At 36.8% G+C, this 72,089-nt stretch overlaps 2 protein-coding genes across 2 annotated transcripts; both read left to right on the forward strand.

Moving 5' to 3' along the window:
- The first annotated feature begins 27,553 nt into the window (after positions 1-27,553).
- On the forward strand, positions 27,554-30,558 carry LOC113350173 (eukaryotic peptide chain release factor subunit 1-3-like). Its single transcript, XM_026594264.1, has 2 exons — positions 27,554-27,699; positions 28,793-30,558. Exon 2 carries the CDS (start codon positions 28,837-28,839, stop codon positions 30,145-30,147), a length of 1,311 nt encoding a protein of 436 aa, XP_026450049.1. The 5' UTR covers positions 27,554-27,699; positions 28,793-28,836; the 3' UTR covers positions 30,148-30,558.
- A 2,857-nt stretch (positions 30,559-33,415) lies between these two features.
- Positions 33,416-34,727, forward strand: LOC113352567 (L-arabinokinase-like). The gene is made up of 6 exons (XM_026596377.1): positions 33,416-33,478; positions 33,578-33,680; positions 33,770-33,879; positions 33,998-34,117; positions 34,405-34,461; positions 34,683-34,727. Exons 2-6 carry the CDS (start codon positions 33,656-33,658, stop codon positions 34,725-34,727), a joined length of 357 nt encoding a protein of 118 aa, XP_026452162.1. The 5' UTR covers positions 33,416-33,478; positions 33,578-33,655.
- Positions 34,728-72,089: the final 37,362 nt, after the last annotated feature.

Below are 72,089 nucleotides of genomic sequence, written 5' to 3' on the forward strand. Positions count from 1 at the left end.
CCTTAGTTTTTGAGCCTTTGTGAAGATTCGGATGGTGTCTGCGTCAAAATATATCCATAGTTTTTGAGTTGCAATCACTAAGGCTCATATCCTTAGTTTTTGTAGATTTTGTTTTGTACTAAAGTAACGTTTTCCAACAAAATCTCCTTTAGATATGAGCACCTTCGAATACTAGGGAATCTCAGTAACCGTTTGAGGATAAAATCTCTTACAAAGCATTTAATGCTCCCTCCGTTTTTGGGATTTGACAGCCTTTTTTACTTGTTTTCAACATTTAAGGTTGTTTTTTCCAAGGCTGTCGTCAGACATTAAGAACCTATCTTTTCAGACATCATTCAAGTATTTTTTCTGAAAAAGCTTCTTAGCCATCTTCTGTGTCAGAGCATTAATTGCTACCTTTTAACGAAAGCACCCGAGTAGCAAAAATTTTCATCTTTTCTGTGATCGCAGGGTAGCAGAAATCCGAAGACATGCAGAAACCAAGTGATGTACCAACAAGCTCACGACCTGTTGTTACAAGAGGTAGATCTCAAAATACATCTCGAACAAACCAAAGAAATGAAGCAGAGGATGGACAAAGCGAGATAGCAAGAAAAAAGGCTGCTACGAAACCACCTAACCCTGCTGAAGGGATGGGGAAAACATCGGGAGCACAACCAATCTACGGCATGCCGTTACCGGAGCGACCAAATGTTACAAAGCCACCTACGGTAAACGGAGGGTTACCAAGAACCTTAACCCCCACGGGACAAGGATTGGGAAACCTAACACCAATACAGATCGACCCCGACGCTCCAATAGTAGAAGCAGGCATATATGGCTCTGAGGACCCGGAGAAAAATACTCCTCAGGGTGGCGGAAATCAAGAAGAAGAAAAAATAGCAGCACAGGTAGCGGCTCTCCTACTACGTAACAAGGAGCATGAAAACGCAATGCACGCCATGGCTCAGGAGAACCATAACCTCAAAGACATGTTGGACAACCAGATTGAAGGTTCTCAAACTCACCCTCCTCTGAGAAAGGGTGAGAATGGAGCCATCTCAGGAAAACGAAGGATGGGTCTCAACCCATCTAAGGATAACCCAACAGGGAGAACAAGGAAAATGCAACACGATCCAAATGAGATAGATCCAACTTACAAGCCATCTCAGTCTTATTATGGTGACACATTTTCTAGAGACGCTCACAACGTGAATATGGTCATGGAGCAAATGGAGAAGATGCGGAAGGAAATACAAGGAATGAAAACTGGCCGCGCAGGAGCAAGGCTAGAAGAAGTACTCCAGGAAGCGACAACATCTCCGTTGTGTTTTCGCATTTTAAGGGAGCCTGTCCATGCGAAATGCCCGGTACTTACGTTTCAAGCGTACAATGGTACCTCAGATCCCGTAACTCACCTACGTTACTATACTCGTGTCGTTCCCATTGGGAAAGAGATGAGATAGTACTTTGTAGATACTTTCCCGCAAGCTTAACAGGATTAGCATTGGCATGGTATGACAACTTACCAGCAAACTCAATTGACTCTTTTGAACAATTGTCTACGGTGTTCTTGGAGGCACAAGTCAACAAAGGCGGGGTTAGATAGGCTATTTGCATTAGCCATCAGACCCAGGGAGACATTGATGCAATACACAGACATGTGGAAAAATACGTGCCAAGCAATAGGAAAGGTCAATCCAGAAATTAGCATTAACTGCTATAAATACGGACTTGAAGAACCTCTGCTATCTTCATTGAGCTTCACAACAAATATCTGGATTCCGAAGGGGATCTTCGGGTTATTCAGGATCGTTACATCAATCTCGAGGAGATACAAAATGACAACCCAAGGGAACAAACAAAAGCAGCAGCGGCTACGCAGCGTACAAACTCTCTGGAACCAATCCGGAAGTATCTAAGCGACAAAATGAATCCGGGGGCAGAACCAGCTCTCGAGAAAAAATATCAAAGTATGGAGATGGCAAAGGCATGGGAAAAGGCAGAGAATAGTTCGTAGATAAAATCTACACAAAGATAAACACCACGTTCTCCCATATTTTAAGCAAGGAAGGAGCAAAGCCAGATTTTCTTTACCCTAACACTAGGGGAAAGCAACCTGACAAAACAAAGAATGCTAAGGAGTATTGTGAGTACCATCAGTACTACGGGCGTACAACGGACACGTATTACCACCTGTGGAACACAATTCAAAGACTCATCGATGAAGGAAAATTCACGGAGTACGTGTAGGTGCAACCTGCTGATACTGGGATAGCCCCCAAGAAAAGGGTGGAGTTACCACAGGAAAGCAAATACATAAACATGACCACCTTCTCTAACGGGGGAAAGAGGAGTTACTCGAAGATATCCTTGAATTGGCTCGAAACATAAGAAGGTTGGAAACCCACGAAGTCTTCAAACTAAGTAGACCACCATCTAACACTTGGGAAGAATGGATGGCTACGCCATTAACATTATCAACAAGAGACGTCAACCAAGAGGTTGAGATACACAACGATCCTTTAGTGATCACCCTTCCAATTCACGGATGGAACATTATGAAGGTCCTCATTGATGGGGGTAGCTCGTTAAATGTGTTGTTCTATGAACCTTACCTACGTATGGGGTTAACAGCCGAGCAAATCCACTTGCACAATCTATGGTTTCAATGGAGCGGTTTCAAGACCAAGAGGAGAAATTTTTTTACAGGTACGAGCAGGACCTTTGGTGACAAACACTAGATTCTGTGTTGTGGATGCACCTTCGCCATACAACGTCATTATGGTAAGGCTATAAGTCCATCGTTTACGAGGAACAGCTTCAACTTATCATCAGTGTCTCTGTTTCCCCACACCCATGAGAGAAATGGAAATCAAAGGGGATCAACAAGATGCAAGGCTATGTAACTTGGCGGAGGTCATACTTGACGAAGAAAGAGTCGCTGCACAACAACACGAAAGGAAAAGACGAAAATCAAATACTAAGGAAGTGAAGGATTTAACCTTCTTGGATCGCGAAGCCTCCTCGTCCCCGGATGCAAGCACCTCCGCTACCCCAGGAGACAACGTTTCCTCCAAATGACAATTACAGAAAAGCACTCCTCAACGACCTTAAAAGAAAATCCTGTCACCGGTAGAGCTAACAAAGAAAATCAACATCGGAACGGAGGCAGAACCAAGGATGCTCAGCATCGGCACATTACTAGAAGAATATGAGGAGATGCAACTACAAAGGCTATTAAGTGAATACTTAGATGTCTTCACATGGTCAATGGAAGATATGTCAGGGATTGACCCGAATCTAGTCTCAGACCACCTTCGGCTCAAACTAGAATTTGCACCATTCATGCAGCGTATCTGCAAGGTGGCGAAGATCTACCACGAAGCAGTGGAGAAGGAACTGGAAAATCTCTTAGCAGCAGGATTCATACGAGAAGTTAAGTATACCACATGGATATCTAATATGGTGATAATGCCTAAGAATAACGGAGGCGTCCGCATCTGCATCGACTTTAGCAATCTTAACAAAGCGTTCCCCAAGGATAGCTACCCACTACCCAATATTGACCAACTGGTCAATGCAACCGAAGGACACAAGAGACTGTCCTTTATGGATGGTTACTCAGGTTACAACCAAATCTCCCTCATAGAAGAATATCAGGAGCATACTGCATTCTTTACCTCACGAGGCTTGTATTGTTATACAAGGATGCCTTTTGGACTAAAGAATGCGGAGGAAACATTCCAGCGGTTAGTGGACAAAATCTTTAAACCATGGATAGGCAAGATACTGGAGGTCTATGTAGACGACATGCTCGTCAAAAGCAAAGAGGCGAAAAATCATTTGTCGGACCTAAGGAAGATATTTGAAGCCATGAGAAGCTTTCACATGAAAGTAAACCCGGAGAAGTGTGCGTTCGGAGTTACCTCTGTAAAATTCCTAGGGTACTAGGTGACGAAGCGATGAATAAAAGTGGATCCTCAAAGGGTCAGAGAAATAATGGAAATGCCATCTCCACAAACACTAAAAGGAGTACAGAAGCTAAATGGAATCTTAGCCTCCTTGGGAAGATTCATAGCAAGATCGTCTGATAAATGCAAAGCATTATTCGACACATTAAGGAAAGGAAACAGGTTCGTATGGACCGAGGAATGCGAATAATCTTTTCAAAAGATCAAAGAATACTTGTCTACAGTACCCCTCCTTCCAGCGCCAAACTGTGACTACTAATTTTCCCATAGTCTACGTAATGTGTACAGCTCAGAGAATCGTATACTAAGTAGTAAAGATACCTCTGTTGAACTGATGATGCTAAGTAAATAAATAGTACTCTAGATCAAAACAATAACAAATAATAATAAGTAATGCAAATAAAGCTAAGTTATCATATGACACAAGAGATTACGTGGTTCGACTATTTAGTCTACGTCCACGGGGAAATGAATAATTGTTTATATTAAGTTTAGGTGGTTACAGAGATCTTAAATGATTCCCAAAGTAATAAAGAGAACTCAAGTTGTTGTATCTACTTAATTTCTAAACATTAAAGAGGTATAAGCTTAAGACTAGATCTTCTTCTCCTAAGAATTGAATGCCTTAATTTGTTGGTGAGGCTTGGTATTTATAGCCCCTTCGACTACAGGTATATCTTTGTTGTATTGGAGTCCGTCTCTATCCTGATATACCTTCCGTACAAATGGTACCTTCGCTCACCGCGTGTTTCCGCCAGTCGAACTCTGCCACCTCAACTAACCCACGTTCCTTCGGGAACTTCCCAGCCTCAGTACAGATTGTACCTTCGCTCGCTGCTAGCTTTCTCCAATCGGGTCCCGCCACATCATCTCTCTCCACGTGCTTGTATTATGCATGTAGATAAGAGATTTGTACATTTAATGCTGATTAGATTTGTTATCTAACTCTGTCCCTTCGCCAGCTTCCTCCCCCTAGGCTATGCTTTACTTTATCCATCTTGACCGTCGAGACATTTCTTCTTGGGGAAGATAAAGTATATTTACGAAGGTATCTTCCGCTGCTCAGGTTCCTCTGTATAGCGAGGGCTATACAGTTATCTTTTATGCGACCGCCAAGATTGTGACACGTGCTCCACGGAATATTGGTATTCACAAGGTCAGAAAGTTCTCCTTTACAATTCTCATATACATCTTTTCCCTGGTAAATTGATGTCTCGGTGGACCGGACCATACTTTGTCAAAATTATCTTTCCGCATGGTGCGGTTGAAGTTGAAAATCCTAAGAACGGAAAAACTTTCAAGGTTAACGGTCAACGGTTGAAACCATTCTTGGAGTTACCCAGTCATGCAATCGAATAATCGGAGCTGAGAGATCCTGTCTACCAGGATTAATTTTAACGGGTAACAAAGTCTGGCTGAAGACATTAAACTTAGCGCTTATTGGAAGGCAAACCATACATGGTGATTTTAAGGTCCCTTTGGAGGACCCTGTTGTTGTACATTAGTTTTTGCTTTTATTTTTTTTCTTGCTCCCCATGGAAGGATTGCTACGCTTCACCCAGGTACTATCTTTCTAACTTCGCTCTTCACTGATTTTTGGGACTGCACTTTAATTTGAAACACTGAGGACAATGTTATATTTAAGTTTGGGGGTATGGGAGAAACTTTTAGTTGCATTTTTAAAACTTCTAGTGTCACATAGTATTCGGTTAGCTAAGTTTACATACTGTTTCTCACCGAAAAGATAGAAATTCGAATTGCTAGGGATAACATTCCAGTGAGACATTAGAGAAAAAAACATTGAGATCATTGACACTCAGGAGAGAACATGTACCTTTTAGAGGGTAATCATGATGGACCTAACCATCCATGATGGAAAGACAATTAAGCTAGAAGGAAATGCTAGAAAGACAAAGAAACCTCCCGTGTAGTCGTATTTACTGGATTACGACTCTCTCTCAGTAGAAACTTATCATCATCAACAAGCGGAGCGACATCAAAATCTATGAAGAAAGTTGAAAAGGTTTAAGGTTTAGAAGCAACAATGAAAAATCAGAATTCAAAAAAATCAAAGTTGAAGACTTAGTTACAAGAGCAAAGAAAATCAAATGATGAAAGTTGTTGAAGATCATGATACCAAGACGTTACAAGTTGCAAAGATCCAAGTGTTAAAGTCCTTCTTTCATGGCCATGTAAATTTTAGTCTTGTCATTACAAGTTCCAAAAAAAAAAAAAAAATTGAACAAAAATTTTTTTGTTAGCTTTTTCTTGTACAATAAGGCCATAGAAAAGTAGAAAAATCTATAAGGAAGTTTCAAGCAAGAAATTGAAGAATTAAAAAGAAGAGTTATTTTTCAAGGTTCTACGAGGTTCGAGAGTTTATCATCAATAGTTAAAGCCGAAGAAGACGTTGTTTCTACTGAGACCTATGAGAGAGTCGAAGAGATGCATATTGGTTTCTTTGTTAGTCCGCTTTCCATCTGACACAAGATCTTTCTAACACTGGTTCAACTCATCACATGTAATTTATTTATATGTGTAGCAGATGTCCCTCCCATCTTTATCTCTCTCCTAATCTTATCCAGCTGTAAAGCGGATGCATCTCATAATGTTTATCTAGCTGTGTAGCGGATATCTCTTTATCTATATGTGTAGCGGATGTGTCTCCCTTATTCTTTATTCAGCTTTAGAGAGGATACCTTTGATTTCTCTAGCATTTTAGTTACTTGGCGATAGGTTGAGAATATGTATGTCCTAATAGATCTTTGAATACTTTTGAGCAATTTGGAGTAAAAGGTTTTGTGGGTATACCTCTTTTAAACCCACCCGAGACTATAACTCGGCCACTAGGTCCACCTAGGGGTTTAAAGGATTGTTATACGTGCTAAGTGTGTGACCGTTTCCTCAACGAAATGGAGTTGTATGTTCTAAAATTAGTTTAGTTTGATTTGCTTGGGGACTAGCAAATAATAAGTTTGGGGGTATTTGATAGACGTATTTATGTGTCTATTTTCTATATTGTTAGTACCCATTTTTGTATTTATTTTGGTATTTTATGTCTTTGTAGGTATTTTTGGAGAAATAAGCTTTTGCGGAGAAATTGACTGAAAAAGTGTTATTTGCACCCGTAGGAGGAATTATTATTTCCACCCCAGGAATGGACAAGGGGGACCCAAATTACTAAGGGGAACCCTGATTGCTATCGGCGCCTATCTGCTCGGATAAGGGGCACTCATCCTCAACAATTTGAATCTGGAATTTAGCGGGAAAACAAGTTTCAAAACTGTCGGAATTAGGGTTTGAGAATTGGTGGTGTTCGAGTGAGATTAAATCGCTGAAATGTTTTGGGTTTTCTCTACTAAGCTAAACATGGATGGTAAGGTTGTTGGTTTTGATCAGAATTGGTTGGAATCGCGGATTTGGAGAAATTATCATTCTCGGGTTTATTCTTTCCGAGAAGTTTTGTTTGGACCCTTTGAGGAGTTTGGGTGAGATTCAACCACTCCAGTAGATACGTATGGGCCTATTACGTCTAAACAGGGCTGGTATATGAGTTGGAATCGAGAAAATTTGGTTGGTTACGTGGATTGAAGATAAACAGAGTACAGTGGGTTTTCACGAGTTTATTTCTCTGTTTCCCGTGTCAAATGGAGGCCAGCATGATTCTCTGTCGTATTGGAAATGTTTTTGGAGCGTGAAGGAGTTAGAGAAGGAAAGTTAATCAACAGCAGATGCGTGAAAGTGATAAAACAGGAAATTGTTCCCTTATAATGGCCGTGAAGAATAATGAATTGATGGCGAGAATACTTTAAGTTATTACAAAGATTTCTTGGGGTCTGTCGAGTATATAAAGCGTTCTGGAATGCTAGATAAGGGGGACAGAGAGTCTGGAGAAGAAAGATAGGCTTAGAATAGAGGAAAAAAAGTTACAAAAATTCCTCCTCCAGCTGCTCAACCAAGAACACGAAGAACAAACGCCTGCAATAGACTGTCGCAGAAAGTGTCGTTAATCAACTATAGAAAAGTTCTATCGTATAAAGTTTGGCTGCAGTAAGTCTTTCGCAATTGAACTATTGTAACAGTTTTGTGGCTAAACATCTTTAGTGATTGGAAATCATTATAAGATATTTTAATTACTTTGTGAATACAATGAAAAATCAATATTTCTCCATTTTCCGATTCATGAGTAGCTAAGTTCTTTTCTAGGGTTGGGAGGAAGCTATATTCTTGATGAGTTTATTTAAATAATTATTATTTTTTAATCACATTTACTCCCCTTTTGTGCTAATAATTCCTTAAAAATTCTCTCTTCTTTGCATGCCTCATTTAAATTGTTTTGAATAGTTTATACTATTGATTTTTTATAGGCGAAGGAGAATTAGACCTAAGATTAATGACAAAGTCATAAAAAAATAGAGCTAGTAACGTTTTTTCCTCCAAGACATGAGATTGAGTTCGAAACTGCCTTGAGTAATTTGGAGTATTGTGTAGAAGTTATAGTTAGTGAATTTGCAACATCAAAATAGTGGAATCCCAACCATAGTTTTCCATCTCCTTGGTAACAAAAATCATATTTAATTATTTTTTCTTTAGTATTTTCTCAATTAATCTTAAAACAATTCCATAGAAAAGTCTGAGAATCGAACCTTTTACTTACCACTTGTAAAAACTGCATTAGCGTTGAATCTCTAACGACACACGACCTGATGGTTCCGCCTCTTGAGCGGCCTGATAGGCTTCAGACGCCTCCCTAAATTAAGTGTTCGCATCATGCCTGTTGGTAACTCCTCGCTCCCGTAGCGCCTCGACTTCAGCCTTCACGAGCAGAAAACGTTTCAGTTCATCATGTTTGAACATCACAAAGGTTAATGCGGGAATAGGCGTCAGGGATAGCACATACCCATGAAGAGAGTCAAGTAACTCACAAGGGGAAAAATGAGGAGAGAATAAAAGCCAAGAAACGAGGTGAGAAGGCATAAGTTGTACACACACACACACATATATATATATATACAGAAGAGGGACATCGTTTACGAGGCAGTGACCGATGGCCTTCTCCATGCGTAACGGAACGCGTGTATCGATTCCATCATATAAGTATGACTATAAGGTTATTTTACGATTAACCTCATAGTCAGGGGACTAATGTTGAAACATGAAAAATAGTTTCCTTAACTAGGTTGGGGTGCCTCAAAGAGGGGAAAATCCACACACGGAACACGGGGACTTGGGGACTACGTCCCAAGTCCACCAAGGAATTATCCATAAGATGGAAGGGACAATGAAGGAACTAACAAGAAAGAAGAAGGTTATATTAGAGAAGGGATAGCATTAATAGTAATTAAGGAGGTTTAGGACACATGGCAAGATGTCATAAAAAGAAGGGGATTTTGGAAAGTATATATAAGGAAGGACAAAGTACAATGGAAAGACAACTCTCTCTCATACTATTCTAAGAAAAGGAGGTCATCTTGGTGCACTAGGACGGGTAGGACCTAATGAAAATTCTTGTATTAACAATAGCCTTTTTGAAAGATATAGATAAAGTTTGAGATTCAAGTACTTCATGAATAGGTCGTATTTCATATTTTAACGATCGTATAAAGAGATCAATAATATGATCTTCAGGTGAATCAGTGACAAATTTCAAGATTTGCTCAAATTCTGCAATGTGGTCACGTACTGATCCGTTTTGAGATATTGTGGATAGGGCCATACGTGGATTGACAAACTTTTTATCTGTAAAACAATCACGAATAAGGGAACAAAAGTGCAGCCAAGTAGGGTTTGTTACCTTGCCTTGAACCCGTTTGTACCAAGCATTAGCTTTTCCTTCAAAGTGAGCAGTAACGATTGATATTTTATAATCCTTACCTATATTTTGCAGACTGAAGTATTGATCATCTTGAAAAATACATCCTGCTGGATCTGTACCATCAAAGTTAGGAAACCTCAATTTGATAGGTGCTGCTCGAAGAGGAGAAATATTTTCTGAAAGGTTAAAACCACCGTTATTTCCATTCGCACCATTGTTTCCAATAGAACCATTGAAACCAGGTGGAACGGTATTGAGAGGAAAACGCGCCAAGAGAATCGATGCCATATTTCTGGCAATAGTATTAGCAAGCGTAGTGGTTTCTTGCTTGTTTACTTGCATCAGTGCAGCCATGTCCTTCTTATGAGATTCCATCGACATAGTCATATTGGGATTACTTGAATCATGTGGCTTAGTAAGCAAAACATCCATAGTAGATGTTTTAGATTTCTCCTCTTTTTCACGATTATAAACAATAACCTCCATAAACTTAGTAAGCGTCATGTTTAGAGTGGTAATCATGGTAATGATGTTATTAACCTCCTCAGCGATTGTCATGATGAATAGCGAAATCGAAGAGAAAGAAAGAATATTTTTTTTCTGAATTTGAGAATAACCGAACATGCTCTGATGACAGATGTTGCGGTTCTAAACATTAACAACTAATTAATAGCACAAAATTATAAAATAATCAAGAAATAACCCTTTTGATTTGGGGCCCGCAACCTCAAAGAATAACAAAACAGATTGAAAAGAAGAAGAATATTGATTGTATGCCTCTTACAGGCTCGAGCACCAGTATTTATAGCTAACCTATCTTGTATATCAAGCAAATACTAAGTTAAGGAAACTGTTCTATCTAACAAAACTAACTCAAGCTAATTATAGCATAACGTAAATAAGTGAACTGATCTAAATAAAGAAACATGTCTTGTTGAGGAGTTGGCATCGCAACAGAATATGACAACAACACCAAGTTTTTCCAACCTAAAATCAACCGTTAAAAAGCAAGAAACAACATTGATGCCATTCAAGACCAAACTGCAAACTTGATTCAAAATAGAAAGGAGATAATTTCTTATTTATGTACTCATTTCATGAATATTAGTACTTCTAGAGCTCCTACTTTTGATGAAGGTCTTTTCAGGGTGCTGCCAACACTTGTTTCAGATAAAGACAACACTAATTTTTGTAGGATTCCAGATCCACCGAAAATTCATAATTCCTTAAAATCTATGAAAAATTGGAGTGGTCCAGGGTCGAGGGTTTTCAAGCAGGGCTCCGAGGCCTGAGGGTTTTCAAACAGGGTTCTATAAAAGTCAATGGGGCATTATAGGGGATGATGTTTGCAATATGGTTCAAAAGGTTTTTCAAACTAATCACATTCTAAAGCAGATAAACAAAACCTACGTTTCCTTAATACCAAAGAAGAACAAATCAATCATTACAACTGATTACAGACTCATTGGATTATGTAATACATCCTACAAATAATTTCAAAAATCTTGGTAAGCAGATTGAAGCCAATAATGGAGAAAATCGTCTCTTCTTTCTAGACAACTTATGTCCCAGGGAGAATGACCAGTGACAAAACCATTATAACACAATAAATCATTCATTATATGAAGAAAAAAAGAGGTGAAAAGGGCTGGATAACACTCAAGATGAATATGTATAAAGCCTTTTGAAAAGATGAGGGTACCAAAAAACACCGCAATCTTTAAAATATCCACATATAAGTCCTCTTTACCAAAAGTGGTTGTTTATGGACAAAGTCGAGACAATACTACAAATCGGTATTCACACTTTGTGTGATCGTCTATGGATACGAGATCTAGACAATACAACAATCAAAGTTTGATTACTTGATAATATGTTCGGACTTAACCAAACTTTATAGGATCACTATCAAGTAATACGGAGTTAACGTTTGCGTATTTTACTTTTAATTATAATAAATAATTAGAATTGCGAAAATAGAAAAGTAAAAGACACGGCAAGATTTTGTTAACGAGGAAACTGCAAATGCAGAAAAACCCCGGGACCTAGTCCAGAATTGAATACTCTCAAAATTAAGCCGCTATACAAAACCTAAACCAACTTTGTATAGTTGAGACCAAGCAACTAAACCTAGTTCACTTAGTTTCTTCAGTATCCCCGTGCTTCCGACATTCAATAAGTGCACGCACTGGAGAAATTCCTTTGGATCGTATTCCAAACAGTAAAGGAACAACAAATCTGCTTGGTAACAACTCACTTGATTCTTTCAGATGAAGATATCTCAAGTCATATACAAAGGCTCTTCCGTTTAACCAATAAACTCCTTTGCCTGGTTAGATCAATCTATCCAATAACTACCGAAGTAGCAGAGTTTATATCTGTAATCAATCAATATAGATTCAAACAAGAAACTATAAGGTGATGCCGATCTCACGCAATTAATCAATCGAATAAATCCGATTCTAGTTGGATCCCAGCCGATCAAGGTTTATGCACACCCAAAGATATAGAAACCAAATAAGAAATCCTCTTCAATCTTCAATAAACACCTGCACAACACCACTTGAATCTCTTGTGATCAATCACGCACAGAATGGAGTCTGTTAACAATGGATTATCACAAGACGTCCTTTTATCTAAAAACAGTTCTAAAGATATCGCCGACACTTCGATCTAGTTTGAGTGAATCTTATATCATAAGAGAAGATTCTTAAGAATACACAAACTAGGTGCAATCAAAGTTCCACAACCATTAGTCAATCAAATCAATCGAAAACTAAATAAACTGCAACTATCTAGTTTCCCACCAACAGTACTCATAAAGCTTCTTGATCCCACAAAAGTCTTTAAACGAGTGGTCGTAAGAGATTTCACCTAATTAGGGTACTTTCCTCTCCGGATAGACGGCTCCACCAGAAACGACAAGAAGATGAAATTTTCCTGGCTCTTAGGATAGTTTGCTAGAAATGCAAACTTGGGTATTTATAGACCAAGGATGTTTGGACACCAAGGAATTTCCAAAACCGAATATTCTCAAGATATGCAATAAATTCCCAAAATTGGTTTTCATAATTCCTGGAAATGCTTTGTCAAATATTTCCAAAATATCTCAATAGAAATCTCCAATTAGTAAATGTACATTACCAATTTTTATTTTCTAGAGATATGCATTTAATTGCTAGTAATTAAAGCATATAAAACTAACAACCTTAATTAAAAGATTCTTAATTTATTTCGGACCGTGATCTCCTTGAGTAATTAAGGAATATCTTTGAACAATAAAAGATACGAGTTATTGTTCATGATCAAAGCATGTTGACATCTTTTCTTTGTAAATCCTTTTTCATATTTACAATCTTGGAATCGATTACACCACACTTCCAAACAAGTTTAGAATTGGTTCATCTGTATTCCAAGACAACTATGTGATTGATCAAATATCAAATCACTAATCATGGGTTAACGGTTATACCAAACAAAAGGATCGGTTCTACCTCAATATGGTTACTGGGACCGGTTACATCATTTACCAGGACCGGTTACATCAATTCCCAGGACCGGTTACCATATACTCGTGGTATTACTTGTGATCGGTTACACACATCACTAGGATCGGTTACACCAATTACTAGGATCGGTTACACCAATTACTAGGACCGGTTACACCAATTACAAGGATGGATTACACAACTCTTTTGTGATCGGTCACACCAATTACTAGGATCAGTCACACCAATTATAAATATCGATCATACCATATCAGGTGATTACTTAGGATCGGTTACATTAATAAAAGTTATACCAAATCATAAGTCAGGTACTATGATCAGTTATACCAAGATACATAACAAGTTATGATCGGTTCTACTAAGTCACACATATTGGTAATACAAAGATATGCTATGAATAATGATACCAATAAGCCTAGCGATTTCCCTTTCGATTCAAAAAACAAGTTCATGAATGTACTTCCTTTAAACAAATGTAAACATTGTTTCCTAGGATGAAATCTTCACCTTTACCATTATACATAATCACAATAACATTATGTACTTCACTTAGTGAAATCGAGAGCGAGAGAGACGAAGATGAACTGAATTTGAACGGAAAATGAGTAGAAATTGGGCGGAACAAGAGGAACTTCTGCCACAACAGCCAACTTTTATTAATTCATGACTACTCCTCAAAAGAGTTTCCTTACGGCTTAAATACAATAATGATTGGAAGATAAAACCCTAAAGATGACTAATCAAAGATGGACGCGTGTAATTACCCTAGACGGCAACAAACACCAAATGGTTAGGGGACACATAACTAAATTATTAAGGCAGACACACACTTATTCGGGGCAGCCAATGTGTAAGCTAAAGAATGAAAAGGGTATATGACAACACCCCTCTCCATCAGAAGATCCTTATCCCCAAGGATTGAACTTAAGAAAATGATGTGCAATGTGTTTCGCGTCCTCCCATGTAGCATCTGAGGGCAAAGAATTTGTGCACTGAATTAGTAGATGAGGGACAGAGATGCCATTTCTTATAATGGTCCTGGAATCTAGAGCATCATCAGAAATGACAAGGAATTGGCCATCAGTATCCAAGGCAGGCAGTGAAGGAGAAGGAATGTGAGTCGTACCAATGTGCTGCTTCAGTTGTGATACATGAAAGGCAGGATGTATTCTTACTTCAGCTGGCAGTTGTAGTTTGTAAACAGCTAGACCAACCTTCTGAATGATCTCAAATGGCCTATATTACTTTGCAGCAAGTTTCAAGTTTCTTTTAAGGGCCACAGATGCCTGTCTATATGGTTGGATTTTCAGATAAACCTTGTCCCCTACAGAGAATACTCACTCAGTCCTCTTCTGATTAGCATAAAACTTCATTCTCTCTTGAGATTTATGTAGAGCATCTTTAAGTAAAGAAAGCACTGCATCTCTTTGCTTCAAATAAGACTCTAACTTCAGAAAAGAAGTAGTGGCAGTAGAAGGAAAAGCTAAATGTGGTGGAAGATAGCCATACAATGCTTGAAATGGAGACATCTTCAAGCTGGTGTGGAAATTGATATTGTACCACCATTCTGCCAGTGGAAGCCATGCATGCCATTTTTTGGGATGGTGACTGATGAGCACGAAAGTGCGACGCATTTTCACCCATAAATACATTAGCTTGGACTCATTTTATCACTAATAAACTTGTTTGTAGGTGTTTTTGGACATTAGACATTTTTTGAAAAATCAGCTCGAAAAGTTGTTAAAGGAACCCCCAGAGGGCATTTGTTATTCGGACTCTCACTGTTGGTTAAAGAGCACCTCAATTGCTAAGGGGCACCTGCTTTACTATTCAACACCTACTACTATTCACACATCGGATTTGGTTAAGGGTTTTCCATCTTCTTCCTCCTTTTGAATTTGAAAAAATGGCGGGAAAACTGGTTTTCAATAGAACAGAATTAGGGTTTGCGGTTTGGGTGAATTATAACGAGATTCAATGGCTGAAATCAAATGGGTTTGTTGCTACGGACCAAACAGGGTTGGTATGGGTCTTTCTTTCGATTAAAATTGGCTAGATAATTGGGACTTCAACTAAACAGAATAGGAATTCTGGCGGGAAAATTGTGCAGCGAAGTTCAGAGTTTGGATTCAATTTCTGAGAGAGTTTATGGAGATTCAATTGCTGTATTTGAGTGGGTGGACCTGTTAAGACCAAACAAGGTTGGTAAGGCCATTGGTATCGACTATATTTGGCTAGAATCGTGGATTTGAAGAAAGCAGGGGCTGGAGTTATTTGCGAGATTCTGTGAAGATTTTGGAGAAGCTCGGTGGAGATTTAATCGCTGGAATTAGTTGGGAAGACCATGTTTCGTCTAAACAGGGAAGGTATGTGGGTTAGTTTCGAAGAAAAAGTAATGAAACCTGCGATAATGAGAAAACATATTGGAAGAGATACACTGGGTTCTGTTGGGGTTGTTTTGGACAGTTTGAGCATGTTTACAGCGTGTTGACTCACTTTTGATCGTTAACCGAGTATAATGGAGCGTGTCTGCAGCAATTGAACGCATGAAGGAGGCAAGAAAGGGAAAAAATATCTCGAGGATATATTCTTTTACTGCCGAGTAATGGAGGAATATTTGTAGTGATTGAGCGAGTAATGGAGGAATATTCTTTTGCTGCTAGCTATATAAAGGGTGCTGGTGTTGCAGAGAAGGATATCGAGTGACTGGGGAGAAGAACAAAGGGTTGCAGAGCATATTTTTCTGCTGTTGCAGAAAAGAAGAATAAGAAACGCTTGTAGTCTGTCGTTTAAAACAGTCACTGTTTCTACCTGGAACGACAGTTTTCTGCGATAGATAAAAACAATAGTTTTCTGTAATAATCATTGTAACAGTTTTGTAACGGCTTTGAGGTGTTGCGAAACTCAGTTTTCTTATCTCTTCACCTTTTGTAAGCACTTTTGAGAAATAAAAATAAATTTTGAGTGTGTTTACGATATGAGGAGCTAAACCCCTACTCTGGGTCGACGGATGAATCCGAATTTCATACATGGGTGAATTTATTTTATTCTCTATATGACTTTTGCACTAATTAAAATTTATTTATGATTTAAATTAATTGGTTGTCATTTAATTTGATGGGTCATGCTTGCTTGGATTTTTTGATGTACCATACTTAGGATTTACAACTAATCTTTTGAGAATCTACCTTGGCAAAAATAAGAGTCCATGTTTTTATTTATTGAGCAATAATTACTGAAGAATAAATAATTGAACCTTATGCTATGAATTCGGTGAACTCCTTGCCCCAATAACTCTTGCTTTTATTAAATCTTTAAATTAAATCTTCACAAGTCTTAGAGTTCGAATCTTATATTACTACAACAACAATTGAAAATCACATTATCATTTTGGCGCCGCCGACGCGGATTTGTTTTTAGATTTATTTTTATTTATTTTGTATAGTATTTTCATTTCATTTTAGATTTTATTTTTTTTCCTTTTTATGCGTTTCTTTTTGTATTTGTTTTCAGGGACTTTTTGAGGATGATGACTTCTTCTGGGGATACGTCATCTAAAATGACGCTGGCGGAATATAAGCGTAGAAAGTCAAATTATCAGGAAACCTCGTCTGAGATGATGCTTGCTGAATATAAGCGTACGCAACGGTATGGAGTTTTTGATCCACATGTGGTAAGTGAAGAATCTCCTCTAGAGATATATGAGAAGTATTATAAACACACACCACTTAGTTTGGACTTAAGATTGAGAATTATGGAATGTAAAAAATTATATGATGATGATGATCAGTCTTGTAGTGACTCTCTGGTTGAGACAGAAATTTTAGATGACCCTGTGAATGATTGTGTAGATGATTTGTCTAATTTATTAGGAGAATCTATCTCGCAAAATCTTTCACCCGACTTAGAGGTTGTTTCTAGTCCCCTAGACTTCCAAAAGTTACCTAATTTAGGGTTAGAATTATGTGCTTCAAAAATTTTGTTGGAATACTTTGCATCCAAATACCCAGAGGACGTCCCTGTTTCTAATACCGTGCATGAGCCTATTGACAATTTCCTTGTCCCAATAATATCCCTATATTATGTGCTATACTCACTTCCATGTGAAGTAAAAATTAGGTTTGGGGGTAATCCTCTATTTCAGACAGTTTCAATGTCACCATATTTTCATAGTATAATTGTGAAGCTGTCGTTTGTAAATACTGTATTTTGGGTTGATCTCCAAATTTCCAGGCTGTTAATTTTTGGGATCCATTTCTGTACATTCCAGTAGGTATATTTATTTTATTTTGATTTACTTTTTTGCATTTCCCATCTTGATATCTGCGTTGGATGACTCAATTACATTGAGGATAATGTAATGTTTAAGTGTGGGGGAGAGGTTAACTTTCTACTTTATTTTTTCAGGAAATTCCTTGCAAATCATGACCAGCTGTGTAGCGGGTCTGCTCCCTTTTCTTGCATATTATGACCAGCTGTGTAGCGGGTCTAAAAAAAAATTGAAAAATATAAAATGAAAACAAATTGATTGTTAGGGTTATGACCAGCTGTGTAGCGGGTCTTTTCTTTTTTTCTTGCATTATATGACCATCTGTGTAGCGGGTCTAAAAAAATATTAAAAAAAATATAAAAATATGACCAGATGTGTAGCAGGTCTCTTTCTCTTTATCTTATTATATGACCAGTTGTGTAGCGGGTCTAAAAAAAAAGACCAGCTGTGTAGCGGGTCAGTTTTCAGTTTTGCTCGGGGACTAGCAAAATGTAAGTGTGGGGGAATTTGATGAGCACGAAAGTGCGACGCATTTTCACCCATAAATACATTAGCTGGGACTCATTTTATCACTAATAAACTTGTTTGTAGGTGTTTTTGGACATTAGACATTTTTGGAAAAATCAGCTCGAAAAGTTGTTAAAGGCACCCCGGAGGACATTTGTTATTCGCACTTTCACTTTTGGTTAAAGCGCACCTCAATTGCTAAGGCGCACCTGCTTTACTATTCAACACCCACTGTTATTCACACACCGGATTTGGTTAAGGGCTGTCCATCTTCTTCCTCCTTTTTGAATTTGAAAAAATGGCGGGAAAACTGGTTTTCAATGGAACATAATTAGGGTTTGCGGTTTGGGTGAATTATAACGAGATTCAATGGCTGAAATCAAATGGGTTTGTTACTAGGGACTAAACAGGGCTGGCATGGGTCTTTCTTTCGATTAAAATTGGCTAGATAATTGGGACTTCAACTAAACAGAATAGGAATTCTGGCGGGAAAATTGTGCAGCGAAGTACAGAGTTTGGATTCAATTTATGGGAGAGTTTACGGAGATTCAATTGCTGTATTTGAGGGGGCTGGACCTGTTAAGACCAAACAAGGCTGGTAAGGTCCTTGGTATCGACTATATTTGGCTAGAATTGTGGATTTGAAGAAAGCAGGGGCTGGAGTTATTTGCGAGATTCTGTGAAGATTTAGAGAAGCTCGGTGGAGATTTAATCGCTGGAATTAGTTGGGAAGACCCTGTTTCGTCTAAACAGGGAAGGTATGTGGGTTAGTTTCGAAGAAAGAGGAATGAAACGTGCGATAATGAGAAAACATATTGGAAGAGATACACTGGGTTCTGTTGGGGTTGTTTTGGACAGTTTGAGCATGTTTACAGCGTGTTGACTCACTTTTGATCGTTAACCGAGTATAACGGAGTGTTTCTGCAGCAATTGAATGCATGAAGGAGGCAAGAAAGGGAAGAAAATATCTCGAGGATATATTCTTTTACTGCCGAGTAATGGAGGAATATTTGGAGTGGTTGAGCGAGATTTCTTGGAGTTGCTGGCTATATAAAGGGTGTTGGTGTTTCAGAGAAGGATATCGAGTGACTGGGGAGAAGAACAAAGGGTTGCAGAGCAGATTTTTCTGCTGCTGCAGAAAAGAAGAAGAAGAACAGACTACGCTTGTAGTCTGTCGTTTAAAATAGTCACTGTTTCTACCTGGAACGACAGTTTTCTGAGACAGATAAAAATAACAGTTTTTTGTAATAATCATTGTAACAGTTTTCTAACGGCTTTGCAGTGTTGCGAAACTCAGTTTTCTTATCTCTTCACCTCTTGTAAGCACTTTTGAGAAATAAAAATGAATTTTGAGTGTGTTTACAATATGAGGAGCTAAACCCCTACTCTGGGTCGACGGATGAATCTGAATTTCATACATGGGTGAATTTATTTTATTCTCTATATGACTTTTGCACTAATTAAAATTTATTTATGATTTAAATTAATTGGTTGTCATTTAATTTGATGGGTCATGCTTGCTTGGATGTTTTGATGTACCATACTTAGGATTTACAACTAATCTTTTGAGAATCTACCTTGGCAAAAATAAGAGTCCATGTTTTTATTTATTGAGCAATAATTACTGAAGAATAAATAATTGAACCTTATGGTATGAATTCGGTGAACTCCTAGTCCCAGTAACTCTCGCTTTTATTAAATCTTTAAATTTAATCTTCACAAGTCTTAGAGTTCGAATCTTATATTACTACAACAACAATTGAAAATCACATCATCAGTGACCACACATACATCTTAAATAACTCTCAAGACAAGAGTTCACTCTCTCAGTTTAACCATCAGTCTGAGGATGGTAAACAGTACTTAGATGGAGTTGAGTGCCAAGAGCTTGAAAAAGGTCTTGCCAAAAGTTGCTTGTGAATATCTTGTCTCTGTCAGAGACAAGGGAGGATGGCAGACCATGAAGCTTGAAAATATGTGAAATGAATTCCCTTGCAACAGAAGCAGTAGTAAATGGGTGGTGGAGACCAATGAAACGGCTATATTTTGTTAATTTGTCAACAACCACCAATATAACTGATTTCCTATCACTCATTGGTAAGACCTCAATGAAGTCCATTGAAATGTTTTTCCAAGCGTGATCTGGAATAGGGAGAGGATGCAGTAAGCCAGCTGGAAATGTGTTTTCGCCTTTATTACTTTGACATACATCACAAGTTGAAACAAATATAGGATATCCTTTTTCATTGCAAGCCAATAGAAGTAAGACTTAGCTATAATATAAGTAGCTTGCGTACCAGAATGGCCACCAACTGCTGAGTAGTGTAAAGAGTTAAGAATTTTGGACTTTGTTTTAGAAGAGCTTCCAATATAGAGCCTGTTTTTGTACCTCAATACTCCATTAGTATAAGAATATGGAGTGGTAGTTTGAGGAGTAATTGTGAGCTGAGTAATAAGAGCTTGTGCTTTAGGATCATCAGTGTATCTAGCAATGACTTCTTGTACCCAAGCAGGTTGTGACAAGGAGATGGAATTGTAAGAAGCAGTCACATGAGGTCTTCTAGAGAGAGCATCAACTACTTTGTTCTCTGAACCTTTTTTATACTTTACTTCATAATCAAAACCTAAAAGCTTCATAAGCCATTGATGCAAGGTTGTAGAAATCTTTTGCTCAAGGAAGTAATGTATGCTTTGATGGTCAGTGCTTATAATGAAGTGCTAACCTTGTAAGTAGTGCTTCCATTTAGTGACTGCTTGAACAATTGCTAAAAGCTCTTTCTCATAAGTGGATAGGGAAGCAGCTCTGGGACTAATAGGTTTGCTGTAAAAAGCTATAACTCTCCCTCCTTGCATAAGTACATCTCCAATGCCTAAGTCACAAGCATCAGTTTCTAGAATGAACTGTTTAGTAAAATCAGATAGAGCTAACACAGGGGTAGTTGTTATTGCTTTCTTGAGCTGAAGAAAAGTTGTTGTTGCTGCAGGAGACCAACTGAAATCATCCTTGTTCAAAAGGTCAGTAAGTGGCTTGCTGATGAGACCATAATTATTCACAAATTTTCTATAATACCCTGTAAGGCCCGAAAAGCCTCTCAAAGCCTTTAAGTTAGTAGGAGTTGGCCAGCCTACCATTGCAGAAATCTTCTCAGGGTCAGCCATAACTCCAGTGCCTGTAATAATGTGTCCCAAATATTCAATACTAGATTGGCCAAAAGAGCATTTGGAGAAGTTTGATGTCAGCTGATGAAGTCTTAGAAGCTCTAATCTTGTTTGTAGGTGGACTAAGTGATCTTCTAAGGAATGACTATAAACCTTACGTCATCAAAGGACACAAGAATGAATTTTCTAAGATGTACTTGAAAAATGTCATTCATTAGGGCTTTAAAGGTAGATAGGGATAATTTGTGAGACCAAATGGCATTACCTTGAATTCAAAATGCCCAAGATGAGTCCTGAATGCTGTCTTGTGGATGTTAGAAGGAGATACTCTGATTTGGTGGTAACCAGACTTTAAGTCAATCTTAGTAAAGAATTTAGATCCATGCAATTCATCCAACAACTCATCAATAATAGGTATTGAGAATTTATCTTTAATGGTGATGTTGTTCAATTTTCTGTAATCAACACAAAATCTGCAAGTGTTGTCCTTCTTCTTGACAAGTAAAATGGGAGAGGCAAAGGGACTGTGACTTGGTTGTATGATGCCAGAATGGAGCATTTCTTTGACCAAGTTTTCAACAATGGATTTTTGGATATAAGTTCTGAGATTCACTGGTTCAGAAATGGGCTTGAGAGGGATTTGATGATCCAAAGTTCTCTCAGGTGGAAAGGTTTTCTTATCAGTGAACACATCAAAAAACTCATTGAGTGAGTTTGTAATGGGTGGTGAGTGGGACAGGTGAGCTTGTGATTGAGAATAATTGACCCATAATGCCATGAGAGTGTTTCTGAAAAAATTTCTTAACTGCAGAGCCACTCATCATACTAAGTGAAGACTTCTGTTGAACACCAATTAATGTGATCTTTTTATCCTTGTGTTTGAAAGTAATGCATAATTTGGATAAGTTGATTAGAACATCTCCCAAGTTCCTTAACCAATCTGCATCCAAAATAATACCACACCCACCTAAAGGTAGTAATCTCAAATCACCACAGAACTTGTGACCTTGCATAGTCCATTCCAGCTGAGAGCAAACACCAGAACTCACAGTTTTATCACCATTAGCTGCTATGACTAATAAATTTCCAGTTTGATCAATTGAACATTGTAAACTAGCAGCTAAAGCAGAATCTATAAAGTTGTGAGTGCTACCAGTATCAATCAATATGGAAATTTCCTTCTTCTTAATAAAACCAGTAATTCTGATAGTGTCCCCTGAGACATTACCAGTCAAGGAATGTAAGGATATTTCCATATCATTTTCCAGTGGAGCCTCCTCATCAGTTTCATGTGAAGTGTCACCACCAGTGTCAAAAATTTCTTCAGCTTCCTCCCCTATAAGTACACATAAGTATTGTTTTTTACAAATATGGCCTCTTTTGTAAGCTTCATCACAGTCGAAGCATAACCCTTGTGCTTTCCTTGCATGTACTTGTTCTGTAGTAAGTCTTTTGAGAGGTAAGTTTTATATTGTTTTTGGTTGAGGAATTGAAGTGGAAGTAGTGGGTGGTATAAAAGGATATTTCTTTGAAGTAGTGTTGGGGGGAAATGATTTGGTGGTGGAAAATGAGGGTGAAAAAAATTTGGGTGAAATTTTGTTTGCCTTTTATTGCATGACAAGGGTTTTTTCTTGCATTCTGGCAAGTGAAAAAGCACGAAGGAGTGTTTTGGGATCAAACATGAGGACTGATATTCTTAGCTCTTCTTTCAACCCACAAATAAAGCTAGCAATGAAATAAGACTCAGGAAAATCATGATGAACACCCAATAACAAAGCCTTGTAATACTCAAATTCTTCAAAATAAGCATCCATGGTAGTAAGTTGAGATAATTTATTGAATAAGCCAACTATGTTGTCCTGTGCACGGTTTTAGAATCTTGCGCACACATTATTACATAAATATGGCCAAGTAATAGCAGTTTGAGTAAGACAAAAGTTATCATACCATTTATTGGCCTTACCATCAAGATGGATTGCTGCCATCCTTGTCTTGTGTTGCTCATTGATATTATGCATCTGGAAGTAGTATTCACATTTTTGGATCCAGCTTTTTGGGTTATCACCATCAAATCTACGAAAATCCATCTTAGGCATTCGATGAAATTGAGTAGAATCATGACCCCCAGATTGAAATCCACCTGTATTTGAACTTGAAGCATCTTGTTAATTTTTGTTTAGATTTCGATTATAAAAAAAATTTCCAACTGAGAGTGAAAACTCTTTTCAACTTCTACCTTCATCGATTGTAAATCCTCTTTAGTAGACATGGTACTGAGTTGAATAGCAAGATTGTTTACTTTAGAATGTAGAGTATCAATCTCATTTTGTTGTCTGTTGTTAGTTTCTTGTAGCTCCTTACAGGTTTGAGCTACCATGATTCTAGGACGGAACAGCTCTAATGCCAGTTGTACTGTACTTAGTGAAATCGAGAGCGAGAGTGACGAAGATGAACTGAATTTAAATGGAAAATGAGTAGAAATTGGACGGAACAAGAGGAACTTCTGCTGCAGCATACAACTTTTATTAATTCATAAATACTCCTTAAAAGAGTTTCCTTACAGCTTAAATACAATAATTATTGGAAGATAAAACCCTAAAGATGACTAATCAAATATGGATGCGTGTAATTACCCTAGACGGCAACAAATACCAAATGGTTAGGGGACACGTAACTAAATTATTAAGGCAGACGCACACTTATTCGGGGTAGCCACTGTGTAAGCTAAAGAAGGAAAAGGGTATATGACACATTCATACGATTATGTCGATGCCATATATACGAAGTTCAAAAGATAAGCATTATACTTCGTATCCTAATTTCTTAACACTATGATCATGTGATCATGTCTCACTACTACAGTATAATCATTCTTCGCAGTTATGTGTTTTCAATATAGCACGACTTGAGAGATATGTCAGTAATGAAACAATTCAAATCAATATTACTAACCTCAAAAGGAAGGATGATGTCTTCGTTGTAGCTTTTTACTTCTTCACATTCTTCAGGTCTTCGAGTAATACTTGTATGTTTCATAATCCTAGACTTTCTAGTCTAACCTATACCAAGTTGTCTCTAGTACATAATCAAGCGACTCTTAGTTGAGTTTTAATTCACTAGAATATGACAACCAAACTTGACATACCAACGCTTGGTGCTTTCAACCGATCTATGTTCTAACTCCTTTGACATGCTAGAATGCAATTTCTTAATCAAGGTACTTATTTATTTTGGATTTAGTAATGATTTTTGCGACTTGGTTTACCAGTGTATCGGCACCACTACCCTGTATGTATGCTAAATGGTTCACCTTGCTATGAATTTCATCCCACAAGGAGTGTCAGGAAAGGTGATCTACTTTCACCATATTTATTCATCATGGCTATGGAGTTCTTATCCAGGCACCTAACTAAATCCAATGAAGACAAAATTGTTGTTGGCACTAAAGTGGCATGTGGTAACTCACCAACTATTAATGATCTACTTTTTGCGGATGATTGATTGATTTGCACTTAAGCAATACTTTTTTTGGTTAACAATCTCTTGTAATTATTTCAAGAATTCATCTCACAATCGGGCCAGGTTATCAACTTTGATAAATCTTCTGTTTAGTTCGGAAAGTTCACTAATCCAGAGGTTGCACCTACTCTTACTCATATTCTTCGTCTCAAAATAATGAATGCAAAAGATAAGTACTTAGGTTCTCCACTTATCTTGGGACACTCTAAGAAAGAATCATTTAAGGTTATTAATGATTATTTTTGTCATAGATTGTCAGGTTGGTCTTCTAGTAACCTTACTTAAGTTGACAGATCAATAATGGTAAAGCATGTGCTCAACTCAGTACTACTCTATCAAATGGGCACTTTCCAGTTACCTAAGAAGCTGATAAATCAGTTAAATACAATACAAAGGAGATTTTATGGGGACATAAATCTAATAGAAATTTCAATCCTCTTTCCTGGCATAAGCTATGTAAATCTAAGGATATCGGTGGATTAGCATTTAGGGACCTTGAAATTCTTAATCTGGTTTTCCTAACTAAGCTAGCATGGAGAGTTTGCACTGATTCTTCCCAATTATGGGTCAAAATTCTTCAACTTAAATACTTTAGAGATATAATATGTTCATCATTACAATACTTCTAAACCCGATTCTTCATGGATATGACAGAGGATTGAGAAAGGTCTCAAAGTTATTCAGGAAAATTACTTCATGGAGGTTAATAATGGTCGAAGAACTAGAATTCGGCAGGATAGGTGCGTTTCAGGCATACATCAACCCCCACTCATAATTCAGAGAATCATAGTTCTTACACCTTTGTAAGTGAGTTAATATTGCCGAACTCTAATACTTGGAATATCACTATGATCAATCGATTGTTTGATGTACCAATTGCTGCAAAAATTACTCTTATGTTCCTAGACACCACTCAAGAAGATGCAATGATCTGGATACGGCCAATGATGGTACTTTTTCAATTAAAAGCACTTACAATATGCTTTCAAACAGTCAAAATGATGGTCAAGTAAATGGTGTTGTTGTCCCAACTCGTCCTTGGATATCCCCGTGGAAGTGCAATGTAGCATATAAAATTAGGTTATTTGCGTGGAAGTGTATTAGGGACATCATCCCAACTAGAAGCAGAATAACGAGATACAATCCAAATATTGAAACTCTTTGTGGAAGTTGTGGCAAAGCAGAGGAAATAATTGAACATCTCCTCCTAAAATGCTGACACACAAGAGCTTTATAAAGATGCAATAATGTGGATATTGATGTTGTTAATAATAGTTTAGTTACAATAGCATAATGGTGAACAAGATGGTTCTCAACTAATCAAGCTACACAAGAAGAAAGCTGGTTGTACATACTTATGATTAGTTGTTGGATAATTTGGAAAGACAGATGTGACTCTGTCTTTCAGGGGTATCAGTAAACCCTTTTAAGTCTATGCACATGATCAATTACTATTTGAATCTTTGTTTCCCCCATAATGTTTTGCATGATAGTACTGACATCAATATTGCTTTCCCTACATTTCCTGTTTCACAATGGAAACCATCTGACTATGGTTTAGTTAAATTTAATATAGATGTCTCTTTTTGTCTTGAAACTAACAGAGTTGGAACCTGTTTGGTTTTTCGAGATCATGCAGAACATTGTGCAGAGATCAAATGAACTTTCTCGACAGATTGCTTGGACCCTGAAGAAGCATAATGCAAAACGGTTCGAGAGGCACTTATATGGGATAAAGCTTTGCGGATTAGGAGAATTCATATAGAGAGGGATGCTAAACTAGTTATCCAATCCATTACCGAAGATTTCCATTTCTATCATTTGGAACACATGAATATCATCATGGAAATCAAACATACTACCTCTAGTTTTGAATTTTGCAAGTTTTCTCATGTTAATAGAACGATAACCAGGTTACTGTAGTAGAACAATAACCAGATTGGTGACGTTACCTCTAAACTTGTTAAAGAATTCGGATGACCTGGTAAGTTATAATAACTTTCCTGTAACCTTATAGCCAGAGACCAAAACTTCTTTATGGGCTAGTTTTATTTAAATAAAATCTTGGAAAATCTACAAAACAGTCCTACTATTAAGATCTGATTTGCGAAACAGTCATATTGTTACAAACTATTAACAAAGTGGCCATATTTCCGTTAAGTAGAGAGTTAATTGGTGACTTACAGTTAAATATGTTAACGGAATTATCTATGTATCCTTCTTATTTATCCCTCCATATGTAATTTCAAATTTTGCCTCCATTATAGTTTTTTTGACTGTGGTACTACTTGTAGGTGGTGGTGCCACCGCTTACATATCGTTATATCGCATTCAGGATCGTTAGAACGCATTCAGGATCGTTACACCACATTCATGATTGTTACACTGCATTCATCCAAAGAGTTCATTGTTTCCCCTCCGGGGTTTAGCGAAGATTCTTAAGCTTCCACCACCACCACCACTACCGCTTCATCACCACCATCTCAACCAATTAGTTAAATGAAGAGGGTATTTTGGAAAAAAAATTAACACGATTTTATACAAAAGTGTTAAATTGGATGGGAAATATGATCATTTTGTAAACAAAATACAAAAATATGAATTACAAAAAATATGACCATTGTGTAGTTGCCCCTAAAATCTTTTCCGGTTATAAAAAAACAAAAAAGCCAGAGTTGTGTCCCGTACGCCGGAGCGTGATGATGGTCAAAAGATATTGACTTAATTGGGAACTGCATCCGAAAGTACCGGTTTCTTGGGAAAGGAGAACTAAATACCAATAAGACAGTTTTTGTATCATTTGCATGTTTCGGAAGTAAAAGTGTAAAACCCTAATAAAAGCCTACACAGAAGCAGAATCAAACCCACCGTTATCTTCTGTCTAGTATAGAGAGAGAGTTTTTTTTTCTCCTCTTTTTACTTTCAGTTCTTCTTCATCCAAGAAGGAGAAGAAGAAACCTTAGACAGGTAAAATTGAGTTCTGTTTTACTGTATAAATTCTATTATCTCTAGTTTGTTTCGAGTTTTTTTTTCTTTCTTAGATCCATTTTCAGCTACTAATCTTATTCAACAGATCTAGAAAACTGGTTTATATTCAATTGCATCTCATATGTTTTATGTTTTAATCTAGTATTTTTGATAGATCTAGATTGAATTTTGCTGGTTTGTGTTGTTAGATTTTGGACAATACTGTGTTAGTGGCTGCTGCTGTTAAGTTTAAATACTATCAGAAATCCTAGTTATCAATTTGATACAGAACAAATTGTAAAAGATGGTCAATAGCTCCCTTTCCGTTTGTGTTACATCAGATTGTAGTTTGTTGTTGTTGTTGTGAAGCTGTTTTTATGAATATCTGTTTTGAGGAATTCACGTGGATTAGTAAGTAGGTACTTCATTGACTAGATAATTTGCATTGCATTGTCTTTCGACTTAATCATCTTGACACATATTCGTATTGGCCTAGAGTAGTTATGGTTGTTAGCAAATTGGACTCTTATATTGTTGGATTGCCAGTTTTTAAGGTTTATCTTAAACTTTTCAATTGATGCATGACAAACAAATATAGCGTCTGTGTTTTGTATGGTATTATAAATATAAGCCTGGAATTGCAGACAGTGAAACATTAGAAAATTAATTGAATATGGTAAGAGCAATTAAGAATGTTGCATAACAATTTATTCAAGGAACCCCCAATTTTATGCGAGTCTTCTTAGCGCTTGTGCCGAGGTGGATATCTATTTTTTAGTCATTGCTACACTTTATAGGCAAGATGTGTAGTCTTTTTTTTTTTTAATCAATCTGCTGTGTAATTTGATTTTGTTCATATGGTAGCTGCAAGCAATCAAAGTGGTGTATTATAGTAGTTTTTGCTATCATCACGTTGTGGTATTTTGGTAATTTCAAATGTACATGGTGTTGTATGATATAGGTATTCATTTCAAGTTGTGGTCTTCATGAGTTGTTTTCTTGGGTATCTTCATGTTAAGTATCCGCGAATTTTGCTTTGAACTTTATGACTAGAATTGAGTCATGTGAACTGATTGTATGGTTTGGTCTCCAGGTTAGTGGTTTCTTCGTGCTTGGTTATATTTCAAATCTCTTGCAATGTCAGACAGTCAGGATACTGATAAGAATATCGAGATATGGAAGATCAAGAAATTGATTAAAGCGCTAGAAGCTGCTAGAGGTAATGGTACAAGCATGATTTCTCTCATCATGCCACCACGAGATCAGGTTGCTCGGGTCACTAAGATGTTGGGTGATGAATTTGGTACTGCCTCAAACATCAAGAGTAGAGTTAACCGTCAGTCAGTATTGGGTGCGATTACCTCTGCTCAACAGAGATTGAAACTTTACAATAAGGTCCCTCCAAATGGTTTAGTTTTGTACACAGGAACTATCATGACAGATGATGGGAAGGAGAAGAAGGTTACAATTGATTTTGAGCCTTTCAAGGCAATTAATGCATCATTATACCTTTGTGATAATAAGTTTCATACAGAGGCTCTAAATGAACTTTTGGAATCTGATGACAAGTTTGGTTTCATAGTCATGGATGGAAATGGTACACTTTTTGGGACACTAAGTGGGAACACACGTGAAGTGCTTCATAAGTTCACAGTCGATCTCCCAAAGAAACACGGTAGAGGAGGACAATCTGCTCTGCGTTTTGCTCGTCTTCGAATGGAGAAGCGTCACAACTATGTGAGAAAAACTGCTGAGCTTGCAACACAAATGTACATCAACCCAGCCACTAGTCAGCCTAATGTCTCAGGGTTAATTCTTGCTGGATCTGCTGATTTCAAGACAGAGCTGAGTCAGTCCGATATGTTTGATCCCCGTCTTCAGGTCAAGATACTGAATGTGGTTGATGTTTCTTATGGAGGTGAGAATGGTTTCAATCAAGCCATTGAGCTTTCTGCCGAGATTCTATCTAATGTGAAGTTCATTCAGGAAAAAAATTTGATTGGTAAGTACTTCGAGGAGATTAGTCAAGACACGGGGAAGTACGTATTTGGTGTGGAAGATACTCTGAAAACTCTAGAAATGGGTGCCGTAGAGACACTTATTGTGTGGGAAAATCTGGACATCAACAGATACGTACTGAAGAACAGTGCCACTGCGGAGATAGTTATTAAGCATTTGAACAAGGATCAAGAAGCTGATCAAAGTAACTTTAGGGATTCGGAAACCTCTGCAGAATTAGAGGTTCAAGAAAAGACTTCATTGTTGGAGTGGTTTGCTAATGAGTACCGAAAATTTGGATGTACACTTGAGTTTGTTACCAACAAATCCCAAGAAGGGTCCCAATTTTGTAGAGGTTTTGGAGGCATTGGAGGTATCTTACGTTACCAGCTTGACATCAGGCAGTTTGACGAGTTGTCGGACGGGGAAGTATATGAAGATTCAGATTAGAAACCTATCAACCATATCTCAGAGTTGGTGTAGGAAATAAATAGAAGTCGTTACCTGGAATTTATGAAGGCTTGAACTTGTTGCTGTTATGCTGCTGCGGCGTACTTGAACTTGTTGCTGTTATGCTGCTGCGGCGTACTTGACAATGGTTTCAGGAAGGAATTGAACTGAAGGTTTTGCCTACTCTGATTTCTTCTGCTTCTATGGTTGATTGCATGTTTCATGTCACATTACTCACACAATTAGAGTTTCCTATTGTGTGTACAACTAAACCTAGGGGTTTTGTTTAGCTAGAGGTGGATTTTGGTTATGGACCCTCTAGTGGGAAAAAGACATTTTAAGTTATTGCTGTTGTGATTGTTGCACCTTCCATTTTGATGTGGTTAAGTCATACTTTTTTTCTTTTCCTGATCTTCTTTTACGAATTTTTCTTCGAATGTGCCACCAGCACAAACTTTTGACTAATGAGCCTACTGACTGTCACTAGTATCATTCCTGCGGATAAGCAATAAAGTAGCCATTCTACTCGGATAATGAAAATGTTGTTTGCTTCAGTTGATATAACTTTCAACCTTGCAATTGGAAATAAACTTTTGTATTTCAGGCTTTGAATTCTTTATGTCGGTTCATTACATTTTACAACGAAGCTTTTCTTCTGAGAGCTTAATCTTTTGGCTTTAATTCAGTGTGGAAAATGATCCCAAAACCGTTGTAGATTCCGCGTCTACCTGTTCCTGATGTGTTGTCAAAAGGAAAAAAAACGCGTTTGGCTCTTTCTAAAAGTTTTAAAATGTTTCTGTTTTTTAAGGTTTTTTGCTCTTTGAATCTTCATAGGAAAGTTTTTGTTGAGTGTACACCTGATTTTTCGTTTTTCATTTCTCGTCTCGGTGACAGTTGTATCTCCATTTTGCTGAGTTAACTGCTCTAACCGAGCTAGTATTGGGTTTGGCGTGGTTGGTATTGTGTTCTCCTGCTGGAGTATCTGCTCCGCCGGTACGGTGGCAGGAACTTGCTTGTCTTATTCCTGGCATCGTTTGCCTTAGCCAGTTTTGCAGGAGGTCTCGTGCTCGCCTCTGGATCTTTTGCTTGCTTTGGTGCGCATGTCGTGGTATACACTTTTTGTGTTGCATCTGGTCTTTGTTCTACTGGTTCCCTGGCGTGGCTTTTAGTTTTACCGTTGTGTGTTTATCTGTATCGTTGTTATTCGTCTGGTAACTCATCTTTGTTGATCTATTTTGGAGATTCAGCTGCGTATTAGGTGCAAGTTGTCAATGTCAGTTTCGTCCCTCCAGAATTTAGTCTCTTTAGTGGGTCTTTCTACAACGAGATTCATTCCCTGTCTTGCCAGTTACGTGACTATGCCCATGTTGACGGTGAATTCTATTCACTGTTGTTGTCCATCACATTGAATATGTTGTCTGGTTCCTCCCATCATGTTAGATTATGCAGTTTTAGGAGGTAAGTTGGTAGTTTTAGTAATTTTCTGTCACTTTGTGCTCTTCTTGTTATCATGACACTTAAAAGTGTGCTACTATGAGATCTGCACGGTTGCTTCTTGTTATCACAACAGAAGTTTTAGTATTGTTTGCTTGCTTTTCAGTCGAGCTTTGTCCTAAGTTTTTGATCAAATGAAAACTGAACTTAGCACACAAGAGAAAGGAGCAACTCCACTTCGAGTCTCGGATCAAGAGTACCACTGTGGATGGTGATTTGTGCAAAATTTAGGACAAAAAAACTCAGTTCGAACTTTGTTGCAAAATTTAGGCTCATCGGCCCAACTCAAAGGGTCGTCTCTCGGCCTAACTCCAAGGACCGTCTCTCGGCCTCTTAAGGCCTCATAGACACAACACTTGTACATCCCTGCGAAATGTATTGGCCATGTCTACTAATTATTCCCATGATGCGTTAACGATTGACTAGGTATCACCCGGCCTACGGCCGGGCTCAACCTTTTTGTGGTTAGGCGAGGCTTAAGGTCCTGGCGGGGTAGTTAGGTTAAAGAAAAATTGTTCCCTCCATTTTTTGATTTAATCAGGCTATAGCCTAGACATGTAGAACTGTAGGGCACGGCATAAACTGGTTCAAGATAGTAGGAATTATCAATAGGTACTATTATAGTGTTCTTAGTTAGTGGCAGGTCCACCCATTAAAGCCCAGTAATCGGAGGTCCATAATTAAAAGAAAACATAAAAATGGACCAAATTTTTTAAGCCCATGTCCTACACACATGTGTAACCTATTACGTGCATTTTAATAATTCCCAAAATGGCCTTCACTATAAATATATCAGAAATAAAAGCCACATTTTCTCAATTTTCTTCTCAGATCCTTTTCTCTCTCTCGCTCGCTCTCCTCTTCTCTGCTGCAGCCGCTTATGAAGTTTAGACTTAGGGTTTGTGAAGATGTTTCGTGGTTTTACAGGTATGTTATGTAATCTTTTCTCCAGTTCTTCTTTGTTTTTGATTAATTCTCAACTGAATCATGAAGATCTGATTGATTTCATGATGTTTTCACTTTCTTTTTCCAGTTTTGGTAGTTCGATTTCATGATGTTCTCTAGTTTTTCACGTGCTGCTGATTTTTAGACTATGAATCAACAGTACATATTTGGTGTACTGAAATATACTGCTCTAATTTTGTTTTTTTTTTTATAGTTTTGGAGATTTTTCTTGTTTGATCCAGAAGTACATATACGAAATACTCAAATTAAAGTGTTTCGATTCTATTTTTTCATAGATTCGCTACTTGTTTTTCACATGCAGCTAAATTTTAGATTATGAATCAGCAGTACATATATGGTGTACTGAAAAATTATGCTTTAATTTTGTTATTTTGGTAGTTTTGGATATTCTTCTTCTTCGATCTAGAAGTATATATATGGAATACTGGAAAAAAAAAGTGTTTCGATTCAGTTTTTTATAGATTCATTACTTGGTTTTCACATGCAGCTGATTTTAGTTCCATTTTGTTTTTTTTTATATGCTTTTGAGTTGCTTTTGTGTATTAATCATCGGTACGTATATGATATATTGGTGGATTTTAATGAAACAAGTTCAGATCTAAATAAAAAATCATGTTTTATGTTTATTTCATTAATAGATCTGATATTTTTATGGTTTTTGGTTTGATTTTCAGTTTTCTTTTGTGTATTAACCATCAATACATATCTGACGTACTGTTTTCTTTTTTTGTTTACTATGAATCTATAGGTTTTCTCTTATTTTTTTGGTTTGATCCAGGAGTACATATATGTTGTACTGGTTGAAACTTCTTCTGATTCTGTTTTTTGGACGCTAAAGGAGGAGTATTTACCGCCTGGTTGGCTCTGTCTGGTACTTTTGTTTGCAGAACTATCCCCTTGATCTGTTTTAGGCAGGCAAATATTTTTCCGGACTTGAATTATAGCAGAATAATAATCTATTCTAAATCAGGTATGTGGTGCATCTGACAATCAAGAACTTCCTCCAAATTTTATAAAGCTCAAAAGAGATGTATACACACCAGATGTGATGGCAGCATGTGACTATATGATCGGTATTGGATTAAGTTTCGTTGAAAATTTAAGTTTTTCGTTTCTGTTAGTCTGATAATAAAATAAGATACTTAGTTATATTCTGTTTCAGGAAAGATTGGGTATGGAACAATAAGTGAGGCTCTGTCATACAAGTTGCCTTTCGTATTTGTACGGAGAGACTTCTTTAATGAAGAACCGTTCGTTAGAAATATGCTTGAGGTATACAAGTCACTAGCTCATACTTTAGCTCTTTACCCATTTATCACTATAATAGTTGGGATATGTGAGTTTGTGTGGTTGACCTGATCTTTTTTTTCTTTTTTCTTTTTCAAAATAGTATTACCAAAACGGCGTTGAAATGATTAGGAGGGATTTGCTCACAGGACGCTGGGCACCTTACCTTCAGCGTGCAATTAGTTTGAAACCCTGCTATGAAGGAGGGGTTGATGGTGGCAAGGTAATCCTTGCTATTCTGGATAAACTATTTAAGAAATACACGACACCTTTGTGCATTTGCAGTTCTTCACTTATGGAACTTGTTAAGAGTCAATTTGTCTCTGTTCATACAGCCTTTTGATAAAATCCGTGTTTAGAAATTAACTTGCAATTTGCTCGATCATCGTTTTCCAGTTGATGTATCTCGGACTCCAAGTTGTCACCAATGTATTCTCATCTGAATGATATTTAGTATTTACCTAAATTTTTTAGTTGTTATAGCTGATAGTGGCCTTGTTGATAATTCAGGTGACTGCCCGCATACTACAGGATATGGCTTTTGGAAAGAATAATACTCCGCAAAAGGTAAATCTAGTTTGTCTGTCTTAATTTAAATTTTTAATTTGTAACAGAATCATGCATTTACAGTTTTGAATATTTGTAATCTCGTCTATTTCTGGAAAAAGACTTGTTCGAGATCAGTTACACCCACCAATGTGATCAATCATTAAATTACATCTGGACCATCTTTCCTTACCTAAGAAGATGTGATCTTAATATCCTTTTTTCGTTTGTGCAAAATGTAGTTTAGCGGGGCCAGCAGATTGAGTGATGCCATAGTCCTCGGGTAACATATACGTACTGTTTTATTTTTTTGTTTACTATGAATCTATAGGTTTTCTCTTATTTTTTTGGTTTGATCCAGGAGTACATATATGTTGTACTCGTTGAAACTTCTTCTGATTCTGTTTTATTCAGAGTTTTGCCACTTTTTTTGGTTTGATCAATGAGTTCGTATGTGAAATACTGAAGTATGTGCTTTGATTCGGTTATATTCATGGATTCATCACTTCTTGACATGTAATTGAGTTTTTAGTTTATGAATCCGCGGTACGTATATGTTGTACTGATAAAAACTTCTTTTAATTCTGTTTTATTCATAGTTTTGCCACTTTATTTTGGTTTGATCCATGAGTACGCATGCGAAATACTGAAATAGATGCTAGTTTTGTTGCTGTGTTTTAATATTGTTATATTCTGGTCACATTTACAGGTTCAATACGTCCAACGGATACATACTCTATATGTAAGCAGTGAGGCAGATACATACTTAGATTTGTACGTAGTGTAGCAGATATGTACTCAGATTTGTAAGCAGTGTACCAGATATGTACTCAAATTTGTAAGCAGTGTAGACACACACGTTTGGTAGTAATGGGTATTATGGACATTTCCATGTTTTAATTAATTTTGGACCTCCGGATAAAAAAAAGATCCGGTTGGACCCTACTATAAATAACTATATGGGCCTAGGACTAAACAAGAAATTTTCCTTCAGGATATGTATAACTTCAGGGCACTAAACCTCTTGTATCCTAAGCTGAGGTGATGAAAAATTGTCTAACTTCTATACTTGTTTCTACTTAAGCTGGATACTTGCAGCTTTTACGTTTTAAAGTTTAGGTCTTCACGCAGAATCTGTTTTTTTATTGGTCATCACAGATGAAATTCACTAAAGATTCCTTGGTTATTGGTATGTTGTTGCAACGCCTAAGTTGATGCAGTGCCAATGAATACAGTAACGACTGTAATTATATACAAATAGTCTGATTATTTTTTTCATCCCTTCAAAGAATTGGGAGTTTGAGTTCTAACATAATTATATTTTTCTTGAATCCTATTATTGGGGCTTAGAGAGTCATGGTCTTTTGACCATTTTGGGGCTTAAATGCTTTGGGGAGGCAAAAACTAGATGGGCGGAGATTCAAGTGACTTAAAAGTCTGATTTACCCTCTCCTCTAAATAAAACCTAATCTTAATTTTATCCCTCTTCCCATTCATTTTCTCTATTCTCCTTCATCTTCTCAAAAACTCTCACAAACCAAAATCAAAAACTTTTTATTCTCCATTGATTCTCAAGATGACAGCAAGACCAAGAGTGACAAGATCCGGCCGATTGAACCCTGATTCTGAAACAGGGAAAGTTATTGATGTTCCTTTTAATGGAGATGTGGTGAACCGATCTCTCCAAACACTAAATCCCTATGTGGTGAATCAGTCTGTTCAAACACCTGCAAATCCTCCACAAATGACTCCTACAAGGTAAGAATCGAAAAACCCACAAGTTATTTTATCATTAGATTGAAAAAATAAGTTCGATTGATGATTTTAGAGTATTTCAAAATTCATTTCTGAAGGGTTTACGGCTTGGATATCATATTGTCCTGGCCGTAAATGCAACCTAACGGTTGAGACATCACGAACTCCCAGCCGTTATCCTCTTAAACAGTTAGGAAAATTTGATATCCCAACCGTTATATGTTTACACAGATGGGACTTTCCCAACCGTAAAAATCTCTGTGTTAACTGATTTTTTTCATAGTTGAGTGTTTTCGGCTGGAAATTTCCTAACCGTAACCAGTAACCGTTATCCATGTTTCCTAGCCGATTTAGTAATTACGGTTAGGTAGGGGCACACTTCCCAGCCGTAATCTCGTGAATGGCTACGTCGTGTACATTGTTTGTAGCCGAGACTTTATTTATGGTTAGGATGTCCCAGCCGATAATATTTACCACAAATGGGTTTTTTTTTAGTTCCTAACCGTAATTGTATAACACTGATTTGTTTTTCACCATTTTTAGGAACCCTAAAAAGGAAAAAGAATTCCAGGAGCTTCCAATGTGTGACATTGCTACGATGATGGTTAAGCGTGCTAAGTGGATAGCCAGGGGACTGCAACGTAACATTGAGGAGGTCTTATATTTGGATTGCGACCAACAAAAAACACTGCTTCTCAGGCTTCAGGATTTACATAATCCAATGAGGGATGATCTATATACTGACGACGAGGATGATTGGATGAGTGGTTCCCAAACTACCCAAAGTTCTTCTTTATCATCTTCTGACGATGTTCCCAAGAATATTGGTCGTGGCGAATAAGTGGTTTATGTACTTGTTTAAGACTTTGTTTTAGTATGTTCATCTTCTTAGATTTTATCATTCAAGACTTTGTTTTAGTATATTTGGTTAGGGTAACACCGTAATTCAAGCAAACACTTTTACCTTACATAAGTAATTTGGTCTACCTTTCAATCTCTTGCATCATCCGCAAAGGGTCCAAGTTGATCTACGAACACATGGTAACCACAGTTTCCGTCCCTCGCAACATCGTCGGTGGACTTGACATATTCATGAATAAAATGTGGTAAATAATGCATGTAATTTTTTTATATGGTGTACGTAGGTTGGATATAATTACCTTCCTCATCTATAGGGGGTGATATACCTAATCCCACGTCTATATAAACCGTCTCTTTCTCACCACGAACAACTACTTGTGGGGTGGTTTGCGATGGTTCGACCAATGGTGCTTTTCCTTTGAAATTATTACCTCGGCTTCTCGCTAATTGCTTCATACTAATTGCACTACCAACTTTCTTTTGGACTCTACTACCTTATTTTGTTGTTGAACCTTGTTGGGATGCCACAACCACCTTCTTCTTGGGGCCTTTTACCTTCACTCTACTAGTTCGGCTTGTTCCGCCTTTTTCCATTTCCTTTCCCTTTGTTGAACCTTCTTGGGATGGAACAACCGGTTCTTTAATTTTTACTCCATCATTAAACTTTCTTTTTGAACCTTGTTGGGATGCAACGACCACCTTCTTCTTGGGGCCTTTTACCTTCACTCCACTAGTTCGACTTGGTCCGCCTTTTTCCTTGTACAACTCGTTCAACTTTTCAAAACCCGAAAGATCTCTATGCATTGAAGGAGTCAATTGTGGACCCTCTTGAACCTTTCTCTTAGCTTCTGCCCTTTCAACTGTACTCGTTTTTTTTCCCGAAATCCTACCATTTCCCTTCACCTTGGAAGGTTCAAAAATATCATCTCTAGTGAAAGGACGATTGAATTTCCACAATTCATACAACCAAAGTTTCCTTTGCGACGGTAAAAAAGAAGCATACTTTTCAAAAAGTTCCTTGTGTGTTTCCGTGTCGCAAAACACGTCCCCAAGACCTTGATTGGATAATGGATCGCTGAATGTTTGTTATTTCCAAAATGGATCTATATCTTCGATCGGAATCATCCTTGTGGGGTAATTGTATGCCATATGCTTACATGGGAGGCCCAAAGCCGTCTTGATGGGACAAACGCATCTAATTCCCGGTGGAATATCATTATTCTCTCAAGCCTCCACTTGCTCCATAATTTTTAGGATTGCCCATTGGGAAACGCATAAATGTAATCCCCGGAGCCAAGGGTTCTCCCTGTAATCTACAAGCCTTTTAGATCGGCTCCATTCAAATTCCCATTTGATTCTATCAAGATCGCGCTTGAAATATTCAACCATGGCTTCAAAAATAACAACAAATCCACCATCACAACCATTTAACTTGCTTTTGAACCGATAGAGAGACGACTCCACCGTGCTTGTGGCTTGATTGTCATAATGTCTATAACGGTTTACCCATGCACTTACAAACTTCTCTTTGTGGGGATCCAATAACTCCTTCTTCAAATATTCTATAACATCCGGGTAGTTATCCCATTTTTCCAATACAAAACGCTCCCTTGCGAAAAAACATCTTGCGTGAGCGACCATTTTAATTGTTCCCAATCACGTTGAAAATCCTCCCATTTCACCTCTGCTATCTCATTATCGATCTTAAACTTATATTTTTCTTCTTCTTGTTTCTCCTTAGGTAGTTTTTTGATCCTCTCCATTTAGGTCTTCCTTGCTGGCCAAATAACCCTCTTTCAATTAGTTTGCACATTTTTCCATATATGAAACGTGCAAAGATGATGACGCGCGTCGGAAAAAACACGTGCATAGCCCACATCAATGATTTCTCCTTATCTGTAATCAACACCCTAGGAGTATAACCTTCTTGATACAATAGCTTGAACTTTGCAATGCCCATTCATCACTTTCCTTCGACTCGTCTTTCAAGAAATAAAACGCAACGGTAAATGTCGACTTGGTAGATGTTTTCCTAATAGAGTTCAATATCGACATGTTGTACTTGTTCGTTTTATACGTGCAATCCATAAAGAGAATTTGATGGAAGCATCTTGTCAATTCTACACATTCCGGATTCGCGATGAAAAGATATTCCACTCCACCTTCGTCATTCATGTCGTGGGCGGTAGAGTACTTTGCTTCCTCAAACAAAAATAATAATTGTTGCATAAGCACCCTATGTTGCCATAACTCATTTCTAAATTTTTCTATTTCGTTATAGATAGTTGCCAATGAGGATGAGTTTGAGGGGTTTAGCACCTTCACGCCACTAAGAATATCAATAGGTCTTGTACGTCTTTTACTCAACACGCGTACTAACTCTTTTTCTAAAGGGTCGAGCCTTTCCGAATAAGGATGGTTGATCAAACTCTTCGAATAGGATGAGTATGATACCCCCAAGACTACTTTTTGCATATACCACGCTTTCTTGTCGTCGTTAAATTTAAATTTAAGCTTAAAAGGACATCCACACTTCTTCGCATTATAACGTCCCCCTTCCTCGTTGTTTTTGGCTTATACTCACTACCATTCTTCCAATGGCTCTCATACTTTCCACTACACTCGCAAACCATTTGAAATATAGTGGGAGTAACTTGTTTATTCTGGACTATGATGCACATCTTTTTCAGCACTTTTTCTTGAGACCACTTCTTTGCATCTTTCTTATGTTTCCACTCAAAGTTGTTTGCATAGTGAGCACTTGTGTCCTCGGAAACTTGCACCGGTGGCGGTTGGTCTTCTATAACCACCTCTTGGTATTATATAACCACCTCTTGGTCTTCCATAACCACCTCTTGATCTTCCACCAGAATGTACGGTACAATCTATAACAAAATTAAATATGTCACATCATTTGTTAAAAAAAATACACATAAACGGCTGGGTGGAAAGGTAACGTTAGAGCCGTAATATTATTTACGTCTGGGTCGACTAGGGATATTCTAGCCGTCAGGAATTAAACGGCTGGGTCGACCGCCCATGGTCCCATCCGTAAAAAGTTTACGTATAGGAGTTCTTGGCCGTTTATTTTCCTGTTTTTGGATGAGTCTGATTTCGGCTTAGAAATCCAGTCGTAAAACTATAAACGGTTGGGTAACCCAGCCGGCGCCGTCATCATTGAATAAAATTTAATACTTTCGCCCAGAAAACCTAACCGCCGCCGACAGTATTAAATGCTTCCCATGCACGTAGAAAAAATCTGGCCGTAATTGACTAGTTACGGCCAGAAACTTTTCATCTTCCATCCGTAAGGTTTCATAACGGCTGGGAGTTCATGAACTGTGAGCCGTATAACATAATAACGGCCAGGAGTTCATTGTTTCCCAGCCGTGATTGTACCTGGCGGCTGGAAAACTAGGATTTTCGGAAGGAAAAAATTGAAACTTCTAGCCACTCTGAGCTTAAAAACTTAAATTGGAGCTAGAATAGAGGTATACCTGTTAATCTTGAGCATTGGTTTCTTCGATTTCTTCTTCTTCTTGGGTTGGTCCTTCGAAATCATAGTAAGGTTCATAAGGGTTATTTTGAGTTTGAGAAAAAAATTCATGATTTTCTGAAAAATCAGCAACGAACTGATAGTTGTCGATGGGTAATAATATGTTATCATATTTTGAAGATGAAGGGTCACCTACATCAAAAGTTTTGCTTGAATCACTCATTTGCAAAAAATTTCTCCAATTTTCTTCTTCTTCTTCTTCTTCCCTCTGATCTTCTTTTGTTTTGATTTTCAGTTTCATCACTTCACTTAAAAGGATGAATTAGTCTTAATTGATTTGCTAATCATGATTAATAATATTAATCACGTTTTATTATCTAAAATCATATGGGATCATATTAATCTTTATATAAATATATTATGAGGGATGTCCCAATTGATATTTGGTGACCCTAAAAAGCCCCCCAAAAAACTTGACTTTCTAAGCCCAATAATAGAATTCTTTTTCTTTCTTTCTAACTCTAACATAATTAGAGTTAGAATTAGAATTAGCCAATTAGAGAAATAGAGTTTCTCAAAAATTCCTTAGTAACGCCTCGAGGCAAATATCCTTTAACTTCTTGGGATTTGCAGCTTAATAAGCCGCAAGTAAATCAAATTAGGTTGTCACGACCTTATATTATATACAGTACTATATGGACGAAAAGACGATCATGGCATTCACGTCTTTGTAATGGGTCTTTTCTTAATAGTTGCTTAAGACCGGTACTGTTTGAATATTGGCCGGTTTGCATTACTCAGTGTAGGAGTATGTCGCTTGATTTTTCACTGCCAATTGAAATTAGTCTAGAAGATCAAATAAAAAGGACCGAAAACTATTTTCTCACGGAAATGAAATCCGAGTAATAATAGTTTGACCAGTGATGTCCCCTGCATACAGTATATAATAGGGCTGGTGGGTATTAAGCCATTAGATCATATGTTAGTATCTTCGTAGATACATGTGTGTACGGCTGTTAGGAAAATACTGTGGTTGTTTGTATCTTCAAGTACTTTACTTTGTGTTCAGAACTATAACGAACCCAAAAAAATTGCTTGGTCAGTTAGAGATCATAATCTCTGCGATCGTTTAAGAAGCTAATTATTTTCACGTTGCATTCCATTTTTCTCTTGTATATATTATTTGAACTATTGAAGCTCTTCCTACGTTTTAGTAAGATTGTTTCATTGAAACTCTTCCTACATTTTACTAAGATAATGTAGTGATCATTGCAGGTAGTATGAGTTGCTCCAAATATGGCTGTTAAAACCATAACCATCTTGGTTAATACTTAATAAACTCTACCAATTATACGTCTGCAGTTAACGTAGCTCAGTCAGTGAACATAGAAGTCAGACACTTGCAAATGCAAATGCAAAAAAAAAAAAAAAGAAGCAAATTGTGCTTAATACAGCTTGGACGTGAGAGGAAAATCAAGGTTAGCTAGTGTCTGACCAAAGCATATACTATAAAATTAGCTAAATACGGCCATGTAGAGCTTCCTATACATTGAATACGTTGTTTTGTTTATCAATTTTTAATCTCCGAATTTCTGTTTTTGTAAAAAGCAAGCATATTGTGCTTAGCTAGGGTCGAAGCAGATACAAGGATGCGAGAGGAAAATCTAATAGCCAAGGGACCTAGAAGATACGTATAATATTTGCTATGGCCGGGCATAGCTAGGGTCAAAATCGTTGTTGGGGCCATGGTGTAATCTATACCGTCCATTATTCCAAATGATCTGAACCGCTCTTTAGACCACATACATACACACCACCTTTTCTTAGACTATTGATTTCGTGAACATGTATGAAGCTTAAGTCTTTAGTTCATGAACATGGGAAAAATTTAAGTCTCCAGTATGCACGATTCGTACCTCGGTCACAAGCACGACTCAAAGTCTTATGAGCCTCGATTTCACGAATATGGGTAAAACTTAAGTGTCCAGCATGACTCGTACCTCGGTCACAAGCACGACTCAAAGTTTTATGAGCCTCGTGACCGACTCTTCTTAGTACATTCCCTCAGAATATACTAGTCATTTATGCTCCTGAACCTCATGACTGACTCCTAGTACATCCCTGCGACATATATTCGTAGTAACCTCTATGATCCTTAAATGAACACGTTTATGACTCGTAGTAACATCACCGTGATATTACTTGTCAAATCTAGTGTTACAAGTCTCATACCACTATGCCAGAATATGCAATATTTGAGAGGGGACATTCCGACAATTTGATAGCAAAATCACGTCGTTTTTATTTTTGATATAGGTTTGCAATTGGATTATTAACATGGCCACCGATTGGGCTTCTATTATACGAGGAAATAATAAGAGGGCCGTTGATTTTCGTTTCTAGTTCCTTTCTTCCTTAAATTCATTTCTATATTCACTCAAAAGGTGGAGTCTCTTTTATCCAACGACTAATACATCATTTAAGATATTCGAAAACGAATGAAATTGAAATAAAGAATTGGAATTTGAATTTAGGTTTTCAAAGCTAAATCAGAAGATTAATTTTGTAACATCCAAATTTCAATTCGATATCAACAACCTGTTTTATATATAAATAAGATTTGACACTCTCTGGCACATATAAGTTTCACTCTCAATCTCGTGTCCCAATAGTCACCATGAGACCCGAGTCTCATGAGCATATATTAACTAACTCCATGAGCCTTGAGCCCAAAAGCTTATATCTATCTCTTACAGACACGAGTAAGAGATTCAGGAGTATTAAATCTCAGACATAAGCCTAATCCTCAAGTATATGCCTCAAGTTTTCCACGCTCACCGTAAAAGACTAACAAGTGGAGTTTGGTCTCCTGGGCCATGAGATGTCTCTTAAACGATCCTTATACTATCTTTTGCTCCTTACATCACTCATCCTAGTTATAAAGCACAAATCAGGGAATATTCCTCTACCTCGGTCAACATTAAATACATAGGGTATTGCTACACGACCAACATATCATTACGAAGGTTGATTCAGTCATACAAATAGAATATCCTTAGGATTTTGGTCTGGAGGTCTACAACCCGTATGGGTAACACCCAGTTGTATTTCTCACTGCTAAAGACAACAGTCGCTCGAGGAGGTTACATGCACTCCACCCTTATATCTCCGACTTGAGATCAGGGTTTTGAAGTTATAAATATACCAATAATGGGTCATTCTAAACATAACAACTTAGCTACAAACGTATCTCGGAGCATTCTTTTGCAATACAAAATTACCAAGATAGCTCTCTTGTATCTGATTTCCTCCCTATGACCATCCCTAATCTCTCTCTTATGATTGAAGTAGTATTTGAACGAGCAATATCTTGGTTTAGGCGAAGATTTTTCGTGATGATCCTCCTGCAACACATATTCAAAACCCTAAATTTATAAGTTATACCCTTTACCCACTTTTTTGATATCTACAACCACACATAAAGATTTTTTTCCCCAGACGAAGATCTAGTGAATCATCTACATCCATTTTTATTTTATTTTAATCTTCACTGGTTTGATATGGACTAACAAAAAGATAACAATACGAAATTATTACATAGCAGGCAAGCAAGCAACAAGCTGCGCCGCAAGCCCTTTTTGAATAGCAAACCCTATCCTCTTAAACATAAACTCTCTCGAATCAGGAGTGATGACATTACTGTGCATGACTCTTTGAACTCTCGCTAGAAGTCCAACCGCCTCTGGCTCCAGATACCCAAAAGTGTCAAAGGCGAAGGGGGTAATTTTTACTCGCCTTTTACACTTTTACAAAAAGATAATTTTTTAATCTTTGAAATGATTTTTACGTTATTTTATGATCGTGGAAAGGCTATGTCGAATCCCTTCTGTCCAACTCAAATTATAGTTGTTAAATATTTAGATAACCTACACACAATCGATAACTAAGAAACGTATTCTGGGGTCTACTATGAAAAGTTTGTGTTCTACTTAAAAATAAAAAATAAGGTGATTAAGTAGTAAAACTATCAGCTCCCTAGATATGAATGTCCTTATTATTTATAGTGATTAATTGGGTACTAGTTGATTGATTTGAATGTATATATATAAAGATAAATTTAATCAAGTATTAAGGAATTGTTTTTTTCCCGACCGAATTTCAATCTTTAATTACAAAATGTAGAACCACATAAGGTGTAGTCGGGTTGACAAACTTTCCATAAGGGCTTTTGGTTAGAGCATTGCTCTGTTGAATCTACAAAACATTGATATGTCAAGTTTGGTTGTTAAGTTTAGTTCCAAAACTCATGGTCGATTGATTTGATTACTAAAGTCAACTTTGTGAGATTAGACTAGGAATATAGAAATGTTGAGACTTGCACTTGTTTCTCACGAAAAACCTGAAGACGTATCAACAACAACAAAGACATCATCCTTCATCTCGAGGTTAGTAATTACATACATGAAGTATTAAATTTTTATCTTTTGTTCTTTCAAGTCTATAATTACTAACAACATAACTTATGAAGTGAGGTTTGTTTGTTTACAATGACTTTAGTATTGATGACTTGGTCATTATACTATGAGCAAAGTATCAATATATTGGTTGCAATTTCTTTACAACTTATGGAGTTAGTTAACTTTGTGTTGTCGACATTGCACTAATTGGTAATTCATTATTATTTTGTATGTTGAACTTCTGGATGAATTCAAACCTTCAAATTATGTTTGAAAGAAATTTCGGAAAGATGGTTTAAGGAAGTAGACTTTCAAAATTTGTTTCGTAGTTTCAAAGTGAATACAAGACCGACCCTAAGTATAGGATCGATCCCATGTCAGGACCGATCCTGACAATGTCTAAATTCATTTTATATTTTCGATATATTTGTTATTATCTTCGGGTTTCTGCAAACATCGAGAAGTGTATGCATTAAATAGGGAATATTCAGAAGTTTTTAACATAGTGATTTGAATATGTGATGTTCAAGTATTTTCATTTGATACTCGAGGAAATATCCTGAAATCGATTTTTTAATATCTAATTCGGTAAGGAAATTATATGCTTACCATATCCATAGGTTTACATATCTCTAGTTACTATATCAATGATGTATGCTAGCAAATATTAGTTTTCAACGATAGGTGACATCAGTTTAATAGTTGGAGTAAAATTGGTATTTGTCAAATTTGGAAATAAATATATAGTGTATCTTATGGATTTTCGGAATTGATGTTACGTTGTCTTCCACTCAAGACTTGGTCATAAAAGTATAAATAGTGGAACTTGTATTCTTTCAAACTCGTTCCTTGACACACATCTTGATTGATCGTGTGGGAAGCCATAATATCTAGGAAATTAGGTGAAACATCTTCCGTTGCTTTCGTTTAAAGTCTTATTTGAGATCAAGAAGCTTTTACTAGTACCGTTTGTGGGAAACTAAATCGTATAGTTATTTTAGTTTTTCGATTAGTTGATAGATCAAACTTGTTTATTTTATAATTATTCTGTTCTGATATAAGGTCACTCAAGTTTTCGTGGGATTTGTCTATTACAGATCCCATGATTCAAGATCTGTAGATAAAATTGTTGATCAATCAACATTAATAGACTTCTTTTCGCCTGTTAATCAAGAGTGAAATCAAGTTGTTTGTGCAGTGGTTACTTCGAAAATTGAAGATTGAAAACTTTAATATTTTTGTTTTCTGGTTTCTGATTGTTGTATTACTTCTTACACTTGATTCTTTGGGATCCAAACATGTAAATTTCAAGATTGAAACAAGACTTGTGTAAATATCAAACAAACTGTCTAGTTGTTTATTATTGTTAAGTTTCTTGGATAAAGCTTGTTCACTAAGGTTGATTATTTCATTAATGGTGTTGTCGTGAGTGCAACAAATTAAATCACTTATTTCCACACAATTAACTGGTAATATAATGGAAGCAAGGATCGTTCCCACGAAGAGCATGGAGTTTTCAGTTGTCAAAAGTCACAAATGGGGGGTTTTGTTTGTAGGTTGCAAATAAAGCAAAGTAAATGTTGGGCTATCGAAAAATTAATAATATTATTTCCACACAATTAACTGGTAATATAATAGAAGTCAGGATCGTTCCCACGAAGAGCAGTGAGTTTTAGTTGTCAAAGTGTCACAAAGGGGGGTTTTGTTTTAGATTTTGAACAATATAAATAATCAAAGCAAATAAAATTGTATTGTAATCAATAGAGATATATGATCGAGGAATCCTTCTTCGTATATAAACCGTCAATGAGTTAATATATTCATCTATTTGTCTTTAGTCATAGATTATCACCAACCGTAGAAAAGCAGCTAGAGCAGTGCTATTCCCTAAAGTCCTTTGGTCACTGGGTACCGAAGCGCTCGAATACCAGATTCTATTCGTCCAAACCACCAAGTAGTAGTACACTCAAGGTGTAGCTTGTCAAATGATTTATGTTTGGTGACTTAGGTTAATCCTAGTAGTTAGACTCTTAGCGCAAGGTCCACTTTCTAGTGTTGTTTCTACACGTGATTGCTCAACAGAATCCCTCTGTAAGGTTTCACGTTTTCTACTTGTGCAAGGGTTATTAAACAATTACACGGATATCCTAACCCTTTACTAGCTTTAGATTAATCAATAAACTGATTTAGTTGGACACCTAGAACAATCAATCAATCATAATATTTACTCATAGTAGAAACAAACGATAATCATATGAGAAAAGTTTAGAGATATCGTTACGATTGAAGAACCGTTCCGAAACCCTAGCTTTAACTCCGTGTGATGTTTCTTCTCTCCAAGCCTTTTCAATTTCGTGCTCTTATGATGTGATGATATTTCACAAAACCTAATACCTTTTTATAGGTTTACATTGCTTGCTCTTCACGTATTTAGTTCTGTTTAAGAACCCGACCCAAAAATACGAAATAACAATTCCAAACATGACCTTAGGCCTTCAATGTATGAATACACGTTTCCCTAATAGATAAGTACGCGTACCCAGTCAGCAAACTTCAAATTCCATCAGAAATTTTCGGAATTAAAGTATGAATTCCCGTCCAGTAAGGTCCGCGAACTTTATTGTCTTTAGTATTTAATAAAAGATTGTTTTGGCCACAACTTCTTCATCCGAACTCGGAATGAACTCATTCTTTTTGAATTCTTTTTATCTTTTAATTATCTTCAAGATGATGATGATAAATCCTTAATTTGAATGAGTTAATATCGGTATTTGGACCTTCTCTTGATTTTGAGCGTTTTGCTCCTTTTCGTCGCACTTCATCCACTTCTCTTGGTATTGGGTGCTTGGATACTTGGAATACTTGTCTTCCCAGCTCTTTTTATCACTTTGTAGCTCCTTTTTGGATGATTTATATATTATAAGCAAATGAGAGAAAACAAGAGTAATAATACGAAAATATGCAAGAATAATAGCTAAAACAAGTATGGAATGGACACTAAAATCATATGAATTATGCACTTATCAGTAAATAACAAAGAAAATAATTAATAAAGATGTAATCAAGGATGAGGAGTATGATTGAGGAATCCTTCTTCGTTACTAAAGTAATATAATTATCTATTCATCATTAATCATATATTATCACCAATCGTAGGGTAACAGGTACGCGTAGCTACCCCTAAGATTCCTAATATCACCGAATAACAGGAACGCTTAGCTATCGGATTCAATTCGTCTGAGCCACCTTGAGGTACACTTACAAGATGTAACTCAATCAAATGCTTTAGGGTTTATGAATCTAGGTTCGGTCCTAGCAATTTAACTCGTACGATGGGTTCACTTACTAGTATTATTTCTACACGTGATTGCTCCACAGAATCCCTCTGCAAGGTCTCACGTTTTCTACTTGTGTAAGGGTTATTCAATAATTACGGATATCCTAACCCGTAACTAGCAATAGATCAATCAAGGGATCAGTTTAATAGGCCTCCTAAATCAACCAATCAATCAATCATAAATATTCATAATAGTAGAAACAAACGATAATCATATGAAGAAATCAAAATAGATTCATATATTAAATCAAATCATGTTTAGAACTTAGAATTCATCCTCAATCAAAAAGGAGTTTAGCCACTCATGGATTTAGTGAAACCCATGATATACATATGATAAAATCAAAGATAAATAGTTTAGGTAATGAAAGAACCCAAAACCCAAGCTTTCGCTCCTTGTATTCTTGTCTCCACTTCCATATCTCTTGATAATAATCTCTGTCCGGTACCTGGAACTCGTTGAAAAGTATTTGGAAGTCTCCTTAAATATGTCTAAGAATCTTTGGGTTTGAGAATACTTCCAAACCAAGGAAACCAATTTTGGCAAGTATTTTCGTCACTTATTGGAGGGTGTAACCGATCCTGGTAATTGGTGTGTGATCGGTCACACACGTAGATAGGAATTCGGCCTTATTTGATCCATTCGGTTTTTCCCACAACTGTTTCATACGAACTCGGAATGACCTCATTCTTTTTGCGTTCTTTTTGTCTCTTCATTCTCTACAAAATAGAATTGAATAATCCTGATTTTGGTCGAGTTCCTGCTGATCCTTAGTTCAAGATCACGTTTATGTCCGCTTTAGCACTATTTTCGCTCCTTTTGGATGATTCCACCCAAATAAGACAAACAAAAGAAAACATGAGTAATACAAGGTAATATGAAAGAAATATAGCAAATACAAGCATGGAATTGATAACAAAAGTATAGTAAATTATGCACTTATCAATTAATCTTTGTCTTGGTTTGATCTTTGACTAAAGAAGTTTAAATTTAGGTTTTTTAGCTAATTTTGTTTTTAACAGAACTATCGTTTTAAACAATAAATATTAAACTAATTGGATTAACAAAATTTTTTGTTTAATCCTTACACGCCAACAATCTCATCATCTTCACGGGCCCTCACTTGATTAGAATAAAGTGTAAGTTAACTACCTGTAATTCGTATTACCTTGCATCAATAATATTTTCATGTAAAACAGACCCTAATTTTTGTTTTCTAAAAAGTAAGTGAAATTGCAAAATTATGTAGACACTGTCTAAATCCTAGATCTAAGAATAGTGGACCCTTTTGGAAACTAATGAGAGGTTGACCCACAGTGGTGGACGAATTTTGGAGTCCAAGGATACAAATATTTTAAGTATACAAAAACCTTTGAAGATTAAGAAAAACATATCGTAATAAATACATAGTCGAGTATACAGACAAAAAAAAAGAAAAGGAACATCGGAAAATCGAAACATTACAAATATGATAGATCTAATAAAATCGGGATAATGATGATATTCACGATATAGTCTGACCCGTTGACAAATATTCTTTTTGTATAAGATATGTTCCATTATAAGAGGAGTATTTTGCTCATTTCTTACCGGAAGATAGCATATTCTAGCTACTGGAGCTCCTTACTAACGAACTTAAAAACCATAATAATCAAACTAGAATAACCATTAAAGCCACAGGAGAAACAATTGAAAGTGTAAAGAGAAACGCTATAAAGGTGAAGACGAACTTCGAGAGGTAGGAACAAGATATTTTCAAAACCCTGGAAAAATATTAAAAATCTAACTTAACCCCTGAAATATTACTACGTAGAATAGAAGACAATAAAGATTCTCTCATGCCTGAAATCACTTAGAGAAGAAACAGAAAACAGTGGCTCCAAGAGATTCTCCAATGGTTAGCTTTGTATAATAAAAAATGTTATTCCATATAGGAACATAACCATTTTATTAAAAAATAAACATCTCCAAATCATCAATGTGAGGATGATGTGGAATATATCTATGAAAATATTCCCTTAGCGAACCTCTTGTTCTAGAGGTTTATCAATATGATGTTTTTCCATCCTAGTCACACATTTACTCGTAAAAATAAAGATATTTGGATTATACCGTCCATTTGAACACCTTAAAAACCATTCACATACATGTATCATGGCCCTCTAAAAAAAGTAAGGGGTCCCATTTTTGTTTGGTGGTGAGTGTAAATGGCTTTGGGGGAGCTTCTTGTTTATGTTAGAGCATTGCTTGGTCGAACTCGCAAGAGTTGCTATCTCAAGCTTGTTTTTCAAGTTTAGTTGATCAAAAGTATAGCTATGTCTCATATTAGGATATAACTTGTAGTTGATATTTATACTTCACGGCATTCATCGATTGAAGACGAAGATCTAATGAGGAGAGCTTGGAGGAAATTCATCAACAAAAAGTATGTGGATACTAAAACTTATCTATCACTCAGAAGTCTATTCTATTCTATCTCCTAATGAGACTAAGTCGTATAGATATATATACTTTTATATTATACACATTTGATATTTCGAGCCAAGTTTATCTCGCTTATCTATTTCTCGAAATATGTGTTGGAAGCTTTTTGTTTAGCTACGTTCATCATTATTCTTGCTGAGTTTAGTTGGAAACAATTTATTTGTTGGAAACTAAATAATAAGTCAAAAGATATGTGAAAATTTCCTTGAAACATCTTACGTTATTTCTGTGAGACAATCATTTGATGTCGACTCGGAAAGTTTCGTATTGATCATTCGATCACCTGAAAATTACTTATAAGCTAATGGTATGTGTGAGACAACCATTGTCGTCTTCTAAGGATGTTTTTAGATTGAAATGGGAGTTTAGAACAATTAACCTTTGTCTGGATACAAAACAGTATGCATACCAGCATGCAAACTTTTTTGGTATGATTCAAGTCCATAAACCTTGTTTGCATACTAGTATTCGAACGATTTTAACTGTTAAAGTCTGGAAACCAAGTTTGCATACCAGTATGCGAACGGTTCTACCTGTGTTAGGTCTAGGACTACTGTTTGCATACCCGTTTGCAAACGGCTGGACAAGACCAAAGTCCGGATACTGTAGTTTGCGTACCTATTTGCAAACTTAGTGGTTAAAGTTCTAAAATCGGTTAAGTATGTTTTCATAATCATGAACAAATACATTTATAAATTAAGGAATGCAATCTTTGCAAATCGTGTCTTGATGTTCATGAATTTTTTTGGTATGATTCAGTTGGTTCATATATATTTGTATGAGATAGTGAACAATTGCACAACTCTATTACTAACACAATTAGATTTATTTGATTACCTTTTATGATTGATTGATCATCATATTTGATCTAGAAGTGTTAGATGAATGTGGTTAACACAAAAGTGTTCATATGGCTAACTTCGGTTAACTATTGTTGAACCAACTCAATATACATGTTTAGGTACGGTTACCTATATCTAAATTAAGGTATATTTCATTTGTGTGTGACAAGATAAGACCATCTAACGGTAACGGTGGAGAAATATTGCTTGGGTGTTTAGCAAACTTATCTTGAATCTTAAATCAGGATTTCATCCAACGATGAATATTGAATGCTTTGTTTCTAATCTAACTTAGATTTGATTGAAAGCAAACCCTGATTTGAAAGACTATATAAGGGAGAACTCTAGCAACTGAAAAACCTAATCCCGACACTTTGCTGTGTCCTAGTTGCGACTAGAGTCGATTATCCTTTAACCTAGGTTTTTCCAAAACCATTATAGGTTAACGACTTGAAGATTTCATTTGGGATTCATGAAGATAGATCCAACTATTTTCTCTGTGGTTGTGTATTCTGATCTTAATTGTTCTATCGTATTGAGTACTATCTTCTCTAATATTTGCTTGAGATTTATCTCCGATAAGTAAGATATAAAAAGTAATCACAAAGCTCTTCATCTCATTCTTTGTGATTCAACAATAACTTCTTCCACAACCATATAGTTAAGTTATTGTGAGGTGATTGATATTTCTAGGCTGTTTCCGGGAATGTAAGACCGGATTATCAATTGGTTCATGTTCACCTTGATTTATCAAAGACGAAACAAAAACTTCATAGGTACTTCTGTAGGAGACAGATTTATCTATCAGAATAGTCTTACCTGTGGGAGACATATTTGTTTATAAGTCTTCGACTTTGGGTCGTAGCAACTCTTAGTTGTGGATGAGATCATCTAAGGGAATCAAGTGCGTAGAGTCCTGCTGGGATTTATAGGCGTAAGGAACACGACTGTACCTTAATCAGTGTGAGACTTGGTTAGGGATCAACTACATTCCAGTCCGAAGTTAACTTGTAGTAGGATATTGTCTGTAGCGGCCTAATACAATGTGGTGTTCAAATCTGGACTAGGTCCCGGGGTTTTTCTGCATTTGTGGCCTCGTTAAAAAAACTTCTGATGTATGTGTTATTTCTTTTCCACATTATATTTGTTTATATAATTGAAATATCACAGGTTGTGCGTAGTTCAATCAATTGGTAAATCCGACCTTAGTTGTTGGGTATAAATTGATTGATGTTGAGGGGTGATTTTTGTTTTGGTTCTACAAGTACAAACCACCACACACCCAGTTCCCAAGAGGAGAGAGAGAAAATACCCCCTTTATATTGTACTATTTGCCTCTTTATATAGACTTTTCAAAAGCCCCTCTTTTTTATGATATCATGTCATATGTCCTAAACCTCCTTAATTACTACTAATGCCATTCATTCTCTAATACAACTGTTAGAGCACTGCTCGGTCGAACTCGCATGCGTTGCTATCTCAAGCATGTTTGTCAATGTTAGTGATCAAAATTATAAGTCTTGATTTCTAGTCTACTTATAGATGTCTCGGACTAGGACATAGATTGTGTAGTTGAGCCTTAGATTTAACAGCGTTCATCATTTGAAGACGAAAAACTACTAAGGAAAGCTTGTAGAATTTCATCAACAAAAGGTATGTGGAGACTGAAACTCATCTATGACTTGGAAATTCTATTTCTACTTTATCTCCTATATTGAGACATAAGTCGTGTTACGATATAGTTTTCTATTATACACATTTGAGATTTTGAGCTGAGTTTAACTCGCTTACATATTTCTCGGAATATGTGTTCGCAAGCTTTCACTTCGACCAAGTTCATCTTATATTCTTGACGCAAATCAAAAGATGATCATGTGAAATGCCGAGTAACATCTTACATGGTTTGTGTGATACAATCATTTGGTGTAGAGTTGGAATATTTCTTTATGATTATTTCAATAACTTGAAAATTGCTTTGATGCTAATAATGTGTGAAAACGGCTATTGTCATCCTCTATGAAAGTTTCAATGATTGAAATAAGAGTTTACATAAACCTAAATGAGGGTACATTTCATTTGTGTGTAACAATCTAAGTTCAATCTAACGGTTGAAAGATATTAGCTTGGTTGAATAAGGTTTTTCATCTAACGGTGGATATTGAATTCTTTGTTACCAAGGTAACTTAGATTGCAAACCCTGATTTGAAAACTATATAAAGAAGAACTCTAGAAACTGGGAAACCTAATCCCCACACTTCTATGTGTTACTATTTGCACAACTAGAGTCTATTCTCCTTTAAACTTATGTTTCCCACGAGACCCTGTAGGTTAACGACTGAAAGACTTCATTGGGCTTGTGAAGCCAGACCCAACTATTTTCTCTGTAGGTGTGTGTTCTGATCTTGTATGATTCTATCTTATGAGTACTATCTTGTCTAAGATTTTCTCGAGATTTAATCTCCGATAGGCAAAATAAAAAGTAATCACAAACCATACGATTTAGATTATTGTGAGGTGATTGATAATACTAGGTTGTTCTTCGAGAATATAAGACATGTTTATCAATTGGTTCATGTTCACCTTGATTTATCAAAAGATGGAACAAAACTCATAGGTATTTCCGTGGGAGACAAATTTATCTATTCCAATAAACTTTTCTGTGTGAGAAAAATTTGTTTATCAAGTCTTCGAATTTGGGCCGTAGCACCTCTTGGTTGTGGGTGAGATCAACTAAGAGAATCAAGTGCATCGTATCATGCTGGGATCAGAGATGTAAGGAACACAACTGTACCTTGAATCAGTGGGAGATTTATTAGGGTTGAACTACAGTCCAGTCCGAATTTCATTGGTAGTACGCTAGTGTCTCTAGCGGCTTAATATAGTGTGATGTTCAAAGCTGGACTAGGTCCCGGGGGTTTTTCTGCATTTGCGGTTTTCCTCGTTAACAAAATTTTGGTGTCTGTGTTATTTCTTTTCCGCATTATATTTTGTTATATAATTGAAATATCACAGGTTGTGCGTTGTATCGATCAATTGGGAAATCCAACCTTTGGTTGTTGATTGAAATTGATTGATCCTTGAACATTGGTCTTTGATACCGTTCAAGTTACTTCTCTTATATTCAATCGGGCTCGCAAATTTCTATTTGCTGATTGCAGATTGAATTGATATATAGAGATATAAACTCTTGTATATACTTTTCTCTAGATTGAGTCTGACTGTCTATTTACTACCGTTCAATTTACTTCTCTTATATTCAATCGGGCTCGCAAATTTCTATTTGTTGATTGCAGATTGAATTGATAGATAGAGATTTAAACTCTTGTATATACTTTTCTCTAGATTGAGTCTGACTGTCTAGTTGATTCTCTATAAAGTATATTAGAGTAAGTCCTCTCAGATTGACAAACGATTTATTAGGTGTGGTTGTTGTACCCCCGCATTTTCAATTGGTATCAGAGCATGCAAACACATTAAAGACCTTATACTTCTGTGTTTGTAGTGATCTGAATATGGACAGAAGTGCTATCTCTGATAAATGCATTACCAGAAACAAAAAGTATGTTTCTATAAAATCTATTAAAGAGAACGATTTTTCGATCTCGAATATAGACGAATCTAGTGTTCCAATAAAATAGACTTTCATTGACAAGTGTTACCCGGATTACCTTACTGACGAGTCTGACTCTGAAATTGAAAGGGAAGCATCCAAAGAGAGTGCAATGATTCTAAAACCTGTTAGAATCCAGGCTGATGATGTCAACCGGTTGAAACACAAAGTCAATGTCCTTGTTAGTATGGTAAATGAGCGTGACTCTCTTCTAAAGGTCCTTTGTGAGGAAAACGCCTCAGTCTGTTCTTCACGAACTCAGCTTGAGGGAAAACTCATAGAGGATGCTTTTGAAACTGAACTTCTTTTGAGTAAACTCTCTATTCAATAATGTTCCAAAGAGTCCACTATACCAACTGCTTCTGATTTGACTGGAAAAATTTCTGTTCCAGAAGCAAAATCGAAATCCCTTCCTGTTGGAAAAGATGTGCATTTGTCTTCCTCTAATCAAGGAATATCCACATCACTTGGAAGGAAGATATCTCCCAACGATGGTATTAAGACTGCTCTGTCTAATCACTCAGGTGGTGAGAAAGTGTGTCTCTTTTGTGATTCAAAAGGACATGGTGAACAAAATAGGAAATCTAGGTTGAATGACAATTCTTTTGACCGTCTTCAACACACCTTAAATTTAATTCTCAAAGGTGCAACTGACATTCGTATGTCTAAACCAATTGGTTTTAGTATTCATCCTGTACCCCACCAGGAAAGTCAGTTCGATGTGTTCCTCAAATGTTCAATTGAGAAATAGTCTTCCGGAACAATTTTGTCCAAGAAGAGCTCGAGGATCTTCTTCTATCAAAATGGGAGATAATGTTGTTCATGATGTGAAAAAGGTACCAGAAGAAGAAAGCAAGAATGGAGAAATGGAAAATGACCTAAAGATCATAATTGAAGATTATAAAGAGATTATTAACAAATCGTCAATTCCCTCTAGTCAAATTTGTTCAGGTGAGAATACATATTATGCGTCGTATTTTGATGCTATTAAATTTTATGATAACTTTTCACATCATAATGGTTTTCCTCCAAAGATCAGGAGAAAGAGGTTTAACCGAAAATAACGTTCATTTGATGAGCTCAAGGCTCATACTTGTGTTAATTAATCACAAAGTTGAAATCTTACTCACAAAAATTCTGGTTGAGTGAGATATGGTCAGGTATACTTGATGGAAAATTGTTTACTGATTCTCTGGTTATTTTCTTATCGTTCGTAGCCGGAATATCATTCACAAACATGTTTGCATAAGTATTTGTACTGTATTTGACAAAACGTTTCAAGTCTTTTTGTAGTGTTTTGTGTCAAAAATTGCTATTCTTATGCTTTAAATTTTTCTCCTGTGAGAATATAAAATTTATTGAGCTAAGGCTTGTGAATCTTTCACTCAGCAAAATATTTCTTGGCGGACCGTCTTCTTGGTTTGTTCTCTCCTTGGTTTTGATTCCTTTCCTCATTGGGTCAAGTTTGTGTTCGTACGGGCACCCACATTACTTGTCACGGACCAAATTTGGAAACCCTAAACTCTGTTTCCTTGAAAAATCCTTTAAATACCAAAACCGTTTGGTCGAGTACGCCTAATCTAGTTTTTGTTATTTTAGAATGGCTAATCCTCCATGTTCTTGGGATTTACCTGAAGATTTTATTGATAACTCTATTTATTTCGAGTTCAATATAAAGAAGAAAAGAACCATTGTTAAAGCTGACTATCATCATCCTGGTGCATCATGCTTTTATGCATATTCTCATCAAGATCGAGAAAATGCTGAGATGGTTTCTGCTGAAGTGGTTCATGGTTTTCTCAGTGATCTCGGGAGAGCAAATATGAATCTTGGAAACTCTATGAAGGATGTTGATATGTTATGAACTAAGTTGGAAAATGTTAATTCTGACCTTGTTCTCATGAAATCACATGTTAAGGACCTCCTTAAAGAGGATATCTTCTCCGAAGATGCAGTTGATACCGTCAGTCACAAGCCTGAAAGTTCTAGATCACCTAAAGCTTCCGGACTCTGATTTTTGGCTTGTGTTTGTTCCTTGTTTTTAGAGTTGTTTTTTTATATTTTGTCTAGAAAACTTCTTATGAGAATTTTATTCTTGTATTTTTTAAGAAGGATAACTAGGGTTTGGAATAGCCATTATTGTGAGTACACATAGTTATATCCAACGTTTTCATCTTCAATGTTTTTAGATTTATTTATTTAAATTCTAAGTTATTTGGAAGCTGATTTTTGCAGTATTAATCTTTATGGTTTCATATATTGCAAATTGTTATGGGATATGTTGTTTACGCCCGTGAACCTTGACTATCCCATACTTGTTCAAAAGTTATCTCTATTATATGTCGGTATGAAAGTATTGATATAAGATAGAATGAACTTTTGAATACAAAAGTTAAGCCTTTTTATGTCATTTTTGATGGAAGAAAGGATAAACTTTTGTTTACAAGGATTAAGTCTATTATATGTTATTGTGCAAATAGTAATGAAAAATAGAATGAATCTTTGTTTATTCCGCCGTATTGGTCCTTCCTTGATCCACATCTTTGTGAATATACTGTGTTGCTCCGTAAGTTCTCTTATGTTGAGCATGACCAATTGAATTAATCATTTTTGTGGCTTATTCAATTGTGATTTTTGGATACAAATTCATGTTCTCATGTGATTTGATTATGTCCAAAGAAATCCTTCTTTTCTCGTAAACGTAAGGTTGCTCTTGTTGTTCTTTCGGGAATGACATTTTATGGGGGAGAATTCTTTTTGAACTTGTGGTTAATTGCCAAATCTTTGTGGGGAGTGCGGTTGTGGAATATTATAGGAGTTATCTTGTATCTTTATAAACTCCTTGATGAATGCATTTAGCTTCGGCTATATGATTGCATATAAATAAGTTGGTATGTTATTCTCTTTTGGTAATGAAGTATCTCTATGAAAATTTCATGAGGATCCCACTACTTTTCGTACTTTTTCCAATTTATATTGACAAAAAGGGGGAGAATTAATGTGCAGTTTCATACTACAAATACATATGGTTTACAGATCATTATGTAAGGGGAGTGGTTTTCATGTCGATATGAAGTATTGACTAAGGGGGAGTGATACATATCACCATACTATTGTTGTCCAATTTGTGATACAATTGAACTTTGATGTTGTGTAATGATACTATGACACTGTATAACAATGTTTGAGAGCATTTGTTTTCTCATTGTTATCTCTACGGATCTTCAACAACTATGATGTTAAGTTGAACGCGTTTAGAATCATGGAGTACTTGGAAGTAACGAAGATTTCGAGTCGTGTTGAAGATGCCAAGGAGATCAAGCATTTGTATGAGAATCTACAAGGTTTTATTTATTTTGTAATCCATATGTATTGATAGTTTTGTCACTAAAATTGACAAAGGGGGAGATTGTTAGAGCACTGTTCGGTCGAACTCGCATGCGTTGCTATCTCAAGCATGTTTGTCAACGTTAGTGATCAAAACTATAAGTCTTGATTTCTAGTCTACTTATAGATGTCTCGGACTAGGACATAGATTGTGTAGTTGAGCTTTAGATTTCACGGCGTTCATCATTTGAAGACGAAGAACTACTAAGGAGAGCTTGTAGAACTTCATCAACAAAAGGTATGTGGAGATTGAAACTCATCTATCACTTGGAAAGTCTATTTCTACTCTATATCCTATATTGAGACATAAGTCGTGTTACGATATAGTTTTCTCTTATACACATTTGAGATTTCGAGCTGAGCTTAACTCGCTTACATATTTCTCGGAATATGTGTTGGAAAGCTTTAGCTTTGACCAAGTTCATCTTATATTCTTGACGCAAGTCAAAAGATGATCATGTGAAAATTTCCGAGTAATATCTTACATGGTTTGTATGATACAATCATTTGGCGTAGACTTGGAATGTTTCGTTATGATTATTTCAATAACTTGAAAATTGCTTTGATGTTAATAGTGTGTGAAAACGGCTATTTTCATCCTCTAAGAAAGTTTCAATGATTGAAATAAGAGTTTATATAAACCTAAATGAGGGTACATTTCATTTTTGTGTAACAAGCTAAGTTCAATCTAACGGTTGCAAGATATTAGCTTGGTTGAATCAGGTTTTTCATCTAACGGTGAATATTGAATGGTTTGTTACCAAGGTAACTTAGATTGCAAACCCTGATTTGAAAACTATATAAAGGAGAACTCTAGCATCTGGGAAACCTAATCCCCACACTTCTATGTGTTACTAGTTTCATAGCTAGAGTCGATTCTCCTTTAAGCTTAGGTTTCTCACGAGACCCTGTAGGTTAACGACTAAAAGATTTCATTGGAATTGTGAAGACAAACCCAACTATTTTCTCCGTAGTTGTGTGTTCTGGTATTACCCGATTCTATCGTATGAGTACTATCTTCTCTAAGATTTGCTCGAGTTTTAACCTCTGATAGGCAAGATAAAAAGTAACCACAAACACCTTCGTCTCATCGTTTGTGATTCCACAATATCTAGTTTCGCTTCCGTACGATTTAGATTATTGTGAGGTGATTGATAATGTTAGGCTATTCTTCGGGAATATAAGATCGGTTTACCAAATGGTTCTTATTCACCTTGATTTATCAAAATATGGAACAAAACTCATAGGTATTTCTGTGGGAGACATATTTAGCTATTTCAATAGACTTTTCTGTATGAGACAGAATTGTTTATCAATTCTTCGACTTTGGGTCGTAGCAACTCTTGGTTGAGGGTGAGATCAACTAAGGGAATCAAGTGTGTAGTATATTGTTTGGATCAGAGACGTAAGGATCGTAACTATACCTTGAATCAGTGTGAGATTGATTAGGGTTCAACTACAGTCTAGTCCAAAGTTCATTGGTAGTAGGATAGTGTCTGTAGCGGCTTAATACAGTGTGGTGTTCAAAGCTGGACTAGGTCCCGGGGTTTTTCTGCATTTGCGGATTTCCTCGTTTACAAAATTCTGGTGTCTGTGTTATTTCCTTTTGGCATTATATTTTGTTATATGATTGAAATATCACAGGTTGTGCGTTGTATCGATTAATTAGTAAATCCAACCTTTCGTTGTTGATTGAAATTGATTGATCCTTGAACATTGGTATTTGGTACCGCTCAAGTTACTTCTCTTATATTCAATCGGTCTCGCAAATTTCTATTTGCTGATTGCATATTGAATTGTAGATAAAGATATAAACTCTTGTATATACTTTTCTCTATATTTAGTCTGACTGTCTAGTTGATTCTCTAAAAAGTATATTATAGTAAGTCCTCACAGATCGCCAAACCAATTTTTGGGTGTGATTGTTGTACCTCCTGCATTTTCAACAACCTCCTTCGTTCTTATTAATTCATCATTTGTCCTTTCCATCTTATGGATACTTTTGTAGTGGACTTGGGCTTTAGTCCCCATGTTTCATGTCGGGTTTGCCTCCTTTTTGGGGGCACACTAGCCCGGTTAAGGGGTAATATTTTCCATGTATCAATATTAGTCCCCTGACTATTGGATTAATTGTCAAATAACCCGATAATCATATTACATTCCATTTTATCACCTTTTGTACTGTCTTCTCGATTCGGGTCCCCATTCCGCAAGTTTGAGGAACTTATGAAGTGAGATAGTTTTTTGCGAGAAATTTTCATCATGCGCACAGGTGTTTGGATAGGAATTTTCCAAGAATTTTGCATGAAATGACTGAACATTTCCTTAGACCTTTGGATTGTATTACCAGCACAGTTTGAGGGTCTCAGTGCGAGTGTGATGAGGAGATGGCGTAGACTTTAATTATCCCCATTCTTTTCTTTTCTCTAACAGTTCTGCGTGGTTGGAGATGTCTTTAGCTTGTATCCCCGTCTTACCTTCAGGACGAACTGGCGCGCCTGTTGATGTTGAGAGAGGAAGTGGGTATGCTGTGGACTCTCATACTGATTTTTCAAGACAAAGCGCGTAAGGAATATGATGAACATGAAGACACTCTTTCATTCGTGCGTGAGGCACAAGATAAAGACAAAATTATACAGGATATCTACAAGTTGGTAGTGCGTATCATGCCTCGATGATGGGGATGGAGCGTGTGGATAGACGCGCCCACTCCCTCCCCCTTTCTCTTCTTCTTTTCTTCCTCTTTTTTTTGTGTGTGGAGGATGGGATAGGGAGTTTGGTTAAACGCGCCTACTCCCTCCTTTTTGGTGGAGGATGGGCTAGGGCGTGTGGTTAAACGCGCCTATCCTTTTTTTGTGGAGGATGGGCTAGGGCGTGTATTTAAACGCGCCTACTTCCCCTTTATTTTTTCAAGAGATGGAATAGTAGGAACGCGCCATTTCGCGGTGGTGGAGCTAGGATGTAAAACGCGCCTACCTCCCCTTTTCTTTTGGTGTCTGCAGTCTTTGTAAGTTTATTAGTTGGCTGAGCGCTCTTGGCGTCCCGTAGCCTTTTTTGAATTCGTTAGCCGACCGAGTGCCATTGTCATCCCCTAACCTTTTGTATGTCAGCCGGAATCAACCCACGACATTTTGTATGATCATCAACCCACCGGGCTCATTTGATATTCCCGTAGCCTGTTGTATAATCGTCAGCCGACCGGGCACTTTTGGCATTCCCGTTGTCTTTTGTATGTCAGCCGGAAACAACCCACGACCTTTCTATAATCGTCAGCCGACCGGGCACCTTTGGCATTCCCGTAGCCTTTTATATGTCAGCCGGAAACAACCCACAGCCTTTTGTATAATCGTCAGCCGCCCGGGCGCCTTTGGCATTCCCGTAGCCTTTTGTATATCAGCCGGAAACAACCCACAGCCTTTTGTATAATCGTCAGCCGACCGGGCGCCTTTGACATTCCCGTAGCCTTTTGTATATCAGACGGAAACAACTCACAACCTTTTGTATAATCGTCAGCCGACCGGGAGTCTTTGGCATTCCCATAACCTTCTGTATGTCATCCAGAAACAATCTACAACCTTTTGTATAATCGTCGGCCGATCGGGCATGTTTCGCATTCCCATAGCCTTTTGTATATTTGTATTTGTTCAAGCAGCCTCTATGAACCCTTGCTAGCATGGTGCCCGGAGCACTTTACTATAAAAATTTTTTTATTGTGTAGCCGATCACGAGATACAAGACAACATAATATTGATGCTTTGTGGCTTAGTGAAATGATAACCTATACATGAGACTAGATTACTCATGAATCGCAAATATAAACATTCAAGTACTCTTTAGCTTTAGACACTTCATGCTTTAGATTGACTAAACACATATTCAAGCAAAATGTATGTATAAAAATCGAAATTCTCCTCCATACTAGCTCGGAAAACATACAGGATTAAGATAGCGTTTTACGGAAAATTGGTTTGGCAAGGGCCGCATGCTAGGTGATTCTCTAATATAGAAGCTGCCAGCAGTCGAAACAAAATATATGATGCATATTCAAAACTAAAAGACAAATTTCCAGATGAGCGGCTATTTCTTTGACAAGTACGCTTGCTATACTGCACTAAACAGTAGCAGTTTAAACAAAGTCAAATATCCAATTCTAATATTACTTATGGGATGGAAAGCATGGCCATACAAAGAATAAGTCTAACTGCGTACATACAAGATAACTATCATTCAATGATGAGAAAGCGAGTCAATTCAAGCAAGCAGGCTACTTATGCATTACAGACTTTCACAGCAACTGACAGCAAATAAACTTCATGGAAGTGGCAGTGTACACAGGCGCTTGGAGGGTCGGAATTCCTATACAGCTCTTATATGCTCTGCTCATAAGTAAGATTCATTAACTAGTTGTATGCGCATTCTTCCTGGCGAGATTTTAACCAGGGGTTAGTTGTAACATGAAAGCATATTAAAGAAAAAGCGGGCTCTAATCATGTGGTGAAGCAAATTATGAACGCCGGGCGCCAAATCAGGAAATTGATAGATACACGAGCCAATGCACTAGGATATGACAATTAAGAGAAGAGTGAAGATCATGGAGATATGGAATACCATGACAAGCAAGAGTAGCAAAAGTCAGTAATAATAGTTGCTAGTATGTAAAGGCTCCAGCTTGGTTAATAAGTACCATGAGGTCCGAGATGTGGCAGTTGATTCAGAACTCGCTATGGGTATTTGGGAGTTTCTCAGTTGATACCATCGCCTGGAGGAAAACCAGCATCTCATCCGAAGAAGACCAGCAATACAGTGGAACAGATGGCGGTTAGCTTCTGTTTTACTGGGACTGGCTGTAGTTCATAGATACATGGCGGCTGGGGCTGAAGCTGAAGCGCTCTTCTATGAGCGACACACTTAGTTCTCAGCAGCTCTTGGTAGCTATCTGTGTCAAGCTAAAACAAATCAAATTGTGGCATGGTAAATTGCAAATGCTTAGCTAGAGCCCCAGCAAAGTTGCTCAAAGAAGTGGAATGTCGAACGCGGATACAGCTAAGCGTCCTCGCCACTACCTAGTACGGTAACTAGTAGTTATAAGAGATAAACCATGTGCAAGTTATCATTTGAAAATGCAGTTGAGTTAAACAAGATAACACTTAGCCTTTTGTGATATGAGGAAGGCGTCTTGAGGTCTTTGTTCTGGCACCTTTTGCTGGAAGTATGTTACGAGGAGAGGTTCTTTACACTTGATTTTTCAGAGTCAGGCTGGTGATGTCATCACAACTTGAGATTGTAGTGGTGGGAACATACATTGAGTATGTTAGAGAAGCTAATGGCTTGATCCTTATAAAGAACTGGTGCCTTCTTCTTGTTCTCGTTGTTGCTTTACTACGGATACTTCCCATCATTTGGCTAATATATATTAATCCCGCTGCTGCACTACAAACTCTGGGGAGATTGTTAGAGCATCTCCATCATTTCCCATTATTTGGCTAACGAAAATTTCGATTCATGTTGAAGATGCCAAGGAGATCAAGCATTTGGATGAGAAGCTACAAAGTTTTATTTATTTTGCAATCCATATGTATTGATAGTTTTGCCACTAAAATTAACAAAGGGGGAGATTGTTAGAGCACTGTTTGGTCGAACTCGCATGCGTTGCTATCTCAAGCATGTTTGTCAATCTTATTGATCAAAACTATAAGTCTTGATTTCTAGTATACTTATAGATGTCTCGGACTAGGACATAGATTGTGTAGTTGAGCCTTAGATTTCACGGCGTCCATCATTTTAAGACGAAGAACTACTAACTTCATCAACAAAAGGTACGTGGAGATTGAAACTCATCTATCACTTGGAAAGTCTATTTCTACTCTATCTCCTATATTGAGATATAAGTCGTGTTACGATATAGTTTTCTATTATACACATTTGAGATTTCGAGCTGAGTTTAACTCGCTTACATATTTCTCGGAATATGTGTTGGCAAGCTTTCGCTTCGACCAAGTTCATCTTATATTCTTGATGCAAGTCAAAAGATGATCATGTGAAAATTTCCGAGTAACATCTCACATGGTTTGTACGATACAATCATTTGGTGTAGACTTGAAATGTTTCGTTATGATTATTTCTAACTTGAAAATTACTTTGATGATAATAGTGTGTGAAAACGGCTATTTTCATCCTCCAAGAAAGTTTCAATGATTGAAATAAGAGTTTACATAAACCTAAATGAGGGTACATTTCATTTGTGTGTAACAAGCTAAGTTCAATCTACGTTGAAAGGTATTAGCTTGGTTGAATCAGGTTTTTCATCTAACGGTGAATATTGAATGCTTTGTTACCAAGGTAACTTAGATTTCAAACCCTGATTTGAAAACTATATAAAGGAGAACTCTAGCAACTCGTAAACCTAATCTCCACACTTCTATGTGTTACTAGTTGCATAGCTAGAGTCGATTCTCCTTTAACCTTAGGTTTCTCACGAGACCCTGTAGGTTAACGACTGAAAGACTTCATTGGGATTGTGAACAAAAACCCAACTATTTTCTCTGTAGTTGCGTGTTCTGGTCTTAGCCGATTCTATCGTATGAATTCTATCTTCCCTAAGATTTGCTCGAGATTTAATCTTCGATAGGCAAGATAAAAAGTAACCACAAACACCTTCGTCTCATCGTTTGTGATTCCACAATATCTAGTTTCGCTTCCGTACGATTTAGATTATTGTGAGGTGATTGATAATGTTAGGCTGTTCTTCGGGAATATAAGATCGGTTTATCAAATGGTTCATGTTCACCTTGATTTATCAAAATACGGAACAAAACTCATAGGTATTTCTGTGAGAGACAAATTTAGCTATTTCAATAGACTTTTCTGTGTGAGACAGATTTGTTTATCAAGTCTTCGATTTTGGGTCGTAGCAACTCTTGGTTGTGGGTGAGAGCAGCTAAGGGAATCAAGTGTGTAGTATCGTGTTGGGATCAGAGACGTAAGGAACGCAACTATACCTTGAATCAGTGTGAGATTGATTAGGGTTCACAACTTGATTTTTCTGAGTCAGGTTGGTGATGCCATCACAACTTGAGCTTGTAGTGGCGGCAACATACATTGAGTATATTAGAGAAGCTAATGGCTTGATCCTTATAAAGAACTGGTGCCTTCTTCTTGTTCTCGTTGTTGCTTTACTACGGATACTTCCCATCATTTGGATAATATATATTAATCTCGCTGCTGCATCTCCAAGCCTGCTCCAACATGTCCGATTGGAGCAACCTCAAATGATTACGCCTTAAGGAATTCCCAATTGAAGCTCTTCCTTGCTCTCATACTAAGGCCACCAGTTCTTTCCTTACTAATCGGGATTCAATTCAAGATGGTTTCAGAATTTATTCTGCAAACGGGGGACCAAACTCGAATGAGTTATTGAAGTTCGAAGGATGAACACCCTATAACTTCATTGCAGTAAAAAATCTTAAGAATTTTTCTGTCCTAAATGTTGCAATCATTCTAACCATCTGGGGTTAGCCCAGTTGGCCAGGAGTCTGACTCTCAAGTAGGAGGTCAGAAGTTCGAGTCTCCGCTCAAACATTGGATATCTCGTGTAATTATTACTAATTTATTGTGGGGAAGGGGGCCGAGTTTGCTCAGGGGGAATAAGCCGGTGGATACGCTGTCATGGGGCAGGACGGGCCTATGCCTAGTTTCAAAAAAAAAATGTTGCAATCATTCAAACATAAGTGCTAAAGCAACTCGGATGGAAACTAAAATAAAATTGAACTCAAAGCCTTATTACGTTTTCGCAGTTCCAGTAAACCCAAAGCAATTTTCGAATTGAAACCATTACAATCCTTTAGCAGATAAATAAAAAGGAAAAACCCCGTTCTACTACGATGATCTTCAACTGTATCATATCATATTGTAAAAGAATCTGGTTATGTTGAACATATAATTGTAAATCTAGGTATTGATTTCGAATCAGATTAGTAAATCGAAGGAAATCTCGGGTTTGAGTTTACGAAATCCCTGGATGCTTTTCTCAAACCCTATTCGTAAATGATAACAGGTGGATTACGTTTATCTTTACTGTCGTTTGGGTACCTAGGTCTTGGGATCCCAAACTTATTTTTCAGTTCCAAATTCAAACTTAATCAATAAGCAATTATGATCAAATCAAGAGGTTGAGAAGAGATGAACTTATCTTTTATCGAATCCGTGATGAAACTGCTCACTGTTAGTCCCCAAGTTCTTTATTGACAGTGATTTCGCCATTGGAAGATGAGAAGGCTATAGTTGTCCTCTTTGATTCTCAGTTGGACAACGATTTTAGTGTAGTTGGGGAATGAGGATAAAGCGTCGTTGGTGTTGTTGGAGAAAATAGACGCGGAACTGAGGGAGGACGTGGTGGCAGAGAGAGGTGAGGGAAGGCGCTGATGAAGTTAATTGGTGCGGTGGGAGGTGTAGACGAAAAGTGTGAGCGCGCGAGTGGGGTGTGTTCATTAGAAAGGGAAAAGACGTTGTAAGAAAAGGGAGGCCAGGATGTTCGTGGGAATTGGACGGGTGGGCTAGAGACAAGCTTCCGGGTGTGGACGCCAAATATTTCAAGAGGAGAGAGAGAAAAGACCTCCTTTCTATTGTAATTTGTGCTATATGCTTTTTTATATAGACTTTTCAAAAGCCCCTATATTTTATGGTATCGTGCCACATGTCCTAAACCTCCTTAATTACTACTAATGACACTCATTATCTAATACAACCTCCTATTTTCCTATTAATTCTTGGGTACATTAATTATATACCTTTATTTTTCATACCCTACGAATATACCCTTATTACACAATAAAAATACCCCTCACCTTATCCACTTAAATATAGTTTACATTGATACCCCTTATTATATAATTTATTTCTTACTTTATCCATAAACATATTTCTCTATTTAAAAAAAATAAATTTCTCTCATCTCACCACAAAGACTCCACCACCAGTCTACCACCGCCACCTACAACACCACGACCAGTCCACCACCGCCACCATTCTACCACCGCCACCAGTCCACCACCACCACCACTGCCAGCAACTCCGCTGCCACCACCACCGCCACCATCACTAGCAGCACCGCCGCCGTGGCCGCCGCCACCAACGTCGCCGACGGTGTCAACAACCGAATTTGATCGCAAAATCAAAAGTCAGAAAAATAAGAAGCAAAAAAATATTATTGTATCAACAACCGAAGTTGATCCCCAAAATTAAAAATTCAAAAAAAATTCAGATTATGTATTGTATCAACAACCAAAGTTGATCTCAAAAAAATGTTTTCAACAACCAAAGTTGATCCCAAGATACAACGTCAACAATCCAAGTTGATACGAAAATTGAAAATTCAGAAAATATTCTATTATGTTTGTGTCAACAACCAAAATTGATCCCAAATTATGACATCAACAACCTAAGTTGACTCGAAAATTTAGTGTCAACAAGAGAAGTTGATCCCCTAAATCAAAAATTCAGATTATGTACGGTGTCAACAACCAAAATTGATCCCAAAATATGGTATCCACAACCAAAATATGGTATCAACAATCAAAGTTACGCTTAAAAAAAACAAAGTAATCCACCAAGCCAATTTTGAAATATTTAAATGAAGGAACACATGGATATTATGGCCGTGAATAGATTAACTTGGAAAAAACTAATTAAGATATATAACATAAAAAACAAACCATTATATAAATCACACAACAATTTATTTTGATATACTGCCAAAGTTCACATTGTTTATGTCCAACCATTTAACAAGCATAGGGATCATAGTCTTGACAATCTACTACCATAATCAACAACGTCATAAATCAACATTTCTTATTCAGGGATTCGAAGTAAAAAATTCGGAAGATTAAGTACTATAAAACAACTAAAGTAGTGAAAAAAACTACCAGAAAGAAATTTCACAAAAACATAATCAACCCTTTCTATAGATATGAGAAATGGTTGAATGAATCTGTGTTAGTGGAACTCGAACTTAGTACTTACCGGCTGAGAAGCTATCATTAACCTCAACAGTAGCACAAAAAAGGTGATTTCATGAATTCCACTATTATCAACAGAAACACCGCCTCCAGGAGTACCAATACATGTATCACCATCGCCACACGCATAACATGAAATTAAAACAACTAACATACAATAATGAACCACAGATTTTCGAAAATCGAAAGTATATTAAATTCGTAAAGATTTGACAGGTATTATAGATTCAGATCCTGAAAAGTGTATCGCTTGACCAAGGCTGTAATATGTCACCACAGTAGCAGATGCTGACAAATAAATGATATCATAAATAAGTTCACTTTATATGTCATCAAAAAATGAAATGAGAAATACGAGTTTAACAAATTCAAACGCACAACTGAATGATCAAGTTAAAAAATCTGAGGTTTCATTTGTCAACTCTAAGTAACAGTCCTATGAGATACTAGTTATATACAATCATATTTGATACTATTAGCATAGCCTAGTTGACTAACTGTCAATTTGTGGGTAATTAAACACGAAACAGAGTTGATCCAAGCTGCAAATAAGTGAAACCCCAAACCAATTATGACCATAAAAAACAAGAATTATATTACAAAATGTCACCCATACACTATAAATTAGGTCTTTATTGTTTAGTTGTTATACCTCAACAAATAGCATATTCAATTTGAAAAAGCCTAGCACATATTCGAGGTCTGATCTTTATCTTTATCAATACCTTAGAAACTTTATGAAGACCAGGTCTAATTTCACTGGAAAAAGATCGACCCAACGAAATTTGCATAACTTTATTCGATCCGACAAAGAATATGCACGGAATTACATCATACATTAGACACTGAATGACATTGTCACACCAAATCTACACACATCCAAGTATAAAAATTAATATACCTGCTGGAAGATTTGAGCTGTTCTCTGAACTCTTTGAACTTATGATTTCTCATATTCTCAAAAGAGAATACATAATGGAATTGTAAACTTCAACTTCTTTCCTTGTTGATTCAACAATTTTCTCTTTGCTTTCCTTTCTGTTTTCTTCCTTCCTTTCTTTCTTTCTCAGCAATTTCCTGAAAATGTCAATGAGTTAAAAAGGCTACAGGCTTAAACAACCAAAAAGGATCGAAACCAGGTTTAACTAAATGAATTCAGTTGATATAAATTAAACACACCAATTATATGTCTTAAACTCAACCATCACCACCTCCACAACAGCAAGAACACCAATGCCAAATGTTGTTATCACCACTACCACCAACAACAACCTCACTAGTACAACAAAAGCTACCACCATCCATTGATTCCACTCCACTGCAACAAACATCCACCACCACCACCATAAAACACAACATGCACCATCGCCTGTGTCACAAACCCGACCACCAACTACAACTTCGCCTAGAATCGCAAGAACATGGAATAATTTGCTTGTTTCGGAGATGAATTACAATCAAGAGCTCAATTAAAATCGAAATAAACAAAGAAATCATGTTGAATCAATACCAAATATCAAAACCAAGATCAAATTTTGATAGTAAGAGATCAAACTTATCTTTTAATTTGTTTATGATGATTATATCTTCGATCCACTTATTGATGAATATTTTCATCGTCTCTTCCCCATTAACACACACCATTATCATCGATTTCAGGTTCTTTAAAATGAAATCAACTGAAATTGAATCAAAATCTAATATTCTTATGACTAAGATTAGATTTGAAAATTAGGTCCTCGTCGATTAGTTACCATATTGAATTTTTGTAGTTGAATAAGTGTAAATCGATCCATAACCCATTTAGGAGGTGGTGGTGGTGGTGGTGCAGGTTGTGGATTCTTTGGAAGTATATGAGGTGATGGATTCTGTGGTGATGGTGGTGGAGATGGTTGTGGTGGAGATGGCGGTGATAGATGTGTTGGTGGTTGTAGTGGTTGCGGCGAAGATGATGGCGGTGTGGTTTGAGCCATTTTAGATTTCGGAAATGAAGCAGCGATAGTATAAGATCTAACGATTCTAATCTAGTACTGTATAATATAGGAAGGGTAAATATGGAAGAAGAAAAAAATTTAGTGGACCCTGATGGGCTTATAAACGGGGAGGGGTATTTTTATTGTATGATAAGGATATTTGTGAAGGCCAACAGAACAAGGGGTATTTATTCAATTCCCACTTAATTCTTCCCTTGTCCTTCCCATCTTATGGATACTTTTTTAGTGGACTTGGGATTTAGTCTCCAAGTCCACATGTTTCATGTTGGGTTTGCCTCACTTTTTGAGGCACACTAGCCCGGTTAAGGGGTAAAATTTTCATGTATCAACAATTGACACCTGGCATTGGTCTTTGGTACCGTCCAAGTTATTTCTCATATCAATCAGGCTCACAGATTTCTATCCGTTCGATTGCAGATTGTATTGAGAAATAGAGATATAACTCTTTGACATATTTCTTGATTGAGCTTATCATTAAGTTAGAGCTCTCGGAATTATATTGCAGTTAGTCCATACAGATTGCCAAACGAATTATTGTGTGTGGTTGTTATACCCCCGCTTTTTCAATTGGTATTAGAGCAAGCAAATACGTTAAGACCTCATAAGTCTGTATTTGTAGCAATCTGATTTTTATGGACGAGTTTATCTTTAATAACGTATCTGTTCAGAAATTACCAGATGTTTTTCAAAGATTAAATTCACCTGAGAGAACTGTTACATCTAGGTAAATATCTAAACATCCTCGTGATATACAAACGGTTGATAACTTGGAAACATACCTAGAAAAACAGTTGGATGAACTTTCTGACGAAGGTGACTCATATATTGATAGAGATGTTGATGATGAAATCTCAGTATATGTTAAGTTGTTGAAACCGGTGGAAAAATTGATGACTTCTGTCACTCTTTTTCTAACCCATTTCTGTCGAGAAAATAATAAATTGAGAAGAATTTACTTAGGTATTTATTCTTGGAATAACATTAACGATTCGATGCTCAAAGATCGTGTGAATGGCCTAAGTAAAAAGTTACTTGAATGTGATAATCTTCGTCAAGATTTCTATAAGTTGGAAGAAAAACTTGCAGCAACTGAAGCAAGGATTAACTCCCAGCAAATAAGTTCTGATGACAGGGAAAGCGCTTGTCTCGCTCGAGAAAAATGGCTTGAGGCTGATTTAGATGTTTCTCTTGATAAAATCAAGATGTTGGAAGAGGACTTAAAAAAGTTTAATACTAGCTCAAACAAATTAACCACTATGATAGGAGCAAGTAAAAATCATCATGATACACGAGGGTTGGGCTATAAGGGAACTGAGAATTCCATAAACGAATCACATGGTGATCAGATTATTGTTCACCCCAACACAACCTAATTGTGTTGAAGGTGCATCTTGTCTAATGTGCCCGAA

The sequence above is a fragment of the Papaver somniferum genome, chromosome 2 (assembly GCF_003573695.1).
Source record: "Papaver somniferum cultivar HN1 chromosome 2, ASM357369v1, whole genome shotgun sequence".
In the NCBI taxonomy this organism is placed as follows: domain Eukaryota; kingdom Viridiplantae; phylum Streptophyta; class Magnoliopsida; order Ranunculales; family Papaveraceae; genus Papaver; species Papaver somniferum.

Excerpts from the sequence above, each read along its gene's own strand:
- LOC113350173 (XM_026594264.1), top strand. The coding sequence starts at position 28,837 with ATGTCAGACAGTCAGGATACTGATAAGAATATCGAGATATGGAAGATC.
- LOC113352567 (XM_026596377.1), top strand. The coding sequence starts at position 33,656 with ATGGCAGCATGTGACTATATGATCG. Across the intron at positions 33,681-33,769 it reads AGCATGTGACTATATGATCG|GAAAGATTGGGTATGGAACA; the intron begins GTATTGGATTAA and ends ATTCTGTTTCAG. Across the intron at positions 34,462-34,682 it reads AGAATAATACTCCGCAAAAG|TTTAGCGGGGCCAGCAGATT; the intron begins GTAAATCTAGTT and ends TGCAAAATGTAG.